Genomic DNA, 58,478 nt, shown 5'->3' with positions numbered 1-58,478 from the left:
GACCAGTAGCACATCCGGAAAGATGGGCCACTATTGTCACCCAGTGGACACCCCAGGATGGACACCGCAGGCGGGGAAGGCCCCGGAAGAGATGGCGTGACGAACTAGACGCCTACTGTCGAGACTGGTGGACTCGGTCGAAGGATCGGGAAGTGTGAAAGCGAGATGGGGAGGCCTTTGCCCAGCAGTGGGACATTATAGGCTAGTAATAATATAATAATAAGACAAGATAGAGAAGTGTGGGAGAAGAAGACTTGTTACATGCTACAAATAAAAATCGTGATAAAGGTAGAAGGATGATGATGACGACGTATGTATAAGTTTTCTTTATCTACACTCTAGTGCGGCGCAGACTAAAAAATGCAACATTCACTTAGCTGACTTAAATTAAAATCGTTTAAAAATAATTGAAATTCCTCCAACTCGACGAGTTAACAATACAAATAGCAGCAACGACTAAAGACAAGACAACGGACAGATTTGTGTCCCTAACTATACAATTGACTCTTAATTAACAGAACTAAGTGCTAACCGTCTTGGTCTAGCTTTATTTTATCTAGTTGTTCCATTAATTGTATTTGAGTTGGAAACGTTTAGTCCGTACAAATTTACTGAGGATACGACTTAAGTTTATTTGGAATTGTAAGATGTCTAGACTGTGATCACAGGAATTTTGACAGAAATGGCAAACGAAATAATTACTGTTCTACATTTAATACATGTATTTACATGACGCGTATCGTAAGCCTAAAGGCCTGTTTTGCCACAAAAAGTAGGTAAATCATAGGTAGTGGCAGATTAGTAACTATCATCCAATAATACTTGACCATTGTCCATATTGCCTTCTCTAAAATGTCGCACATTGTACACTTTAACGTATAAAAGTTCTGCTTGCAGTCTTTTACAGATCTTCACTTCATGTTATTGAAGAGTCTCCACTCCAGAACCCGTTTGCTCAATCGATAGTCAGTACTTCAACGACGTTAGTCAAAATTATTTTAGAAGCTAAAGCTTTTAGTAGTAATGAAGAAACCAATACACCTACGCATCCACTTACACACACCAACACAAGTATACCACTAAATGACGTCGTTCCTTAACACACACATACACAAAATACCAAACCATAACGTCTAGGCAAGTACTAACAGCTATTAATTAATAGGAAACGATATTACAGAACCGCATCAGCTGAAATTCCTGCCTATGACATTTGTAAACAGACCCTTACATAGAGTTGGGTCAAATATTAACTTATCTACTAGTTGCTTTACGTGTGGGGTAGAGAAGAGGAGTCCGCGGACAGTTGTAGTGGAATGATGACTTCATAAATTATGCTTTGGCGGTATATGTTGAAAGTTGCTTGAAAAGTACCTACTTTAGAAGTTGGTTCTAGAGATAAATATTCTTGTAGAACGATCTAGTGGTAGCATGATGAAACTATCTTTGATGAAGTCCCGGGTTCAATTTCAAATCTTACCCAACGATTTGATTAGTGCGATGATGGTGATATTTGGGAAGGGCTCTCAGAAGGAACACCTCTGTGAGGAACGAGTTGAGGATTGATTTAAAAACCTTTAAGTGATATAAAAATGCAGTTTGATCGTGCTTCTATATTTTGACACCTTTAGTGCCACTGACCACTGCCCATTAAAGACAAGTAAACAGAAAATTTGTCTCTGCGATTTGCATTGGCTATTTTGATTTCAGCCATCTTCAAAAAACTTCAATATTTAATACTCAAAATCATTAAAAGGCGAAAAAACAGCACCAGATTAACATCACTCCAAAGAAAACAAGCAAACAGTAATCAGTTTTTAGGCCACATAACCACGCAATCTCTTCGTTTCCACCACACGTTGCCGCGCTCACACGACGCCACGGCCAAATTGCTCGGAAGTTCGTTCTTGCTCAAGTTCTCCAAAACATACAAAGCTTAATGGATTACACGTCTTGTTTTACTTGACGAATGCTAGCTTTGTGCTGCATGTTGTTTTATGAGAACGATTTCTTTTTGTCAGAATTGTGAGTCAAGTTTACTGTTTTCGTTGTTGCTGGAAATGGGGTTTGGAGGTCTGGTGAAATGGAAGTGAAGAGTGACAATGGTATTGGTGTCATTGAAACTATTGGTAATTAAAAACTAAACTTTTTAAATTATAATGAAGAAGATTGGAACATAATGATGACTAAAGAATTTGATGTTAAAATTCAGACATTTTTGTGTCCAAGCCGTGCTCCAGTTAAAAGCTTCTATTTAAATTAAAATCATCAAGTGATTTAAAATTAAAAATTACAATCACAATGAAAATTAAGAATACTCAAAATCAAAACAAAAGAAATCTGCAAGTAAAAATCCCAGACACTCCTATAAAGTAATTAAAGGGAATTTAAAGCATTATACCGAACACAGTAGACGCATTTACCGCTGCGAATTAATCCACGTCTTAAAGTATTACTAAGCCAATTATTATGCAAAGGAATTCGTAAAAAGAAAGTCACTTCGCCCTAACGCAAACTCAGGCAAACTTTAGCTCGGAATAAAGGCGGATGCAACTTCAATATGAAATTTAAATGAGACTCGTTCAGGTAGGTACTCTAATTCCCTTGCAACATCCACCTGTAACTTCATTCAAATTCTCCGCCTAGTTGGAATTAATTCTTGTCTGAATTATGTATTTTTAAAATGGTCGGATTCTATTTGAATGTTTAAGCTTTACGGTTGAAGGTTTGCTCCCAGGTTAACGCTGTTGTTATAGGAGTCTACTCATTCTTTAGTATTCATAACTTGTACAATATAATGTCTATTCTACTCTTTTTTAACTGTATCCACAGCCTACACATATATTTTTCTCATGTTTCCATCCACTACTATAGTTTTTGTCTTTGTTTGAAAATAAGAAATATAAAAACGAGAGATTACGTTCAAAGCTTTAATTTCAAGGTTACAAGACAAAAGTATTTTAATCTCTCCTGGTAACAGATTATTTTGAACCATTTCTTTTTCAATGTCTTAGTTACAGGGAATCTGTAAGTGGTCGATTAAATTGATGAAAGTCTCCATTTCTTAAATGACGTTTTAGGTAGCTCTGCTAGTGCTATTAGTCATATCATCATTCGCCTTGATATGCAAGTTAATCAAAAATACCTAACAGAAAATAACCTCGATTTATCTACTCCATTTCCAAACAGTTCGTACCTATGCACAAAATTCAAATAAACGATAACTTACGAACAGTTATTACGAAGTAATTTCTCTAAACAATAGCGAACCGAAGCTGCACCATACGAGTAAAGTTCTTGTATAACGCGCTAGTTGCAATTTGTTCTTGTTGCTATGGGACCAACTTGCCTAAAGTACTCCGCTACAATGTTTGTGCTTAGGTCATATTCGCAAATTGAAGTGTTGTAGTTATTTTTATTTGGCTTGTAGTTTCGATATGACGGTTGTTTCGTTGGTGGAACATATGTGATTGTAGGAATAACGTTATTGTTTCCTTCACTCATTAGATTGCTTATAATCTCTTCTACTTTTAAAGATATTTGCAAAGCAGTAGTGACCCAACTAATTTTTTGATTTAAGGTCAGTTTTTCATAAAGTGCAATTGTGTGAAAGATTTGGGACTCAGTGTTTTTCAAAGCCTTTCCAGACACTCGAAAGACAAAATCAGCCTATTAAAATTAAAACAAACAATCAAAAGAGAATTTCTAAGCAACATTTCACAACTCTTGACACGATGGTGAAATAACGTGGTGTAGAAAATAAGCGAAGTGCCAGACCATTAAGTGTCGCCTATGGCACGCGAGATGTAGCTTAACTAGTGACGGGCGCGAGTCACGATAAAATTTTCTGTAAACGAGAAGACATAAAAGTTTTTATTTACAACGATGAAAGAATGAAATTAAGTGCAGTTACGAAAGAAGACAGCGCAATAAAGTTTTGAAAAGATTTTTTGTTTTGTTTCTAAAGGTGTCTTACAAACTATGAAAGTGTAGAAAAAAAGAGACTCTATTATATTTAACTTAAGTTATGGATTTTTGATAGTTCTCCCAAAGACTGTAATTTTGAAAATGCCGTAGCCTGCGTTTGACTTAACAACTTCTTCAGTTTTAAAACAGCTTCAAATAAATATCATAAAATTATCGTGCAAGTTATCGACTCAGGAACATCACTAAACACTTCTATGCAACGACCGTAGGACAATGGTTCAAGTCGTACTAGACTCAAATTGGCGAGTGGAACCAAGAAAGCAAAATAGGGACTGCACAATACTACAATATTACAGACAGTGATTTCTGAGCAAATAATGGAAGACAGTAATGGAATATTATGAATAATTTTAAAAGGAAACAAAATTAAATTCATTGAAAACGAAGTCAGTGTTCAATCGATTTTGAACACGTTTAGTTTATATGACCAATTAACAATTTTAAAACCAACGTTGTTTGTCGCAAGGGTTTCTTAGATTTTTTCAGAATTATTAATCATGTAGGTAAGTACCTCAGAAGGTTTAGATCCTAATTTCAATAAAACCAGAAATTGTTGAGTCAAGATGATTAAGAGGGCACAGCTGTGACTACTAAGAAATAATTATGAACCTAAGATTACTGCATTGTTGTTCAAGGAAATTCACATTTACTCCAAATGATTACAAGCTCGCATCAGTTGGTGTCTTAGTACGACAAAGTTTCTTGGTCGTGTCTGACCCAGTTCTGATTTTATACAAAGAGATTTTTTTTCTGATAAAATTTTAATGTAGGCTTACTTTTCTGTCGAGAGTTCCCTAAACATTAAAAGAGTTATTCGTGATAAAAGATGAAGGAAATTACATTTTTATTTTGTTTGAATAGTGCTGAAACTAATAATCTAGATGCGATTTTAATAACATATACGTCACCATCCTAATGCTTTTCAGTACGAGTAGCAGTAGCTTGTAACCAAAAGGGGACTGGGAAACGAAGAATTGCGAATTCGAGTCACTTGTTAATTTTTCCCCTTATTTCTTTGGTTAACGCATTAATTTGGTAATTAGACCCATATCATTCCGGTCTTAATGAATATTCATTCATTTTTGTTGGCGTTCCTTGACTTATCCTACTTAAGCATTCCAAGGTCAATAAAATTCTGTGAATCAACAAATATATACGCCGCTAATGAGTATTTGCACTCTTTTGAATTGCGATGTTCCCATATTTATACAGCATTTTAAGAAGCAACATATAGTGAACTAATAATTTCAAACATTCACATAAGGCCATTATTAAGGTTACACTCCTATCTGCACAGCCTTTTACCACTGCACAAGAACACACAAAAACGACTACCTATCTGACCTCCTCAACCCAGCTATATAGGCAATCCGAGACCCCTTATTAAGGACTGGTTTACACACTTTTTGCCTTCTAGCTACTTCTATTCTATTTTTATGACGGTCACGCATTCACGGACCGATCTGTGAGGCTGATACCAAGAGTATATAAGCGTTATACGACCAGTCAAAGGACTTTCGAATCTATTTAAATTAAATCTAGAACAGATAATTAAATTGGCGAACGTAACAGCTGTTTCACGCCTATTGTAAGAGACAGCTGATGTTCACACATCAATCACGTTGTTTATAATTTAATCTTATACCCAAAGTTGGTTCCAGGATTAAATAGGTAGTAATAACCTGAATAATATACATACCTCTTTTTTATTATATTTGAGTAAAACCAAGAACTAATGTACTGACAGTACATTGTAATAAATTGGGTAAATACTTACTACTCTTTTATAAAGTACTAGCCGTTTTCCCGCGGTCTCACCCGCGTCCCGTGGGAGCTACTGCTTGCACCGGGATAAAATATAGCCTATGTTACTCGCAGATAATATAGGTTTCTAATGGTGAAAGAATATTTAAAATCGGTCCAGTAGTTTTTGAGTTTATCCATTACAACCAAACAAACAAACAAAGTTTTCCTCTTTATAATATTAGTATAGACTACTTGTCTCCCACAGTTTCTTCATTTAGTCTCGAGTGAACTATTTTCCGCACCAGGATAAAAAATACATGCTTTGCTTGATGTACATTAAGGTATTAACTATAATTACCGTTGTTTAATAACAACTAATGTGTGTAATGCGATACCTAAAGTAAAGTCTAACAAACCAAAACCTACACGATTTGTAATTGCAAGCTACTAGAAGTATTATGATGATAACTCTTTTCAGTGACACATCTGAAGAATTTAAAATAAGAAGTGCTAAGATAAATTGTTCTATTCGAGATGTTTGTGAAGAGAACAAGAGAGGAATTCCATTAAAATGTCTGTGCCACTATTCTGTGTTATCTTTTTCTATTCGTACGGCCAGTGATGTGTGTGTTGCGATAAAAATGTATCGAAAAGGGTTATCGATGTCAAGGTAATTAATGCATAAATAATACTCGATTGTGTTGTAAAAATAAGTGTACGTTTTTGAAATTGTATTTCGATTAATTATTACGAAATGCAACGATAGTTTAATTAAGTATGTTTTTTTTTTTCAAAATAAAATTGAAATAATGTCATAAGAAAATTCAATAAAAAAAGTAAATAGCACGAGCTACTTCTAACAGCACTAAAGCTACATAATTACTGTATGGTACGGCATACGAGTGTGATACCGATTTTCTGATTTCATACTGGCGGATATTGTCGGGCCTATACGTGCCACAGCAAAACAATCGTCCACTACCGGTTCAAACGGTGAAACAGAACTACGCGAAACATTTTTTCCGTTTACAATGTGTCTCGCGTAGCAAAAACCGAGAGTATATTCGTGACATAACCCGCTATATCATATGAAAGCGTTCTAAAATAGTATACCAACACCTAACAAACGTAGACCTTGTTCAAACCAACCGAACCAGCTAACAAGCAAAAATAAGGTGCAACTGCAGAAAAATTCGACATCAACTCTAACACCACTAGAAAACTTGCTTGAGACAAGTTAAAGTTGTCTTAAACTTCGTCCGATATCTTGTAGCACATTGAAAGGTGTTCTCGGATGCTTTTTAAAGTACAAAAACTTCGGTAGTCGACTTTATTTTACTGGACTTTGAGCACAGGCGGAGGACATTTGATATTTATACAGCTCAGTAAAAAGGCCTTCAAAGTGAAGTTGGGAAACTGGGATCTACAAGTTTACTCGACTTTCCTGTATACCAAATATATTCGGATATAAAAATATGGCGAGTTTTTAGTATAAAAGTTTTTTAAATGCACTTGCAGTATTCGACTCTTAGGACTAAAATCTGCTCAGTATGGGATATACAACAAGTGATGGACACTACCAATATCCCAAATCAAACTTTTTGCACAGATATTTATCAAACTTCTATAAAAATGTATGCTTGAGTAATGTTTAGCAAATGCCACAAAAACATTTTAAGTAATCAGAAACCTTAATAAAACCCCAGTAATTTATTTAACACCAATACAAACCTGAAAAAATGTTTCGTCGAAATTTCAACGTGACAAATTGACTATTTTGTTGAAACCTTTTTGAGGCAGCTTTCATTAATTTTAATGTGTTCTATTTAGACTTTTAGGGTAGTCCAATTGGGGTTTAAAATTTGGGCTAACATTTTCGACGTGAAAAGAAAATAATTAGGGCCTCGCGGAATAACATAAAAAATGGTGTTCGTATAAATGGAATGAAATCATTAGGCTACATTTTGGAGCCTTATCTATTGTGTACAGGTAGTAGCAATTTAGCAATTTCTCCTAAAACCAGTTTTTCAAAGAGCGCCTAAACATTAGTCTTGCGCCTTTCTCCCTTTCTCTGGTCGTGCCGGACTGCCTTCTCATCGAGAATGCACTTTTGTCTGTGCATCCGATTATGAACTTAATATTTTAAGACCTTGCATGTAACAAGTCTCCTTCAAGAAAAGACATGGTGACCGCATATCCATCTGGAGGATATTATTGTTACTGTTGATACCAGTATCGAACCCTGATTTAGGTATAATTTAGTTTGATCGTGGTAAGGAAAAGGATAGTTTTAACCGTTCAAGTTAGCAGTTTCCTTAATAAATCTGCTACAAGTAGCTAACATATTTAAAAATCTTTCAATCAATTGCTGGATAAAAGTCTTGATAGAATTCGATATTAATTCGATTCCGGAAAACGGGTATTCATGTAACTCCTATAAAATCGACATATCCAAGAAATCACTAATGAAGTACCAACATGTTCTGTCATGTAATATATTGAAATATCCGATTAAAAGCCAATCCTTTACTTGGTAACGTGAAATAGGTTTCTCTCTTGAGAATAAGCTTCCACGAATCAGTGGTGCTCAAACCACAGCGTAACGAATTCAAAGAACCTGAAACATTAACCCTCTAATCGCTACGTGAATATTTATACCTACTGAGTGGTCGACTAATTTGCAAGATATTAATCCCGGTACGAATAATCCCATTATAAAGTTATTACGTCTCTCATTTAATTTAATATCATTCTGAGGTTCTTTCGGTACTGCATTTCGAACGGGTTCTTATTAAGTGGGTTAAGAGCTCCTGAAAGATCTTTTTGCGTATTAAAGACTCAGATTAAGAAGTAGGATTTATTTTAATATTGACGGTTGTGGTGTGAGATAAAGGGTTTAAAAGGGGACGTGGTAGCACTGGGTTGGTTTTATATTGGTCCTGAAATATAAGGACTTTGGTCCTTAGGAACGAATGTCTTCATTTGCATAATAATAAGATTTTAAACATTAAAGAAATCTCTATTCGCTAAAAATACTGTAGGAAATATAAGAAATACTACAGCATGAATATCTACAGCACTAGAAGTTTCTGTTTATCCGTACGTATTCCCGGTATTAACTCATACGTTCAGTCGTCTTCATTACAAAAAGATATGCCCCGGGTGAGGATCGAACTCACGACCTTAAGATTATGAGACTTACGCGCTGCCTACTGCGCCACCGAGGCGGATGATGGTATCATGAAATATCTGATTATTAGGAGAAACAATCTCATTATTTTACTTTTCTGTTTGAAATAGAAACAAAGACAGATTATAGTAGGGGAGGCCTAGAAGGGATTTTGGGATTTACTCAAGCGCGGCAGATTAGTATATAGGGAGGTACCTATTACCCCATTTAACACCTCCACCAAGTATAAGCCCTGTATATGTAGCCGCGTGTCTAGAATAAAGGATCAGATTAGTAAAAAAAAATATATCATCTGACATTCTCCAGCGCGTCAGATTAAGATAGGGTAAGTTAGTTATATGCTAAAAAGTGTATATTCCACTAATCTGACAATTTGCGATTGACGATAAGAAGTAGGAAGGAAGCAAACTTGTAAAAAAAAAACGTCATCTTGACTTTCTCGAGCGCGGCTAATTTTTTTTTTATTTTGAAGGGAATAATTCAACGTTCACGAAAAATATATAATCTGACGATTCCCGTAAGCCGAAGTAAGGAAAATTAATCGATAAAGTTTAAAGCGTGCAGCTACGTGATGCCGGTATTCTCCTCTCAGGATTCTATTCCTCTCTCTCTTTTTTCAATTCAATTCATTTGCAATAAGTGTTGGTACATTTTGGGTCTTAAATAATCTACACTAATATTATAAAGCTAAAGAGTTTTTTTGTTTGATCTCGCTAATCTCAGGAAGTCATACATAATATGCATATATACTGTTTTTAACGAAGACGATTCATTTTATTGGATACTTTCGTTAAATACGTGTGCCTTCCAGTTGCATTGTTTGTCTATCGTGATACCGAGAAATGCCATTTCGTATACTTCTTGTAATTTATGTCCTCTATAATTACTCTTTATAGTCTTCTTTTTATACAGTCGTGGTGGCCTAGTCATCCGGTTAGACTGGAAGCCGACCCCAACATAGTTGGGAAAAAGGCTAGGCAGATGATGATGAGCCTTATTTTTTTATCTATATGTATTAAATTGAATAAAATTAGTTTTTGTAAGATTTACACGTAGATAATTCCGTCAAGCCATGTTATTATAGATTCAATTGTATTGTTTATGTCACATGTATATTTATCAATGTCATTATAATTCAATGTAATTATTATAGAAATGTATGTAATGTATGAGCAGATTGGTACACTCCGCCAATAGCAATTTCAAACATATCATTGGATAGGCCTTTTTATCTAGAATAACCTTTATTATGACAGCTTTGTTGAAATGTTTGTCCGTTCTGGGATATAGATCAAAAAGTGTGTAAAAATTAAAACTAAATAATCTATTGATATCTCAAGTTTTAAAGGAATACCAAAGTGCTACAACGTGTATGTCTTGTAAGTACTAAGTACTTGCTGTGCAGACATTGGTGTCCAAGATAAACTTGACAGTAAATACAAACTTAGACAAGTTGCATTGGTACTTGCCTGACCTGGAATCGAATCCACATACTTGAGAGGTTGGTTCTTTACCCACTAGGACACCACGACTTAGATAATGATTATAACAAAATTAAAAAACAACGACATTGGTGTTAATTTTTCAAAGAAAATTAGGTTACAGTATTGATTATTATTAGTTTTAAAAACTTTCCATTGTCAGATTAAGCGAGTCTCTCCAGATAATCGTCAGATTATAAGATGATTACGTTAAGGGTACATAAATGAACCATATATATCTTAATCTGACGCGCTCGAGTATTTCAAAATGGCGATTTTTTTTTGCAATTTCAAATAATGGCCACGAGTTTAGGTCACGTCTAAATCGTCAGATTATTGCATAAGAGACTTCGTTTTGGTTCACTTAACACCCCTTTTGAAAATCTGTCGCGCTCGATAAAATTATTTTTTTTCCCATTTTTAACCCTTACCTACGACCACCCCCACCATGGAAACAGTCAGATTAATATACGTATGTTTTCAAAATGACGTACGACGTGCATGCTATTAATATCTGACGCGCTCGAGTATGTCCACGCAACTGTTTTTTTTTACATTTTTGAAAGTTTATAGCCGCTCCACCCACCGATGAAAGTGTGTGTATGTCAGGACATTTTTTTCTTCTTATCATCTAAGCTTCGCAATCTAATAGGTCTCATTGACGCTCGAGTCACTCCCGGTTTAGCACTCTTGCCTCCCCTACTATTATAAAGGTCAGCTCGCAGAACGTGTATTTTGGGAATAGCTTTTTCTTACAATACCTTGAAAAACCTAATATAATTTTGATATTATCATGGTTTCTCCTTTTTCATTTATTCATAAAGGGTTATGGAATCAATAATACAAATAACCGAACCAAAGGAATAGCCCAAAGGTAAATTAAAACCCTGATGCATTCAAGTCAGCAAGGATCTGATACCTCCCGTCCCAACCACCACGTACGCAGTCATTTGTTTTACGATCCTCCAAAAATGCTCCATTTGTTGCTCACCCACACATACGCACAAATCTTCTTTGTCATTAAACGAAGTGTAGTTGCACTATCTCAGTCTCACTACTATGAATTACAGTCGAGACGTGAATGCATTAGGTTTGAAGCTGCACCTGTCATCTGGCCACGTAAATCACGGAGATACTGCCCGAAATTATGGTGGAACACATTATATTCAATGGTCTGTGTATGTGTTTGTGGGGTTCATGCATGGGTGGTCATTCTTGCAATAGGTACAGCCAATGAGGGAAAATCGTGTCTTGGTTTGGTGGAGACCAACTTGTGTCTTTCAATTAACTCTTCGATATTTGATTTCTTCATGATGAATAGAAAGTTCCAGTTAAAATATTAATGTTTAAAATATCTGTCATTTATTTGAGTATGATTCCCCGCTTAAGACCATCTGAGCATTCGATTAATTTATTTTCGTTATATTTTACTTTCGTTACGAATAAAAACTCTCAACGAATGACGTTATGTCATTCACTTTTTCCTTTTTTCCTTGAAAATGTGACATTTGCAAGACATTGGTTTTCTGTTCGTTTCATTTAAAATGATCGTTTATTACGTTAGAATAACAATTGAGTGCTTTGATATTGCAGTTGAAAGAATAAAATATGAAGAGAATTGAGAAAGAAAAGTAAGATTGAATAAGAATGAAAATACGATCATTTAAAGTAAAAATATATTTCAAGTATATTTTAGATACATAATTATAATACTTTGAATCTTTACCTACATTGAAACACACTTACTAGGGCACATGTACCATGGATCCTGCATTCGTTATCCCGAAAAAGCATAAATTCTTAGACGGTACACAACAAGATAAGCGCTCGCATGCACTAACGACCCTTAAAGTTTGCCCGTAATTTGGCGCAAAAGGAACGGTCCCTTTATGCACGAATATTAGAACCAAGAGCTAAGGATAATAAAGGTCTCTGCACACAGCGGGCGCGGCGCGGCGGGACAGGGCAGCGACGCGACACTGAGCAGTTGTAATGTACTACATATTACGGACGACGCCACACAGAGCCGTCCCGCTCGACGCGACGATCTAGTACATTGTGTCGCGTCGCCGCACAGTGGTCCGGATTTTCAAAAAGGTGGACATAGGATCGAAAATGCATATTTAACTCAACTAAAAATTGTTTCGTATAGGAAATTTAACACTGATTAATACTTATTACTACAACTTTTCAAAAAAATTACTCCTTCACCTAAAAAAAAAATCCGTCCCGTCCCGCCCCGCCGCGCCGCGCCTGCTGTGTGCAGAGACCTTAACAGGACTGACGGATGCCAGCTATTCCAAGCGAGGTATTAAAATAACAAGTACTAAACTCTGTAGCCTTTATAAAGGAACTCCATTATGACTTTATGAATTTTATGAAAATATAAAGTCTTTTGAAGATGGGACTGGCATTTTTTACTGTGTTTTTATAGTACGTTTAATTTACAAAATACCTCTCATGAATGGTAGCATCCGCAGTGTTAAATTGTTTATAATTATTTTGGTGACTACACAAGTATTTTTAAATGAAGAATTTTGACGTGTGTCAGAAATAAACATCTTTTAAAAAGTGTGTTATTTTTTGAAAATTCTAGCCTGTTTTTGCAAAAAAATATAAGTATGTGTAAACGCTGGATCAGGCAGAACCTATTCAATATTGAATTTCAGCCTTTATTCAACGTTGAATATTTCTCACGATGATTACAGTATTTCGTTACAACATCGAAATAACCTCGACCTAGTTATTAAAATATCTACGTACATGATATTAATTTTATTTCATGAAGGAGTTTCCCTTATTTGCAGGGAAGTTATTACAGTAAAACATAATAACCAGCTGAAAAACAAACTCATAATATTCTAGCGTACCTTAGTAATGGTATTATAAGGAATAACCGTAAATTAAAGATATCATACTCAAGTTTATGAGAAAATGTTTTCGGCTGTAACAAAGAAAGAAGTTACTGAAAATACTATTATCATACAGTGGATTTTATTTCTTTTATATAAATCACTGGCTTCTGCCAGCGGTTTCACCCGCCTCCCGTAGAAACCTCTGCACGAACCCGGATAAACAGTAGCCTATAGCCTTCCTCGATAAATGGGCTATCTAACACTGAAAGAATTTTTCAAATCGGACCAGTAGTTCCTGAGATTAGCGCGTTCAAACAAACAAACAAACTCATCAGCTTTATAATATTAGTATAGATAAGAAAATACTAGCTACTCCCTTTACGTATTTGTGTGTAATTGCTGTACAAAATCATTCAAATTGTTGTTCTACTTTATTGTAAAAAATGACGCCCAACGTGGGGCTCGAACCCACGACCCTGAGATTAAGAGTCTCATGCTCTACCGACTGAGCTAGCCGGCCGTGTCCCGTCACCAGCATAATATTCGAACATGTCATAAACTGTGCCATAGTCTCCAAGCAAAAAAAAATTATATGTTTTGTGACATTATTCTTTTGTTGAAGGAAGAATGTACTAAATTCCAGTATTTTTATTTTGGCTTAACTCGACTATTTCTACCAGGGACGAAAGAACCAAAAATTTGTCGCCCAACGTGGGGCTCGAACCCACGACCCTGAGATTAAGAGTCTCATGCTCTACCGACTGAGCTAGCCGGGCATGTTTGGCTGGAGTCATATTTAAAGACCTGTTAATGATAATGTAACATTTGGCCTACAGTTCCATGTAAAAAAAAAACAACAAATAAAGCTTGTGGCACATTATAGCAGCACCGCAACAGCATGGCTGCAGCACGGCGTCGCCTCGAATTAAGACTACGGCTAGCTGCCAGCGCGCCAACCACGCGCTGTCCGCTCGCCGTCCGCTCGCCGTCGGCGCGCCGGCCGCGAGGTGTAAGCTTGCTGTCACCGCAAACTCAATATTATTTTAAGACGATTATGATTGATGTTATGATTGAACACGACGTAATGACGTTGTTTCGCTGCCGGCTCGGAGTCGGCGCGCAATTAGCACGCCGTCGGCGCTCTGTACGCATGAGGACCGCTCGCTTGCAGCACGCGGGCGGCGAGTCGAGTTGTGTGGAAGCGGCAAGCACGCTGACTGCTCGCCGTTGGCTTTTTCATTTTGACATTACGAAATTTATATATTATAATATACACGATTTAATGCTCTAAACTGAATGACGACTTAAATGCTGGTGTGGAGCCGTGCTGTTGCGGTGCCGCTATAATGTGCCATAACCTTAATTCATCACCCAATTCTATTTTACGTTACTCGATAACGTTTTATGTTCTTTAATAGTAGGATTCATAACTAAGTGGAATGATAAGTGCAAAAGATGTTTTTATTTAATTTCCAGTTTGGATAAAAGGACCAAAAGTTTTTCGCCCAACGTGGGGCTCGAACCCACGACCCTGAGATTAAGAGTCTCATGCTCTACCGACTGAGCTAGCCGGGCATATTCTCCTACGTAGATAATAACGATTCGGTATTGGTTCTAGTTTCACTTTTCTTTTAATAAAAACTGAAGCAATTTAGAACGAATTTAAAAATACATCTTTTGTTAACGACTTGGCCTTTGTGAAGAATTTGATTCGCTCGCCTAGCAACAATAGTAAAAAAAGTATACGAAATTGCTTTACTGAAAATGAAATAAAATAGACTTTTTATGACAAAATGTCAATTTAGTTTTGGCTTCAACTTGTTATTAGATAGTTCAACTTAATAGAAAATTCTATCTCAAATTATATACTTGATAGGTACGTTTAGAGATATAGGTCAAAGGTAAATTAAAGTAATTAACTTCGATAAATAACTGTACTTAGTCGTTTATTTAACTAAGTTATCATAATGAATCGTGATCAGAGTAAAATGGTCCTTTGAAATAACTCCATGAGTATTAAATGTAAATATTTGTTTTTAGTTTGATACCGTTTTTAATCTATTTTTTGAATTTGCAAATTGTTTAATGAAAAATGATAAAAATTGTGTTTTATGTAAACTAATTTCTCTCTAAAATCTCTAAAATCTCCTTTAAAAATTGTGTTTTATGTAAACTAATAAAGAGGAAAACTTTGTTTGTTTGAATGAGCTCAAAAACTACTGGACCGTTTTTTTAAATTCTTTCACCATTCGAAAGCTACAGTATCCACGAGTAACATAGGCTATATTTTATCCTGGTACGGGCAGTAGGTAGCTACCACGGGACGCGGGTAAAACCGCGGGAAAACGGCTTTTTTTTTTATAAATTAATGATTTGGTTGTTATTAATCCTCAAGGATTTGAGTTTCAAAATCATACGTCTTTTTCAAATCATTTATAGATCCTTTGGCTACGTTGTGGTTATTGTTATAAATGTTAATAAATATATACTACCACACAAAGACTAATACACCAATCGTTGGTAGCAGAAAATAAGGAATTAATAAACAAGCTCCAATCAACACCCTTAATGTTACAGCGAGAAATAAGAATATAAGCTTTCTATCCAGGCTCTGGCAAAGCGAAAAATTTTGATAATAATTGGACATAACTAATGTACCTACTCTAATTTATAAATGCAGGATAAAACCATAAGAAAGAAGAGATAAAAACACGGTTAATAGAACTTAAAACATTACAGAATTTGAACAAAACCCAAAAACTTTTATGTAACTGAATACATTTTATGGTTTCCTCTTTTCATTAGTGAGGCAGAATTAAGTTTATTACCTGAGTGTTGGAATTGTTTATACGTAGAATAATTATTGCTTTGAAAGGTCTTTTTACTACTTATACTCCATATAAAATAACATTAGAAATTTAAGTAATCCTTTTTTACTGTTTGTTCAACCGATTTTGACTTCTATTCCGTGGACAAAAGAACGGAAATGAAAGCAAAATAGTGGTTACAATACCAAGTATTTACTGCAGCCGCCATTAATCATATTACTAACGCAATAGAAGTCAAAATCGGTTGAACAAACAGTAAAAAAGGTTTACTTAAATTTCTAATGTTATTTTAAACGGAGTATAACTAATCCATGTCCTTTGATCCGACATCATGATAGTAAATCAACACTTTAGCGTTATTGGTAAAAATTTTACCTTAGTACCACAATGTATGTAAATTTAATAGTAACGAAATTATGTTAATTTATAATTTATCCGGTTACTTATTAAGGTAGCTACTTAACCTAGGTAATCAATAACCCAGGGTTGAGGAGGTCAGGGGCCCGATTCTCCTAAGTTAATATTGTCAAAATCGAATAGAAATCGAATCGAATATGATCGCAATAGCAGTTTTAACCATATCGGGCATTCTGCTACTAATAAAAGACCAATCGTATTCGATTGACATTTGATTGGTGTGCGATTGGTCTGCTATTTTGGTGATTTTGGTCTATACGGTAGTTTGCTGTACAATCATTTTGCAATCGTAAATCATTTGCAGACAAAATGATTCATTATTGAATGACAGAAAAGGATAAAAATGTTTATTTCAAAGAAAAAATAGCGGAATGCCACATACGCTTCAATCGTAATCGAGTCGGGATTGGACCTCAGTCGAATCGAGTCGAACGTGAATCGTATGACGCTTAAGTAAAATTAGGAGAATCGGGGCCCTGATCGGCAGTTGTTCCTTGTAAAACCGTGATACTCAACTGCATTCAGTGAGACTGGAAATTGACTCCAACATAGCCGGGAAAAGGCTAGGCAGATGATGATGATAAGAATAAAACAAATAAAATGAATTAAACCTTACGATAAAAGAGTTTCTACCTACTCTACAGTACCTACTTCCTCATAGTGCAAGTAAAAACACGGAAACAAACTAACTAATCAATGTTTTTGTACGACTATAGGTACATACAGCATACTAAACAGGTACAATATATCAAAATTTATCAGCAATTTATAATGGGTTTTATTAAAATTCGTGTTTAGACAAATTAGGTTAGAATTACAAACTAGCATAATTAATCTAGACCTTTCAAACAACCCGCTGTTAATTAGTTTGGGTTGTAATACTATTAAAATTATTCCCTAATGGACAATTTAAAGTTTTTACACGTGTTGGTAGGTTAATATTCAACTAGCTTCGGTGTTGTGCGCACATTTAACTTCGGATATATTACTGAGGGATATTTTGGTTTTGTATTTGATTCTATTGTTGAATAGAATTAACTGAAATCCTTTCAATCGTTTCTTAAGATTAGGCACTTTTAATGTCATCATCACCGTATTGGCATAGATTTAGTTTGTTTCTGTATAAGTTTGTTACACGTTCAAGCTAGAATGGAAATCAAGACGGATTTTGAACCTGATGAATGATAATTTTGATCGAGCTGGGAACTAGTGCTCCCATGGAACCGCGGTATCCAATTAGTTAAGTAATACAACGTAACATACGCCACAGAAGACACTAAAATATAGCACATACACAAAGTCACCTGTGCGTTGCGGTGGCCAAATTTACGGCAGCTAAATGTACGCGGTCGAAATGCAAAATGTTGCCCGCTTTAAATTTAATGAGGAAAAATGTACGCGCGGACCGAAAGACCGCATAAGGAATAAACAGTCCTGTTTGTGTAAAATAGTGAGTAATTAAAGCGAGCCAATTGGGTGTTGGACAACGCACTGTGCTCCATGTAAAGTAGCCAGTATTTTTACAGTATTGGTGTAGCTTGCTAAATGGAAGTAGGTTTTATTGGTTTAAAAATAGAATACGATTTATTTTTTTGTGTTCGATGGATTAAAAAATATAGGTTTTGTTTAAAATTCTGAGTGATATTGACGTGCCAGTTTTGTTGCTATCTGCCAAAATTATCCCGTTACTAGGCCAAGGTCTTATCTCTATTACATTCTTTTTAGTTTGAAACACAAATAAAACTATTATTATAGTTTTGCTATCAAACAAAAATGACTATTGTAAAAATCGACCAAATAAAAATAGCATGAGCTATGGCAATACAGCATTTGTGGACATGCCCGGCTAGCTCAGTCGGTAGAGCATGAGACTCTTAATCTCAGGGTCGTGGGTTCGAGCCCCACGTTGGGCGATATTTTTGGTCCTTTTATCCTAGCTGCATATAGCAAAAATAATTTTGCACTAATCATCCAAATTATAAAAGTCTTACTGTTACATAATCTCACATTTTTGCCCAATGTAAGAAAAAAAACTTAGGCGTTGAAAGAAAATGAATATAAGTACTATGTTTTTTTTTTATGAAACCGTAGATTACAAGGAGACCTACGAACAACAGATCTTTAAATGTAACTAGAGTTAAACATGCCCGGCTAGCTCAGTCGGTAGAGCATGAGACTCTTAATCTCAGGGTCGTGGGTTCGAGCCCCACGTTGGGCGAAAAACTTTTGGTCCTTTCGTCCCGGGTAGAAATAGTAGATTTAAAAAGCCAAAATGAAAAATGGTAGAATTTAGTAAATTTTTTCTTCAACAAAAGAATAATGTCACACAACATTATAAAAAACGATTTTTTGCTGAGAGACTTTAGAACAGTTTATGACATATCTGAATATTATGATAAAGATAGGACATGCCCGGCTAGCTCAGTCGGTAGAGCATGAGACTCTTAATCTCAGGGTCGTGGGTTCGAGCCCCACGTTGGGCGAGAAATCATTTTTTAATGTCGGGGCACGGAAGTGTCCCAGCCAAGTCTTGAGCAAAGCGGCCTTGGCCGTACCATCCTTTTCTTGAGTCTTGAATAAAATATTACCTTTGTCGTTGCGCTGACAAGATATGTAATTTTCAATCAATACTTTTTTGGCTTGTCTACAAGACCTGGTCACCTCATAATTGTTGTCTATGTAAGTTAACCTATATTTTCTTTAAGTGCAAAAGTATTCGTGATTACCTTATTTACAAAGAACAAACACATTAAATTAATTATCACAAAAATAGAAATCATCACATCAAAGAATTATCCAATTAATTTCAAAACCCAAAAACCCACTTGGCCACACAGATTTTTGATATTTGATCCTGTCTTTGATGTTCACAGGCCCAAAAAGGTATCTGAAATACCTTTTTCATGAAGCTTGCAATGCTCATTTCACCTGAGTTACGATTATCTCAAAACATAATGTTTAATGTATACTTCGCTTTAAACGTTTGAAATTAAATGAGTTTTATATGAATCGTGTCTATTTCGGGCTTTTACATACAGGGTGTGTCGTTCACAATCACATTAAATCCTATCGCATATACTTTATGATATTCTATGGCGAATTGTAAAAAAAATAACCCAATCCATTCAGTGGTTTAACCACAGGAGTAATTTTTCGTTTTTATAATTTACAACATCATGTGTAAAGCAGAGATAAAGTTAGGAGTATCCAATGTTTTGATCAGTTGACAGCTATCAGTTTTCAAGGGAGAATTTCAGTTGTTTGTAATGACTGACTTTTTTATCGTGTTCTAATTTTCGCACATTTTTATTCTATTTACTTTGTTTGAAAAATTCATTTTTTTATTTTTACTTATTTTAATTTTTTCTTTGTGGTAATCGACATATATTAACAAGTATATTAACGCATTTCATTTAATGTGATTGTGAACGACACACCCGATATAACTCTTTGGTATTTATTTATTTAAAGCTTTTTATTATAATCTGACTGTAAATCACGTATGTATTTTTGAAAAAAATAAGAAAAGTACTTACAGATATCGTTTAGCACCATTTTTCTTATTATTATTCTATATTGCACACATAAATACATTTTGACACACTGAAAACAGAGAGATTACGCACAACAGCGAGCTTAACCCAGTGTTGAGTTCTCTTACAGCCAACCTTAGAGTGAAAGAGAGAACTTATCACACTAGCGGATTGCGAATGGCTGTGCGACAGAGCGGGCAGGTATTCCACTACTTTGATAAAAATGCCCTTTAACTTTGATTATATATCTATATGTCTAGATGGAGTGTCACCATACAATCCCAACAAAGAAGCAGAGACAAAATTGTTATGCATGTATGCGTGTAGATGTCATTTTACACTGCGCGTTGACGTAAATAATGATACCAGCTTCTATGATTCTCCCATAAATAATGAAAAAAAAAAAAGGCTAATTAAATAAGTTTGTATACATAGTGTTATTCGGTTTAAATATAACTTTATAGAAAATTGAACCTTGCTTGGCACTGCTCCTTCTGTAAGTCTTCGGCGCCCTATCTTGTCGACAGTACTCATGTCCTTGCTGCGGAAGTGATCGGAACACACTACGGTATTTTTTATTGGTGTCCACATCGCATCTCCGCGGCTTTTTTTAATGCGGTCTATCCACTGACTCCTAACAATAGGATTACTTGGAATTCTAAAAAAAATGATGTTACGTAATGTTGATGACCATAATTTACTAATCAAATAATAGTAGATAATATTTTGGAGAATCAGAAAATGTCTATCCGAGCAATAAAAATAGAAATTATACCTATTATTTTTTTGCGCAATGCTTAAAAAAATATCCTTTATACATAACATAAACACTTGAAGTTGGGAAAATGAAAAACAGAAACTGGCAACACTGATACAATATGGCGTGATTTAGTAAACATAATTACAAAAAACAAATATTTATTTTCTGTCTCAGTTACCGATGATAGGTGATGTTATTGGCACTTTTTAGCCTTCGTTTATAATTCCGGCAGACTTTAATTGCACATGTCGTCATTTTATCTCTGTTATTTGTATTTTAGTTAGCGCGCGTAATACGTTTTGACAGTTAAGCGGCACGATCTGTTCTGATTGACGGGAAAGCTCCTGTCGATGAATAGTACATCGACATTTTTTTCCACGCTTGCGCGCACTCGACGCTACATCTAGACATATATATAATCAAAGCCCTTAAAATACTACAAGACCTATAGAAACTTTACAACCACGTGTAACATACTTAAGTATGTGCTACCATTAAAGGTTTCAACACATTTACATTATAATTGTCATGGCGGACCGTTCATCCATAATAAACTTTCGTAAACACATACATTCGGACAATCGAAGCTAAAAGAATGATGGTCATTGTCCTAATGAGCCAACGCGGAATACATAAGTAATGTTATCCGAACATAGATATATAGAGAAAATGGATGTTCGAGTTCTTATTGGAAAGGCCACAGCACTAGGCTCTTAATAAAGTCAAATGGACATGACAGATATGCAATTATTTAAAAATTGTCAGTACCTTGATTTTAGCAAAAAACATTTACCAAAAATATGCAAAAAAGCCCACTGTTTTAGGAATTGCCATCTACTGCATTTAATCTTTATTTCTTAAGCCTCTTTCTTGGTTGATTTGGTTCATGTATATATGACATATCCACCTTTTTTTTTATCGACGTAAAATCATCAAATGACCCCTCCCGCTGTGGGTTAGCAGCGGTGAGGGAGTGTCAGACTCTTACTGACTAAAATCGTCGTGTTCCGTCATAGGCCTTTTATGTACCAGGGCCGCGGTATCTCTTTCGAACAACCCGCAGCCCCATGACATATCCACCTCTCACTCAAAGTCGATATAATCTAATCAAATTGCTTAAATTACAGTTCCAAGTAAAGAAACTCATTCAGACATATACCTACTCAAAAAAGTGATCAACAAATGCCCATTCCATTAACTCTATACTCCGTGTATCGAACATATAGATTACAGCCAGTCACTCTGGGAGATCGTGAACGAACAGAAATTAAACTTTTTGGCCGCGTCAGAGGGTTGAGCCACAATGAGTATGGTATTTAAAAGAATTAGAGAGGGCTGCCTGGTTAATCTAGTGGTCATCAGTGAATAGAACTGTCTTTATTGCATACAAAATTGAGGATATAAACACGTACAAATTGAAATACATAAAACCGCTTTGCTGTTTTATCTTCGATTCCTAGATAAATACTAAAGTGTCGATTTTTTGTTTGCACTGATCACATTTAGTCACCGTGGTTTGAAAACGTCCTGAGTCTCGAGCACTGATGGTCTGCATGGTTGGACCTTATTGATAAATGCGGATAAAAACAGCACATGTACGCCAGGAAAAAACAAAGGAATAACCATACATTTTCATATGTTCAAACTTGGAATAACTACACTGTTAATCAATAAGGGCTTAGGTATATGAATACTTCTTCCTGTGGATTTAATCCTAAAGCCATTGATATAAACCCAAAGCTACATCCTCAACAGTGAACTACGATTGTTCGATTAACGACCGACAGTTAAATCTACAGATTATCACGTACTTTAAACTTAGCCTCATAACCGTACTACCAAGATTATTACGCACACATAGAAAGCTACTTAATTAAGTTCACATAAATTCAACAAGTGAGTAAGTTTAACTTTCAGTACCAAGACCAAAGTTAACATGTGAAGTTATAACTTTACACATTTTCAAATTTAACTTAGAACGAGTAATGCTAATATTTGTGTTTAAAACAGGCAAGATTATATTTTCTTTGCTTTGATTTTATTGTAAATAATGAGATATTTCAATATCATCATCCTCCGAGCCTTTTCCCAATCATGTTGGGGTCGGCTTCCAGTCTAACCGGATTCAGCTGAGTACCAGTGCTTTACAAGAAGAGATATTTCAATATATCAAACAAAAACAAAATTCTAAACAGAGAGCAATTATATAAAAGCATACATTATATTTTAGATTGCGTGTCGACCTACGCTACGTATATTTCAACCAACATAAAACTGATTCATAATATAATTACAAAATCGCCTACCTAATATCGTAACAACATAAAGCCAACAGCCAATTTTCAACATTATTAATTCTTGACGCATTACTATACAGAAGATTGAAAATTTCTAATAGTAAAGAAAAGTCAATAAATCAGTCGACTGGCCACCTGTCTTTTGGATTTTATTAAAAAAGTTCCCGATGTTCGTGGCAATTTAATTCAAAAAATTTTGACCGAAAGGAAAACTCCATTTGAAAATTAATTCGTAAGTTGCCTGCATAATTCCAATGAAGTTCTTTGCTAAACTTAATATTTTCTTTTGATAGTTTTTCACTCAATCTGAGCTTTATTTTAATAAGATTGAAATCTATTTTTATTGAGGTAGGAATGTTGATTAAATTTTCTCTTAAACTTTTCCTTTTTAGTCTTTCTGCAATAATACCTACATACAAATAGATTATCTCCTTTCTATAAAAACTATAGTATCCACATATTTTTATATCCAAGCCGAACTTTCGTCAATCAAATTAGTAAAAGATATCGTAACTACAAGTTTTATTGCTAACTTTCTTTAACTGAGCAAATCAAGGGCCAAATATTATTCTGTGTTAGAGTAAGATTATTTTCATCAGTTGGTTTATTCTCATGAGGAACATGTAGGCGTTATTATATTACCTAGTTAGTTGTATGTTTAATGAGTACGTAGTAATTGCCTGAAATAGATTGTGAGGATAAACCTGGCGTTATAATAGGTATACGACTATTTTGCGGATGGAAAGACCAGTATCATTTTAAGTTAGAAAAACATATTTATAGTCTCGAGATCTTTGGAGTTTTTGCCATCTTTATAGCCTTCTAAATTAGTTCATCATTTAAGTAGCTCGCAACTGATTTATCTAACCTGCCTACAATGATTTATCTATGCTACTTTTCTTTATAAAAGTTGTCATTGAGCTAATAATTATTTAAAACGTAATTCCATTAGTCCTTCAGTCCTTGAAAGTCAGAGGACCCTTTGTGCTCGTAACTCATAATTTCCGTGCATAGGTTATTAGTATGGAACTTGGCAGACGACCCTCGAACGTAGGTATGTGTACATAAGCTAATTTGGTCGCCTAAACGACACCCAAAGGAGTCGGAACTCATCGATACGAGTAACCATTCGATAGGGTTGTGGAAACATTTTTGGAAGCCTAACTAATATTCTAAATGGGAAAGTTACTCAGTGTGTATACCTAATTGTTTAAATCAGGTATGTCAATTGAGATGAGATGGTAGCCTAGAGACAATAGAGATATGAGATGGTAGGTGACTGATTATTGGATTACTGACTGATTAGGGGACAAACCCCTAATACTTGCGTTATAATGAGCGACTGACTTAATTCCACTTGATTAGTAAAAAAAGTGCTGTTTAGCCATCAAAAAGGATTTCTCGTACTTCCATTTAATTTTTTATGCCATACTTTCAACAAGTTATGTTATAATACTGCTTCCAAATCTTCAAGAAACTACCATCTCTGTTTTTAAAACACCTGTTTAGCCATTCTACCGTAAAACGTAACAGGATTTATACCAAAACTGGCAGCCCTATATACCCTGTTGGGAACAACGCTAATCCCAGAACTATCAACTGATATTCTGTGCGACTAGACCAAATACGCGTTGATAGCTCCAACTAGGTCTCAGCCGAGCCAAGACCAGCATTACACAGAATTATTAACACGGCCGAGAGCAGTTGTTAGGAAATTAGTTGTTTAATGAACTTGAGACTTAGGCCTTGAAGTTTGAATGGCTAATTACTTAGAATTCTCGTGGGCGTTTTTGTTTTGCACGGTGTTTAAGTAGGTCCAAAGTTTAAATGTCAAAGTTTAAGGTTTATTTTTTGGGTTGTCTTGAAATTGTGTTAATAAATCTTCACAGATTTGTAAGTAATTTGTAAGACAAATTCATTTAAATTAAGTTTTTTTTTTAAGGTTTGCTATTTAATTATTTTTACAATTCAAATTTCAAACTATTCTAGTAAAAAACCTATATATCCTACCTAATCTACATATTTACAAAAATAAAAAAAAGGAGAAATAAAAGCTATGTATCAAAAAACTCATCCCCATCGCTGTCAGCGGGGATCGTGCCCAAAAGGCTGGCTGCATTGCCACGCTGAATGGCAATGCATATTCTTTGACCGAAGTATAGGCCAGCCTTTTGGTCACGAGTGGACTGTCTAGCTAGTCTATAATAGTCCTATTAATTGAAATCAATTTTGAACTTGTTCCATTTTGACCTAAGCTGATTTACGATATCAAAAATCTTCATGATCCAATCCAAACCAAGACATTTCCAATTTTTTGCCGCTAAAGACAAATCGCAGCAGAGTACATTATTTTCGCTGACTTCACTATGTTAGACAAATCTCCCTTGAGATCTTACAAACGGTTTCCTTTAAAAACTCTTTTAGAATTTAAAATCGTTTGAAGTTCGTCGCTTGCTTTGATAAAATGATTTAACTTGAGTACGTGCTGAGCGTAGTAAGTTCAACAGTTAAAAAAGTGTTTATAACGTTATTAAAAGTATTAAAAATACAAGACGTGGAGATAAAAATTATGATTGTAAGATTTGTGAGACAGAAGTAAACGTTATAAAAAAATGGATCAAGTGGGTGTCGTTAGGAGCACGTTTGATAGGCAAATGAGATTTTAGAATTTGTAAGTCCATGTTTCCTTACCATCTATCAGGGCTGCGGTATTGTTCGAAAAAGTTGGTTTCACTCAGTAGGAGTCTGACACTCTCTCAAGCTGCATTCACAGAGAGAGGGGTTGTCTAATGCCTACCTCAAAACAAAACAAAAAGAGTTTTCACTATGTTCAAAGAAGGGCAAGAGATCTTTTTCATGTTATATCGAAATACGATTAAGACATCGTATCGGATATCTGCACTACCTACATTATAAGGCTTTCCTGAAGTCCGTTAAGTCCTAGAATAACTTAAAGCTGGATTCCATCGATCCTTACGTAATATCCTTCTTCGTGGCACGGTGGTTACCGGTACATACTTTTTCATTGACGTTTTTATATGGTACTTAAATGATTTATAAAGATTAAGATTATTACGTGTAATTTGATATAGTATTTCTAGCACTAAATTATTTTGTTGCTGATTTGATTTTGCATTGAGGAAAAGGAAATGCTAATTCATTAGCATTCTTTTATGATTCTTTATTTCTAACCAAGCAGGAGATACTTATATAACATTTATAGTATTCAATTTCGTGTTATGTACGTGTGTATAGACTATCACTTCTTTTTCAGAATACTTTATCGTCTTCAATATTTTCATACACTTATTACTTTAACCTCAGAACGCTCCTAAAAATAACAGCCATCATAAAAAGCGAGTAGATTTCTGAAATAACATTACCTACATGATTACTCGCGTACTTATTTTTTTACGGCTCCCAAAAACGACTTTAATTTTAGCCAAGATTATAAGCCTATTTTGTTTTTACACCTTAATGTGCGAAGAAATCTAACTGATATTTAAGAGAAAAAAACTGAACTTTTGTATGAAATTGGCGAAAATAATGATAAAATTTAGCAGAAATCTGAACTTAGAAAAAGTTTTTAGATGAAAGAAACAAGTCTAAAAGCACTATAGCACTATAACTTTTCGACCCAGTTTTGGAACGAGATAATATGATATATGATACACATCCTTTAGAAATATATTCCGCTCCAAAATACTAGTGTTCAAGCTTTCAGAGCAGTACAAATGTGCATATTTACGCCATATTAAATTCAAACAATGCCTTCTGGGCCGTCAAATACCACGTAGGCATGTTGTTTTATTCATCCTATTGAACGAATTTTGGGTAAATCCAAATGACGAAGCAAAATAACTTGTAATAAACGTTATTCTATAAATGCGAAAGTAACTCTGTATGTCCGGCTTTTACGTTAAAACTACTCATCTGAATTAAATGGACTTGATCGATGGATGATATACAACGTTATTTTTTGTTTATGCGAAACCTGATACACCTATCTAGTATTTTTATGTAAAGAATCTATGTACGAAATTTCAAAACCGTATCATGAAAAATCACAAAGTTATAAGCTTGCTAAGTTACGGGACTGTCCGTAAAAATACATAATCACCACAAAACGCACATGCCGCGCAACGCGATAGCGCTGTGCGCTCGCGCCCGCTATGAACTCGCCGTGACCTTTGTTTCCTCGAAACGCGGGTGAAAGCACCGGAAACAGCTAGTAAAGTATAAATATGTAGAAAATTTTGTCGAATGCATATTTTCTGTATACTTAACTGTATTCTTTCCACATAAAATGGTAGTTTAAAGTCATTGTAATGTACTCAAACATCACTTCACTTCAACTCACTTCTATGCACCCGTAATTTGTCCACAACAGTATTATTATCGTGTCAGCCTAAAGACATCCACTGCTGGACAAAGGCCACCCCTAAGGATCGCCGCTTTGCTTGATCTTCAGCAACTCGCAACCACTGCTTCCCAGCAACCTTGACCTACAATAATGCTACTGAGAAATTATAGTCATCATCATCTTCCTGCCCTGTTCCCTAGTCATTTGGGGTCGGCGCAACATGTCTTTTTCTTCCATTCCTCTCTGTCAGACGTCATACTTACATCCACTCCCTTCTGCAAACCCTCTTTCAGGCAATCAATCCATCTTTTCCTCGGTCTACCTCTGCCTCCCCATCCTTCCACATTCATACTTAGCACACTAAGAAATTATAGTAACGAATCATAAAACATAATGAATTTTCTTGAACAATATGAAGCATTTCAGGTAACTGAAATGACACGTGAAAGTGTCATTTTCCGCGGTTAACGACTAGAAGGGAAGACCAGGATTATAAGCTATTTAGTTAATGTGACCGTTTCGCTAAAATATTGTGGACTACTGTGTGATTTTTATATTTTTATATAGAATTTAAAGGGTTGGGTAAATGGTTTTAGGTAGAAGTCTACAATAGGTCTGGCTTGAATATTCAGGTTTTGAAATTAGTCTTGACATTTTATACATTTATATTTTTGGTACTCTGCGGATGAGATGTTGTTTACACCTGAATGCAATGATAATGAGTCAGTTTTAAGAATTTGCACCATACACACATGTTATTATATATTATTTTAAAACATTTTTGTTTTTTACTAATTCAACTTTCGCATAAAAATACCGAAATGATATTTACATAAAGACAGTCTTTTGGTGTACCTTCAACTAATTTATATTTTATTCTTTTGCTTAACTAAAGTTAGCTTCACGAACGATTTAAAAGCCGATTTTATTCAATTTCACCATTAAGTCAACAAAAGCTTATCAAGCAGCCTGATTGGGTCAAGCTTGAACTGTCCTCGCTTTTCAATTTCCGTTTCCATCCAAGATCCAAGTTCGTGTGGCGTTTATACGTACCTTGAAGCTACAAACGTATGTACGTAAGTATGGACATATAAAGATCTCCTGCTTGAAGCTCAGACTAGATAAGTTTGGGATAGTCTTACATAAGTTCATTTTATTAAACATTGTATAATTTATTGTATTTATAAAAAATAATTAAATAATAAACCACTCAGTAATAGTAACTCATTATTTTGTTTGTTAACCCAAATTGTTTGGCCAGCAGTTTACAAATAACTGAATAGGTACTTCAGGTACATGCTCCTATCAATTACACTTTCGGCCACACAAAAAGGCCACTAACTTTATGTTATCACTGAGTACACCCGTCTTTGTCAGAACTTTGTTTATAAAGAACAGTATAAACTGAACCGTTTTATGTGATCCACTGTCATTTTTATAGGCCACTTTTTTATTAGTTTTTTTAGATGTTCTTAGGCGTCTTCAATAAGTTTGCTTCTTGTACTGGGTAATGTAATATTGGAATACAGTAAACTTATTATATGCTCAAGCTTTATACGATAGAAGACACTAATCTCAATACGTAAAGAAGTTTGTAGGAAGCAAACTTGCAATAAACTTTGGTCTTTTAATTTAGGATAATGCTCAGTCGAATCGTTACAAAGTTCTAAATAAACTCAAGACGATTCTTTTCAGACATCTAATTCTGAACTAAGTGACTAAAAAATTGAGATTACCTACTAAATGACAGTCAACGATTAGGAAATACTGGCACCAAACAAATTAAATTTGCCTCTTCAAAACGTCTTCAAAAATTAACTCAAGAAAATAAATATAATTTCATTGCAAAAAAGTTCCAGACATTTATAAGCTAGACAGACTTAAATGAAGTCTAGACGAAAATAATATTAGGATTTAAGTAAAGACTTTTGTTAAGGCCGAAAAAATCCTCGAACAAACACAAGCATTCAACATGAGTTCAATAATTATAGCTCGTATCAGTATAACTATCTTAAAATAATAAAAAGAAAATTGTAGACGGAATTATTTACCTTAGCGTGATGGATATAGAGATTAGATTCGCGTGAGCTCCCATGTGGGCGATATCCTTCAGAGCGTATCGGATAACAAAGGTATAGGGAAAATATGTGTCAGAGTACTTGAGAGAGGAAATTGAATAACAAATCCTTCAGTCGGGCTGCGAATAAGTGTGTGTATCCTACATTTTTGATTTATAGCAACCCCCGCACTTTGATTTCTTGGACTTTGAAAAACTGAGATATCACGTACGGCAAAATTATGGAGATTTTTAGATTGGAACGGTTTTATATCTATTGCCACTTACGGGGCATAATATCGCTCTAACATGACTGCCAAAAGACGGTGGTTCTTTAGGTACCATAATGATTTCAGGGAAGACCGTGTGATTGTAAAAATAGAGCACCCTTAGGAATGGCGAGTATAAACTCTGTATAATAATAATTATTTGAGGAAGACCTCAAAACAATTGTAACCACAGACAAAGAAAGACAACCAAAATTTGGACATCAATTTCCAAACGATCCATTAAACCCGTCTTATTAACAGAAGATTACTCTCAAACAACCATTTGAAAACTGCACTTCCTTGATCAAAACAACGATATATTCTCATAAAGTTGGTACAAGTATCAATATATCAAAGCCTGGGGCGAACAATCTAATTGCCACGAAAAACTAGGTCAAATGAGCTCTGCTCGGCACAATAGCGTTTGCTTGTTATGGATATCCTGTCAGATTGACTTCATAAATGTATTGGCTAGTTTGCGGAATTCTTTGCTGCTCCAAATGGACTTTTTATCTTAGCTTTTGATGTTGCTATAGTTAAAGAGGATCTGTGTTGCTTTTACGAAGATCTTTGAGAATGATAAGATACGCATTTTAACAACTAAATATTTCACGAAACCATCACGAAAGAAAGTTACACTCAGTTCAAAGAATAATGTTTTCATCCAAAAATCCAGGCAAAAATAATTTTATATTCTCTATAAAATTATTTTTAAGGCAAAAATAATTTTATATTCTATATAAATAATTTTAAATTTATGAAATACAAAAAATTATAATAAAACAGGTCACTATATACCAGTGGAGCCGAATAAGCGTTACCAACTTCTAAACTCGGGACATAATCCAGAAGGATTTGTAAATTCATTACCCACGATAAAACTTCTCACTGAATTAAAATGGAGATTATGAAGTTTCAAAGCGGTGAAGGCGGGTGATTGGCAATTTTTTATACCCCCATTAAACAAGAAAGTTGCTTGATTTATTAATAATTCTCCAGTGTATTACCAACATTGCGCAAAAATTGAATATTGTTTCCAATGTTCCAGGATAAAGTTTTCAGCCTTACTTATAAACGTGAATTAAATAAAAGTAATACTTAAGGGCTGTTTAAGAAAATTCTTACTTATAAACGTTGCTTAAGCATGTCTTAACTAACATTTAAGCACTACTTAAAGCTTTAAGTAGTGATTCAATAAAATGTTGCTTAGAAGGTGATTAGAGATTTTTATAAGTAAGGGGGTTAATTTCCAGACCCTTTTATTGCTGCTGGATAGAAGTTTGTAGGTCATGTTTAAATTATAATAATAAAGTTTACTGTGAAAAGTTAATTGTAAGTCCCACTATATCTTAAACAAGATTACGAGATGTTTATAAGTACTTCTACGTCACGTCATCATTCTCAAGATTACAAGAACATTTTATAAACTTAAGAAATTGTAGTAAATGTTAAATTATAGGAAACGCTATAATATATTCCTGGTAAAAAATCATACATATCCTTGCTACTTAAATCCTAGGCCATTTGCAATGTACATTGAATATAATTGGTTTCTATTTTAACGATTCTTTTCTCTCTTTGATCTATTATTAAAGGTAATGAAATGTTCGTTAATCGTCCGTTTAAATTCCCGTATTTTTGCGAGGAAATTAAACGTTCCCTTTTTGTTTTGATGTGAATGTAGATTGAAAACGAATCGTTTTAGTTTTTCCATTTTCAGTACAAATGTTTAGAGGAATTAATTAGTTTGCAATTATCACTTAGGACTCTGATTGCGAACGTTATTTAATCATGATTCTCTGATAATAATGTGTCTGAGTTAGCCAAACTACTATTTTTAATAATAAACACACATTTTTTAACACGTAATAAACTAAACATATTTTCTTTGAAAATTTCACTATCTTCATTTTTCTTATTTTCTTATTAGACAAGACAAGAATTTCAAAAACCTTAACTCAAAAATTCACCTTGTGCTCTATCTCCCCAATCGTCTCGCTATATTTCAATGTTAATTAAATAAATAAATTACAGTTTGGTTGGTCTCCATTCTATTATAAGTTGACGCTCGGCGGAGCTGAAGCATTAACTCCGTGGTCGAGTTTCATCTCAAGAGACGGTCTAAGGACTGCAGTCTATTGCGGTCAACTAACTTCGATGGATACTCGAAAGGTTAAAGAGGCTAATTTAAATATTTAGTTAAGTGACATTTGCAATGATCTAGAGGTAGACCATCAATTCATTTAAACTACATTTTTTATAAAGTGACATATAGATAACAAGACGTAGTCCAATACAATTTAGACCGTCTTAGATGAACAGCAAAAGATACAGTCGGTTATTACTACTATCATTTAATTTTCTGGGCTTTGAAAGCTGTGTTTAGAAATAAAGTCTCAACCTATTTTTAACCAACTTCCCAAAATAAATGAGGCTTATAGTACTGGAAATTTTGTGGCTTTATATAGAAGACCCAAAACATAAATACATATTATTTACACACCCTTTGGAACTATCTTCGATCGCTAACAAACTCGCGCCCAAAAGTAACTAGGGGCCAAAGAAAAAACTCTATCAAAGTACCGAAAAGTGTGGCCCAAAGAGAAACATAAAAGGCTTTCTCATTTAAAGTTCGTGCAGTAAAACGTTTGAATCTATTGCTAGTGTTTGCGAAGGTCTGTTAAATCTGTCATGATGATAGTTTTCGGGAAGTGGAGTTGGTGTGCAAAAACTTTGTTTAGTGGGCCAGAGGGCCTTGTTTTTCTGCGTGTGGTGAGGTACTTAATTAAATTTTCTGGGATTGGTTGTTTTGTTATAGCGATAGATATTTTTGCTGTCTCTTTGTTGGAGGGCGTTTTTGTAACCTAAGTATCCATTTTTTAACTAATGTTGTTATTCAATATTTCTGCTAGTTGTTTTGAAACCTCTACATTCTTCTTCAATTAACAAAATAACGCTTTAGTCACAGTTTAATTTTAGAAAAAGATAACAAAAAGTTGTCGCCCAACGTGGGGCTCGAACCCACGACCCTGAGATTAAGAGTCTCATGCTCTACCGACTGAGCTAGCCGGGCATGTCTGTATGGCGCTATATCTACTGTTCTATATTTTTATACACAGATAATATATGACCTTCAGGAAAGCGTAATACAGAAATAACTATTCAGGGAAGATAGAGACAAAATATGCTGATAAAAATAGTGGAGGACCGTGTAGGTAAAAATAATATTATTAACTGGGTGTTTGTTATTGTTGTATTCATTCTTAAAGATATGAATACTTGAGTCAAACCAGCTTCCTTTTAACACCACTTTTTCAGATCTTCAATACATAAAAATACCCCAAAATACTAAAAACAGAACAAAATCAAAGTCTGCAACACAATTTGTTCGTTACATTTCAATTGGCTGCCAGCGCCATCTGTCATCCAAACCCCTGAACGTCGATACGTTACATAGTGGTGGGAACAGCGCTGTACTTTACATTGATCGATAGACAGGGAGTTGCAATAAACTTGCAGTGTGTGAACTTTGGCTTGTATGATTGTTTTGATATTTGAAACGAATGGTCGGTGAGCAGTGGATTGAGATATTTGGAGGTAGTGAAGTGCAAGGCAAATAAATAAAATAAATGAACACAAATAAATTCCTAATTTGAATCACATGAAATGTAATAATTATAGTGAGTACGGTCCTTTATAGTATTAAGTGTGTTAACTCTCTTATGTAGTGCTGAGTTGCATTATACCGTCTATCTTATATGTCTTGTAGTCATTAAATAGTTCTCAATTAGTGTGGTTGTCTCCTTTAAGCAACCCCTTTAGGAACCCCAACATTTCATGGCGACCCTGCCATGGGCTCTGCCAAGGGGATAGCGTCTAGTTTGAGAGTTTCAGTTTTTTTTAGCATCTTATTTCAGCATAAATTAATAATCAATAAAATGTGTCGGTCAACTGTGGAAAAGGAGCAAGTTTTTCTCACGCAAAGCTCGGCTGGAGGCAACAATGATGCCTTGATGAAAGGTATCGGAGGTCACGTGGAGCGGCTTAGCATTGTTACCTACATTGTTTTGGCCATTATTGGAATCGTAGCAGTGTATTTTGGCCTGCGGCTGTACAGGAACTGCCACCGCGCATGGATTCAGCAGGAAATCGCGATGACTACCATGCAGAGGATCAGATCATCCATCAGAGGACGTACTGAAGGTACCGACAATCAGCAACAGTGAATAGTTAAGTGGTGTGTATTTTATTTTCTGACGTATTTTCGTAAAACATCAGTAAGTGAACTAATTACGCGGTATCATATTTCATAACGCAAAAACTTAAAGACGCTAGAATCATGCACGGACACTCAGTCATACGACACCGAACGGAAACAAAATGCAACGTTGGGCATTTTTGCTGCATTATCGCATTCATTTAGAATGTTCTACATGTATCTTATTATATTACTAGATTAAGAATATGGTTGATGTTTTAAAACAAAATTATGACTTTTTGGTAGAAATACGTAATTATTTAGTTAAAAAGGGACAAAGTAGATACAAAGGTAATATTATTTCAGCAAAGTCAGAACAAGCAAAGAGCGCTTTCGAAAATTGTTGTAAAACATTTTTATTGTTAGAAAAAAGTAAGGATATTAACTTGGCATTAGCAATTGATCTTTATGAAAAGATAAAGCAGAAGTACGAGGAAATAGTTAAATTGTGTATTCTTCCAGTTACATCAGATTTAGGAAAAATGGATTTCGATCTTAAGGTGGCGTGTAGTTTGATTCCAGTAATGGACGGTGTTGAGGCCACCACCAAGCGCCTAATAGACTCCGTGGAGATGTATGCTGGCATGCTGGACGCCCCAGGTAAAGTATTATTAATTAATTTCGTTTTAAAAGGTAGGTTGAGTGAGAACGCAAAGTTGCGAATTTCAGGCTCATACAAAACTATTCAAGAATTAATTGACGACTTGAAGAAATATCTTTTACCTAAGAAATCATTTATGGCTATACAGACGCAGCTTCAAAATATTCAGCAAGGTTCGAGATCTATTGAGGACTATGGTTCTGAGGTAGAAAAGTTATTTACAGAATTGACAATTACCCAAGCCGATGGAAAATTAGATACCTTTTCCGTTTTAAAGCCGATTAACGAAAACTTTGCTATAAAACGATTTTCAGATGGTCTCCGTAGCTCGAGGCTGAGCACCATCATCTCGGCACGCGGCTTCAACAACTTGAAAGATGCCATACAAGCAGCAAAAGATGAAGAGTGCACGTCTTTTCAAGCTTCAGGTAATATTTTATATGCATCTAAAAATGGACGCTGTTCGTACAATGTCAGGCGATCACAAAGATCAAGGTACCACAGAGATACTGGCCGTAGTCAATATGGTAACAATTACCCTCGCGGACACCAATATAGTAACAATTATAACCGAGGAGGTTTCCGTGGAAATTTTAGAACCAACTATCGCTCGTCCTTCGGTTATCAACGAGGTAATAGGGGTTCCAGGTATGTAAGGACCCGCGGAAGAGGCCAAAATGCCTTTCCGGTAGAACAAGTACATGACGTGCGTGAATGTGGTAAAAATAGTAATAATATAGGTACATCAGACCAGTTTTTTCGATCTTAAGCATTTTATATTGTCATTGCAAGGTAACGCGAAGTACATAACATTTTATATTAAAAATATAAAATACTACTTTCTTATTGATACGGGTGCAACATTGTCAGTTATTAAGAGTGAGTTGTTACCAAAAGATATTGTTGTTTGTAACGATAACACGTTGATAAATGGAATAGGTGGTCAGATACAGTCTCAAGGTTCGGTAAATTTATTATTAAATAATGGCAATGTAACAATTCAGCACAATTTTCTAGTTTTTAATTCGCTTCCCTTAAGAGCTGATGGAATCATAGGGTTAGACTTTTTAGAAAAATTCAGAGCAAATATAGATATTAATACAAATATATTAACACTCTTTATGAATAATAAGCAACATAATTTACATTTCGTTTCCGAACAAGATAGGATGAAAAATGCTTTAACTATTCCGGCTCGTTCAGAATCAGTTCATTTTATTTTTGTAAGTGAGAATATAAACGGAGAAGTTGTTATACGGGGTAAAGAATTAGCGAAAGATGTGTTTGTAGCAAACGCAATAGCAAAAGTTAGTAATAATAGAATTCCTATCAAGATACTTAATGTTAGTGACAAGGAAGTGAGTTTTCCATCTTTCACACCAGATATAGATAAATTAGGAGATTATAATGTCTGTCAATTTAATAAGACCAATATTGATGTTAACAGGGTAAAAACATTGTTGTCTGATTTAAATTTAAGTCATCTAAACGGAGAAGAGAAGCAATCAATTGAGGCAATATGTGCAAAGTATTCTGATGTTTTTCATTTAGAGGGAGATAAATTAACAACAACGAATATTTATGAGCAATCTATAGTCGTAAACCAAAAGTCTACTCCTGTTTACGTCAAACCGTATAGGTTACCACAGGCTCTTAAACCAGAAATAGCTAAGCAAGTTAAAAATATGCTAGAAAATGATATTATAGAAGAGTCAACAAGTGAGTGGTCCAGTCCAATTTTATTAGTACCAAAGAAAAATAACAAAAGTAGTGAGAAAAAATGGCGTTTAGTAGTAGATTATAGAAAATTGAATGAAGTTATTTGCGACGATAAATTCCCTTTACCAAATATTAATGAAATTTTAGATACTCTCACTGGAGCCATTTATTTTACACATCTTGACCTTCACCAAGGCTATTACCAAGTGAGTTTAGAGTCTAGTAGTCGTAAATTAACGGCTTTTACTACAAATACTGGCCAATACTGCATGAAACGTTTACCAATGGGATTGAAGATCAGTCCTAGTGCTTTTAGTCGTATGATGTCTATAGCAATGTCTGGTTTAACTTACGATAGATGTCTGGTATATCAAGATGACCTTATCGTTTTTGGAAGAAATCTATCTAGCCATAATCGAAATTTAATAAGTGTAATGGAAAGACTAAGAAAAGTCAATTTGAAGTTAAACCCCCAAAAATGTGAATTTTTAAAGAAAGAAATTCTTTATCTAGGACATTTGGTTTCAGAAAAAGGCATTTTACCAGATCCCGAAAAGACTAAAGTACTACAAAATTATCCTACACCTAAAAATGCAGAGGAAGTTAAACGTTTTGTTGCTTTCTGTAACTATTATCGTAAATTCATAAGACATTTCTCAGATATAGCAATGCCTTTAAATATGTTAGGTAGAAAAAATGTACCATTTATTTGGACTAATGAATGTCAACAGGCCTTCGAGTTTTTGAAAAATGCACTAATGAGTTCACCCATTCTACAATATCCCGATTTTTCAGACAATCATGAATTTATTTTACAGACAGATGCTTCCGGTACTGCTATTGGTTCTGTTTTATGTAATAAGGATCTTAGACCAGTTGCATATGCTAGTAGACCCCTGAATAAAGCAGAAAAGAACTATCCAACTATTCAAAAAGAACTTTTGGCTATAGTGTGGTCTGTTAAATATTTTAGGCCATATTTATATGGAAATAAATTTACCATCATGACGGATCACAAACCATTGTTATATCTTTTTGGGATGAAGGATCCGTCTAGTAGATTAATTAAATTCCGGTTAACTTTAGAAGAATATAACTTTAAAATTGTTTATTTAAAAGGTAAAGACAATGTTGTGGCAGATGCTTTATCTAGAGTTTGCATAACATCTGATGAGCTTAAGAGTATGAATGAGCAAGCATTGGCTGTAATGACTAGAGCGCAAAAGAAAAGGATGAATGAGAAGGATAAGATGAAATATGTAGATGAAAACAAAGCTCTTGATAATTCCACTAACAACTGGCCTGATCAACCACGAGTTGTGGATATATTAAGAAAACCTTGTGATTCAGTAGAAATGTGTTTGATTGAAGGCAAAAAATTAAAAAGATTTAGGGATAATGACTTGATAACTGCAGAATTTGAATGTTTTGCATTTTTAGACAGTAAAAAGACATTGTATATTAATCTTGATTTCAAGGCGCAATTCTCGCGAGCCGAATTTGTGCAGAAATTAAGTTATTTTTGTGAAAGAATAAGTATAAATGAAGTTTGTATAATTAAAAATGATGATAATTTAGAATTTGTTAAAAGTGTTTGTGACGAGGTCACTACAGTAACTAAATGGTCCGGACCACGAATATGTATACTACGAGGTGTTAAAAGAATAACTGATGACAATGAGAAGACGTTAATTATGAATGACTTTCATTTACTGCCTACCAGTGGTCATGCTGGAGTGCGCAGAATGGTAAATACCATCAAGAGGCGATACTATTGGCCAAGTATCGACAAAGATGTTCAGGATTTTGTCAAAAAATGTACGAAATGTCAAAAATCTAAATATTTTCGTTACATTAAGGAGCCAATGGAAATTACAACAACGGCTTCCTCGGCATTCGAAAAGATTTACCTAGATGTTGTGGGACCTTTAGATAGAGACGATAGTGGTAATTGTTATATATTGACTATGCAGTGCGAGTTAACAAAATTTGTTCAAGCTATTCCAATGCAAAATAAAGAAACGGTGTCCATTGCAGATGCATTTGTTAGAGAGTTTATATTAAAATTTGGTATTCCGGACACAATAGCTACAGATCGGGGAACAGAATTTATTTCTGCAACCATGGAACAGGTTTGTAAAATTCTTAATATTGAAAAATTATCTTCTACAGCTTATCACCACCAGTCAATTGGAGCCCTTGAAAATGCTCACAAAACTTTGGGTGCATTTTTGAGAATTCAATGTAACAATCATACTGACACATGGAGCTATTGGTTACCATTTTGGTGCTTTAGTTTTAACAATACAGTCCATTCTGAAACAAATTATACGCCATATGAACTTGTTTTTGGAAAACTTTGTCGAATACCAGATAGCATTTCCGATTCAGTAGATCCTTTGTACAACATGGATAGCTACCCATTACAATTAAAATATAGGTTACAGTTAGCTCATGCCGATGCCAAGAATAATTTGTTGCTAAATAAACATAGACGTAAGGAAATATATGATAAATCTGTTAATTCAACTACATATAAGAAAGATGATTTAGTTTTATTAAAAAATGAAACACGTAGTAAATTAGATGCAATATTTGAAGGTCCCTACACTGTTGTGGAAGATTTAGGTTGTAATGTTAAAATACTTAAGAATAATAAAATAGATTTAGTACATAAAAATAGGACTAGGCCCTTTTGTCAATGAATGTGGTTAAGATAAAATTAGATATGTGAGTAAATTATGAGTAAGAATAATTAATGTTAGTAAGTTAATGAGTAAGTTTTAAATTGAGATAACATTGCAATGTTATCAATGTTTAATGATAAGAATATAGGATATACTGTAATAGAATATATAAGTAGGTTAAGATTTTATTTCAAATAAGTTTAAATTTTTAAATTTTCAATAATGCTAATTAATGTTTTTTTTTTTAAAAAAAAGCAAATTATCATTTTACTTTTTTTTTTCACTTTCCGTGGGAGGTGAAATGTAATAATTATAGTGAGTACGGTCCTTTATAGTATTAAGTGTGTTAACTCTCTTATGTAGTGCTGAGTTGCATTATACCGTCTATCTTATATGTCTTGTAGTCATTAAATAGTTCTCAATTAGTGTGGTTGTCTCCTTTAAGCAACCCCTTTAGGAACCCCAACATTTCACACACAGTACTATAACATACTGAGGTAATTGTTACTAACGTCTATAATGGTGTGGCCAGATTGTAAATAAAATTATAGGTAACAAATAATGGACAAACTACAATTACATATTAATATCGTGGTCGATAAATGGTGTGGTCAAATAAGTATCGACAGTAATTTACCTGAACAAGCTTTACAAGCAAACATTAGTACCCTATAAGTTTGATTATCTAGACCGGAATAATGTCACATCTGGATTTGACATGATTTTTAAGGTTCCGGGCCAACAAAAGCAGAAAGGAAATCTATTGTATCATATCGCTGTTTATTGTGTCCATCTCTCTGTAACATACTGAAATTAAAATTATACTCATAATGATGGGCCCTTTTATTCTGTAAGTTAAGGTATGAAGATGAAAATGCCATGCCATCAATCAATTTGCCTATTAACATAATGTATGTCCTGACTACATGCATTTAGTTATCAAACAAATGACAATCAAAATAGCAACAAACCATCCTCCTTCACTAAGAAAAATAATCCCGACACAACACATCCCACCCACACAAACACACACACATAGAAGCCTAACTAGGGCCCCAAAGGCTTTCTTTAAAAAGTGCTATGTAAGTAAACATCTCGTCTTTATCTCATCTGCGTGGCAAGTACTCGCGCCGGCTGACTGAGCGCCGTGATCATGTGCACTCGATCGCTGGAGGCGGTAGGCGAAGAGACCGTGGTGGGAAAATGTTTGTTTGAGTTTTTTTTTGTATGTAGGTAGACACTATACACGTATGCAAAATTCGTTATAAAACAAACTGAACTTATAAAAGGGCATCAATCTAGTGTACACAATAGGTTGCAAGCATTACCACGTCGTATGGTAAAGAGACTGTCGTGAGAATCGATTTGTGATAGTTGATTAATCGGTATTTTGAGCCGTTGCTGTAAGAGTTGAGAGTTTTTTTATAAACTAATTAAATACGAAAAAAACAAGGATTATTAATATTGAAAATTCGTAAAAAATATAATAGGCAATACTGTAAATTTTGTACTGTGAATGCAGTCGCGCAGCTAATCTCGGAACACAAATACGAGCATTTGGCTACATCCAGGTAGCTCCACTGCTGTTAGAAGTTGTTTCTGTTGTTGTTGTAGCACGATCTTTACATTAATTTGTTTCGTAATGGCTACTACTGATAGTACTTTAATATTACCAATGCCTATGGTCCAACTCAAGCAAAGATCTCACTTCAAACGCAATCAAATGTCTTCCGAATCAAAGTTAGTTGACTACAAAGAGGTTTCAATCACTACTACAACAGAACTATACCCTTCTTACGCTATGATTTTTATAAAATACAAACCACCTGAAAGAAGACAAATAGATTGTGTAATGAATAGAAATTCTAATAACACAGCAACTGCATTCACTAGCTCCCGGATAATACGCGGCATTTTGCATGTGATTCAACTGCACTCAACTCGTAAACACAGATGTAATTAAGTAAAGCGCTGCAGCGCTTAATGCTCGCTATTACGTACGAGGTTAATACTGTGTGCGATTGTTGGGGCTCCAGCCTTTTTACAGCGAACCAATGAAGCGCTTTTGGCTGTAATGACATATTTTGCTTTATGGTACGGGAGTTTTGAGAAAAAGTTGCAGGGGTTTTGTTGTATGTTTGGTTGCAGAAAAAAATAAGGCCTATTTTGGGTATAACTTTCGCTGAGAAAACTGAGACTTTGAATTCAATTCGAAGATTCAATGTATATGTATGTCAATAGTATAGTATTTAGTAATAAGCTCAAACGTTTTTGTTAAGAAAAATTGTTACTCAATTTTTATTTATTTATTTATTTTATTTAATGTTTAGCCAGCCTATTTAATGTTTCAGCCATGAAAAAAATGCCTATACCTACTTAGTTTAGTTTTTCACATATGCAAGGTTTAAACGTTTGATCCAAACTTTGCGTGGCTATTTTCGTACCTGTTTATATTATCCCAAGTAATTTCATAGTAAAGGTTATTAACAATTATGTTATACTTGCCGAAAATCCGACATCGCGAAGCGTCCTTTCATTACTCGGAAATATCTTCATACAATGACCCTATTCAATAACCCTATGTATGGATAGCAGAGGAAAATATGTAGATAATATTTTGGTGTACATATTTTATTTTTTTTAATAAATATTCGTTACTTAACTAACTTTCCAAAAAAGAGGATCTCAATTTGGAAATTTGTACAATTTCTGAAATATTTTTTAACATTATTCTTTAGAGCCACTAAGCTATAAGTAAGCAGAGTTATGGTACCTATATTGAATCAAAATCTAATGACGTCATCATATTTTAGATAAAAAGATAAAAGATATTTTATTTGTAAAACATGAGTATACAAGGTGTTAGAGGTATAATAAATAAGAATCATCATGTTTTGCCGTTATTAAACAGCGTACAAATATGATTGTAATGATGCAATTATAATCGATAAAGAAAAAAAAAATATTTAATGTTATTATCTGGACTCTAAAGTGCAACACTTTACTTACTTCCTATAATACTTCTCTACCGTCTTCTAACGCTGACTGTACATAAGGGTTGAGCAAACTGTGACTAAGTTATCATAGCAAATAACAAGAATACCTACCTACACATAGTTGTACACTTAATCATCTCTTTTTAAAGGTCATCCAGAAATACTTTATTTCGTAGGTAGTCTACTGGAGATAAAACTGTATTTAATGCTCAATATAGCTTAGTAGGCATAGCTCAGCATATGATCTGATGAAATTTTATAGATACCATAGTGCTTCTTTCCTTGATCCTGTGGCTTGCCAAGTCATACAAGTATCAAACTTTTCGAAGTTATACTTTTCAAGTGTTTTTTGGACTTCAAAGTCTAAAATCACCAGTCCACCTTCAGCAAGCGTAGTGATTAACGCTCATTCCTTTCTCTGTATGAGAAGAGGCCTGTTCCCTACAGTGGAACTTTAACTTGGATATTATTTATTGTGTATATGTATGCGTCTCCAATCACACAATTAAACGCATTTCTTTCTTTCTGACAACAAATGTGGAACAAATCAGGAAACGAAGAGTGTATAACACTCATATCCATTAATTATGGCAGACACGTGCAAACCGTTAGGCCAAAGCCACACAATTACAAAACTAATTCACACGCTGTTTCCTTAATTCAACACTAATATTTCGTTCATAATATATTGCTATTGGATCCCCATCTCATACAAAAATCACCCTTACGTATAACAAAATAGAGTGCAATATTCCTTGTGCTATCATAAATACTGCATACCTTACAGGCAGTATTGTCGCACATAATTGGCTGAATGCGGGCAATAATTATGACGTCATGAAATAACTCTGAACTAGCAAGTTAATGGGAAATCGCTAAGTGATTCAAAGTTTAGTTCTATTGTAGTGAAGTTCTGGTGGATTCAGACGGCACTTTGTTGAAGCATTTACAAGGCTTTTTGAGCTAGTAGCATATTATTATAGCGTACAGAAGAAACCCGATACATCAAGCCAAATATTTTATGCCATGGAAAATAATACGAGTCGCTGTGCAGAGACTTTTTTTATGTATTTAAGCGGGTGACAAGGATGTTAGAGGGGTATGGGCCATATGTGTGTTCTTGCGGTCCGAATTTAGTTGCGAGCTTTCATTCAGTTCATCTTCATCCGCGTCATAAAAAAAGATCAGCAAACGTCATCTATGCCAACACTTGCTCAACTGTATAACTACAAAAATATTCATAAAACTAAGTAAAATATATACAACTAAAAGTAGGTAAAATGTAAAACACTTTCACAGCAGGAGCCAAGAAAACGTCGTAAGATTTATTTCTTATCTAAATATATCATCTTGGTCTACATACATAAATGGACCAAGATTTGTTCTGCTTACGTCATAGTTATAACTATATTCTGTTTTACCCAAAAAAATTGGAATCGGCTTCCAGTCTCACCAGATGCAGCTTAGTAGCAATGTTATACCCCCACCCGCCTGTCTGACCGCTTCAACCCAATACCTGATAACAGATTGGAAGACTGGTCCTGCCTACCCTTAACGACTGCTAAAGATGTTGAAATGAAAGGCAAAGAAATGCAACTTTTTAATATATATTTTTTCCTAAATTGCAAATCTATTTTAATATCAAAATTTGAGCGTAACCAAAAACGTAATCTGTCCCCGGCATTAGTAGCTCAGAGCACAATGTTGACAATGCTACAATAGACTGGAATACGTAAACGTATCTGGTTATATGCGCACAGTCGTTACAGCGTTAGACATTACTGTACTGTTGCTTTGACAAAGTGTTGCCAACATATCTAAGAGACTTTGTGTTCAAACGTTACTTGGGAGGATAGATTATTTTGTAAAATACAAGTTTATAATACTAGCTAGCGGTTTCACCCATGCGCCTTGATAAATACTTTATGTGCAGCCTTTAGCTCTCCTCGATAAGAGGACTACATATATTGTCTTATACTGAAAGATTTTTGAAATCAATCTAGTATTTCCTGGTGTTCAAACAAACAAAAAACTAACTCTTCGGCAAGTAATAGAAAGCAGCTACGTTTGAAAGTTTTGGGAGACCAAGTTAAGGTAAGTACCAAGTTTAAAAGCAGATATTATATTAAAGAAACAGTTAAAATGAACAGTTTTCTAAGCAAAGTATTATATTCTGCAAACTCACTGAAGCTAAAACCTTGGTTATCTCTGAATACCATTAACGAACAGAGAAGGAAAGTAGGTAGCCGTGAATTCCAGAAGTCTGCCTAAGCTTGCACCAAATTCGACAACCAATTTATCCGTATCTTTTCTAATCACTTTAAAAAAATCAAACAAATAAAATTCTAGAATTCAATTTCGAATTTGCGGTTTGAGCAAATTGCATCGTCACTCCTGTGTATGGCCAAGAAATCTAGGTCGGAGCTCACAATTTATAAAATGTAACCTAAGTTGAGCCCGTTACAAGGCTTTTCGTATGACAGATGGCTGACAGAGCGTTACAGTATAATGTAATGCTTTATTTCATATTCCTTACTTAGTACGTGAGGATGGAAGCACGAGCTATAAACGGAAGGCGAGTACCGTTTTTTTTTTATTATAAATATCTTTTAAGAAATGATGTTTAGACTATCCCATTAAAAACATAGATCAATGTCGATCTATATAATATTAACTTGCACTATTTTATTTATTGATCACTGACGACATCGCAGAAAGAACTGTCTTTTCGGCTATATTTTCTTCTTCACTATTGCAGGTACTGGAAAGTGCGTTGCCACTTAAGGCGTTTGTTGCAGGATTATTATGAAACGGTTAAGGTGCGTTTTGAATGCTACCGACCGCATATGTAACTGCATTAAAGCGGTAGCAGTACGTGTACCCGCCCTTAGATATCAATTGTTTTCATGCAGTCGTGGCATGTGCGGTCGACAGTAGCAGTCAGCAGCTAGCATTCAAAACGTACCTTTACCGCGATCCTGGTACACAAAGGCGTCCAGAAAGAACAAAGATGGGGAGGAATTAAAAAAAGTATGTCGCCCGTATATAAAAACCCATAAGCCCATAACTTGTCCCACACAAACCTAGCACGCCATCATCGATCACGTCCGCCTGCCGTGTCCGGCGTCCGGTTCGTCCCCGGACGCATTGTAGACAACAACCCCAATCACGAGCCGGATTTGTGAAGCGATTTCTTTCATTTCAAACTAGGCGACATGATTTTTATTTACGGGGAATTCGCCCTTGGAGATGAGAGGAATAGAATTGTAGTATATGATATGTGTAATTAGAGTGGCTCATTATTAATTGCATTAGTATTCAATTAGGTGCTTATGAGCTTCGTGTTTTGAAAGACACGTTAAATTTAGAGATCCCGGCAGTTATCAAACTTCTTTAGCTGTTGTTACGGACAGCTAGAAGCAAGAAAGTCGGACAACTACTTTACCAAGGGGTGTCGGGTTATTAAGCTTAATTTGGATTTTGGATTCAGTCTGATTTGCCAATTATGTACTTAGAGATAATTTAAAAGGAGCGGGAAGGTTTTAATATTTAAACGTTTCAATCAGTTTAAATGTTTATGAATGCTTGAGTTCCCAAAAGTAATAATCTACCTACAGTCTTCATTAATGACTTGAATTAAATTAAAATGTCGCAAGTATTACAAAATATTAATGAATTCCTCGCAATGAAGTACTTTAATTTTATCAGCCCAAGTAAACAAGAGTATCTATTTATACTGAAACTTTCACGTTTTTAATTTTGACCAGTTTGCTGTTGTTTCATTTAATTTACTTTTTTGTTTTACGTAGCCGATAAACTTCTTACCACGGTTCCCACAATTCACATTTTGGCAATCAAACGCGAAACCAACTTTCAGTAAACCATTCCATCCAAGGTTTGAAGGCACGTGAGCTAAAATTCCAACAGCAAGCAACTGTATCCAGCATTTAGCAGTATTGCACAAACAAGTTGCCAGACATCTATCATTGCATATCTGATATTGTACGTACACCGTTGTTTGTCCGTGTATGGCAACAGCTGAGACTGTAGACAATACTCTCGATACATTCCCTGCTGTAATGCACGCACACAGTCTCAATTTACATGTACACAGAGACGTTCGAGCCCAAACGAAGAGTTCCATTCAATTCTTGCTTGAATTTCGTATAGACAAGCGTTTTGTATGTGAGTGTGAGGTTCGAGATAAAATTGTGGAGTGTAGTTGTGAGTTGTGTTCATGTATATACTGCGGTTTACCGTTTCACTGGGTACGGAAAAGCGGAATATGGCCACGTGGCAGGTGCAGCCGTAACACGTACGGTTGGTTTTTTGAGAGAGGAAACGAATGGCGATAATTCAAAGCAGAAATCTTGAATTTGTAGCATTATTTTGTTGGTACAAGCTTGAAATTGGAAATTGTGTGTTTTTGACTGGTGGAATACATTTTGGGAAATATGGGAGAGGAACGGGGGGGTTGGCATATTTTGAATTTTTAAGTGTGTTACTATTGTGATTTTTGGAACATACCTTTGTAATACATTATTGTGAATTCTTACAATGAATATAATACAGTCATTAACATCCCACTGGGCACATACTTCCTCTACATTTCGCAATGGGGCTGGCAACGGAAAGCTCATGTAGATGTCGCCACCATAATTCTGTCCCTGTCAAGTTGTTTGAGGTTGTGTGTCATTTTGATTCGGTTGCGTTTCAGGCGATATTATACTACCATCCGTGAGTGTTAAGTGTTAAAACAAGTTTAAATTGATTAATAACAATGTATTCTACATGGACAGTTCCTCAACTGAAAAAGGAATTGAAGGAACGAGGTGCTTCTTTACGTGGAAAAAAAGCAGACCTAATCGAAAGGTATGGCAATCAAAATGCTGTTTGTAGCCCTATATTGGTGTTTTACGTTGGTTTTGCGTATTATTCTGATGGAAGATAGACTTTGTGTCAACTGCAACACAAAATCGAAGTACATTGTATACTCATTTATATAGTTCCATTAGATATCTAAAATACACTTACGAATTTGCAACAACATTTTTAAATAATATCTTTGTTTTTCTACAGATTGGAGATTTACGACCAGAATTTCAACTTCGGAAATCGGGAAAATGTTGAAACAGACGATCCAGCGATGAAATTACCTTCTAATGAGTGCTACCGTGACATAAATAGTCACACAAAATTACCTCCATTAAATAAAACACAAATAAGACATTATTTATCATAGTAAGTTTCTGTTAAGTACAATACTCTAACAATAACATCTTGTGAAAAATATTTTTATTACCTAATACGTTTTTTCCTGGGTATTTAGTTGAAACCCAGCCGGTATTTAAACAAAATACCTATATAAATAATATTTCAAATTGTATTACCAATGATACTAGCTCATTTAATTGATTTTCTCATATTTTTCTTGCAGCACTAGCAAAAAAATGGATAAAGTGGCTCAACTGTATGAATCTCGACACTTAGTTACAGCACGATCCCACACCTCATCAAATGAAACATATATCAAAGGGATTTGCAGAAAAAGTATGAAGAAACTGCATTATAGTGTAGATATTAAATTCGATGAATATGGGAACATCATGGAAGCACACTGTGAGTGTCCAGCAGGTAGCGGAAGTAATGCTTCATGTAAACATGTTGCTGTTCTTTTATTTGGCATAGAACATATGGTACATGCAAAACAAATTTTATTATTTGAAACCTGCACTCAGAAGTTGCAGCAATTTCATGTACCAACATCTCGATATTCAGGAACACCTATCCGTGCCGAAAAATTGACACGTAGAAGAAATTTGCCAGTAATATTTGAGCCCTATCCTGTCAATAAAATAAACAAAATCAACTATGATAGTAGGGTTCGAAGTTTGGTTTTAAATTTCCCTAATAGCTCTATGCCTCTCAAACAAATGTATGAACCTGCCAATCCCTATAGCTTAGAGACAGATCACAATTATACTCTAGAAGATAAAAAATCAAAAATCTTGAAAAATTTGCTGGTGTCAGAAATAACTGAGGATCAAATAAAAAAAATTGAAGAGGAAACACGTTTTCAAAGCAACAGTGATGAATGGCATAACCAAAGGCAGAAACATATAACGGCTAGCACGTTCCATACAATATGTCATTTAAGAGAGACAACAATGAAGGTCTACGCAAAACAACTGCAACAAAAGAAGAAAACATTCTTCAGCAGAGCAACAAGCCATGGCATTATAAATGAAAAAATTGCATTAGACAAATATTGTCAAATGTATGACCTCATAGCAGAGCCTTGTGGGCTTTTCATCAGCAAAGAACGGCCTCATCTTGCAGCTTCACCAGATGCATTGTTGGGTTCAGAGACTACGATAGAAATAAAATGCCCATATGCAAGCAGATCTCAAAATATAACCTCTACAAGTGTGCCTTATTTATATGAAATTGATGGTATTTTGAATTTAAAGAAAAATTCTCCATATTATTACCAAATTCAGGGGCAGTTGTACTGCACTAATAGAAAATATTGTAACCTGGTGATATACACCTATATTGATTTAAAAGTGGTATATGTTTACAGAGATGAACAATTTATAAAAGAAATGTTATTGAAATTAGATAATTTTTTTGAAAATTATTATAAGGGTGAACTTTTAAATAAGTATTTATATTATAATTATGAAGATTTTAATAAATAATGAACCAATCATTAATTTATGTTTTTATTTACTATTCCTTCCCTGAAATTACATAACATCATGCAAATGAAAAATATCTTCGAGGCTAAAGGAATATAATACTGGTTAAGTTCACTCGTTAGTATTTTATATGTTTTAGATAAACCAATAAGTCTTTCTATATGAACCCGTTGACTGGCTAGTTTCTGGTCTTGTTTTAATAATACTCCAGGAATTTGGGATTTTCCTTTTAAAAATGTAGGAATATTTATTCCTACACCTTTACTAGCAAATAAATCTTGAACATTGAAACCACGGTCTGCCATAATGCTGTCTCCTGGTTCACACTTCTCGAAAAGACTGCTGCGTTCCACAATTTGGCGGTCACTTGTAGATCCAGCATATGCTCCTGAACAATAAGTAAATAACCCACCAGGTGATGACCCGACTAAGAATTTCAAAGTATTTTTGTGTTTATATTGACTGAAAGAAGCTTTTTGAGCATCAGGTTGGCTAGGTTTTTGTATGGGAATTTCTGTTCCATCTATAATTATTCTTGTAGAAGGATAATTAGTTTTAAAAGAATTAGGCATATAAAAGTTGACTAGCTCACGAGATGGCCAGATATTAATGAGACTCCAAAGGTCATTAACAAAATTAATCCAGGTAATAATCACATTTGAAACCTCTGTTTTGCTTACACCAAACATTTTTCCTAGCTCAAAATCAGGCTTATTTCGTCTTAATTTAATAAGCAACATTAAAAATTGTTCTTCTATGGACAAACATATAACTCTGCTCCATCTATATTTTATATCATTAGCCATAGGCATTAATGTAGATAATACTAATGAAAACTTTTGGTAAGTTTCCAGGCCCGTATAAAAATTTACTGAATCATTATCAGTCACCAATAAATCAGTAGAGAAGATTTTCATAATGCTTGATGTTTGCGTTGCTTCATTTTTCATTATTTTTGTTGTATCAGTAACATTACAAGCATTTTGATGTGCGGAACCTTCAGTTAAAATATCCACATATTGACCAATATTTTCATCCTGTTCAGAACACAGTACATCCTGAAATGGTTCAATATCCCTGTTTTGCGAAGAAGCTGCTTCTTGGAAAAGGCTTTTCTTACAATTGCGAACTTTCAATCGTTCTTCTCTGTCCTCTGATTGTTTGGAAACAGGTTTTACATTCCATGGAAAAAGAGAAGGTACAGCAGACTTTTTCAAATGTTTATGCTGATGTTCTACCCCTGTAAATAAAATCTCTACTATAATATTTAATCATCTTAAATCCTAAGGACAAAATTATAACTTTTAGTGATGTTTACCTGTGTATTTACTAATCATTACATAGTCGCTTTCTTTAAAATGTTTTCGACATAACCTAGAACCACTTTTAGGTACGAAATTCACACGACGGATTGCTTTTAGCCACTTTCTTTTTAGTTTCTCATCCTTAGGGAATTGGTGGGTAGCGGTTTCAGAACAATTTGGAACACAGCAACGTGTCATTTTTATAATTTTCTATAATTAATTGAACTTTTCATAGGAAATCGCTTTGTTATGGGACAGAACGACGATAGCGCCACTTTGACAGTTGCCAGCCCCATTCATATTAATTTATTACTCATACTTTTTAATCATAACGAACTATTTATCAACATCTACTACAAGTACTAAATCACCTGAAAACGCTTTCAAATCACGGACAAAATTCCTGGAAGGCATTATTGCTAACACCAGAACAGTTCCTAATATAACCTGCTCAAAGTTCATGAACTCATCATCATAATACACGGTTATGAGAATAGCAATCAATATTGAAGGAAAACAAAAGAGAGATTGGCGGCGTATCTTTTTGTTCAGGCTTTGAAGCGCATATTACAATCTGTGTATGTATGTATGTGGTTTGTTTGGGATTGTTGTTTAGAACCTGTGTTATTGTCAATGAGTTTGTTAATCTTTGAATCGGTAGTGATTTTCTTGAAGTGACTTTGATTATGTTTATACCGTTAATAGGCTAAAAAAACACCACCAGTCCAGGTATAGAGTAGCCTTTATTCTGCCTGGTACAAAGTCAAACATGTTTAGGTTTTTTTTTTTAACAAATGCAAAAAGTACTGACATTATTTTTCAGTAATTGTTTAGGTTATGTATTTTCAGGTTCTTATGAAACGTTACACTAGTTGCATGGTTCTCAAAAGTTGGTCCCGTGGAGTTCTGCACTACACCTCTATTCAGAGTCTTCTCGACGTTCTATTTTAGCCGAGGTTCAGCCGTTTTTGAATTTTACAACATTATTAACCTGCTATGGTAAATTTTCTTATTCATAACTCTTTTACCTTGTACACAAAGGATTCTAAATCCTTCTAACATATCACATACAATCTCCAATCCTTCACTCCTGTCATCAGAAACCAAACTAAAACCAGATGCAAGATATAAATGAAACAAGATCCATTTTCGATTTCCAAGTAACCGCTTTAATGGGAGCGGCTAAAATGTATGTCCTATTTTGGAGCCGAACTTAACCCCAAACGGTGCCAAGACAAGATAAGGAATGCAGTTTCCAGCCAAATACAGCAATAATAATTATATTGGATTTGATAGAACATTATTGGTGTAAGTTCTGTGTAGAAGCTGGTTTGTTAAAGAGTTTTATGGATCATCTGAATTGTAGAATGTGTCACCTTCCTATGATGTCATAGCTTGATAATTGTGACCCAAACTTTAAGCAATATATAAAAACACAAAAATATTTTCTTACTCTTAGAGTTCTTTACCTGTAAGTCGTGGTGGCCTAGTGGGTAAAGAACCAACCTCTCGAGTATGAGGGCGTCGGTTCGATTCCAGGTCAGGCAAGTACCAATCTGCGGGTTGTTCGAAAGAGATACCGCGGCCCTGGTACATAAAAGGCCTATGACGGAACACGACAGTTTTTAGTCAGTAAGAGTCTGACACTCCCTCACCGCTGCTAACCCACAGCGTGAGGGGTCATTTGATGATTTTTGACGTCCTTAAAAAAAAAAGGCAAGTACCAATGCGACTTTTCTAAGTTTGTATGTACTTTCTAAGTATATCTTGGACACCAATGGCTGATAAAAAGGTGAAGGAAAACATCTTGAGAAAACCTGGACTATATAGTCTAAAATCACCAACCCACATTGAGCAAGCGTGGTGATTAATGCTTAATAATTATCCGTGTGAGAGGAGGCCTGTGCCCAGCAGTGGGACGATAAAAAGGCTGTAACAGTAACAGAGTTCTTTACAACTGGGCCCTGCTACTTGGTAGGCAGATACATGATACTATTTTTATTTATAGTTACATTCTCAAAATACGATTGAATAAAGAATCGAATAACATACAGGTTACACACTTATGTACAATTTATTGTTTTCTCCTAAAACGTAAAGTAAAAAAACAGCTGAACATTCACTTGTTGCGAATTACTCAAACAATATAAAAATCATTACGTTGATACTGCACCGAATAAAAACCAGTTTACTGCGCTGCAATACACATTCACATAAACCCGATATACCTTTGAATCTCATCAGATTGTCTCAAAACGTTTCGATGTAAGGTTGGCAAAATAACTTTCAGTACATATTTTTGGGATATTTTGAAAATAAAGGGGCAAACACTAAACTTATTCAGCTAGGGATTATAATGGAAAGTATTAGAATAAACAGTTTAATTTAATAAAAATTTGGGTGTTACAATTTGTGCCAATTTTGCATCTCGATCTTCACTAGGACTTTTAGAACGTCAGGGTAGAGATAAAAAACAAACACCGTTGTTACTTTCGGACACTTTTTTTTAATACGGTCAACACATTCCTTGATAAATAGGTGTGGAAATAAATCCACTACATTCTTTGCCATCCCTGATACAATCTTATATCTTCAAGGTTTTTATAGGCTTAAAGGCTGTTGCTGTTTTACTGTCGTCGACTTTCCCCTCGTAACTCCGTGACGGATAGATCCATTGCCTACTAATTTGATTAGCTCAACTGTTAATACTTTCTGTTTTTGTTAGTTTAGCTTTAGATCAGGGTCGAAAGTTTTAGGAGTAGTTTGACCTGAAACATTCGTTTATTTATTTATTTTTTATTTATTTTATTTATTATACTTTTTGCACACATTTTACAAAAAAAACAATGTACAAAGGCGGACTTAACGCCTTAGGCGTTCTCTACCAGTCAACCTTTAGGTGGAGGAGAAATTTATTGGCAGGTGCACTAAATATGTATATAAGACAAATCAAAAATATATAAACGTACATAGACTTATTATACATACATATATGTCGGCGTCAGGATCCGACATCGTTAAATAAAACAAAGGGGTTCTCACACAATCACTTGGTTTATTCCAATTAACACAGTATTAGTCACTACAATTATTTATCACTAATTTGTGGGAGGTGTGCACTCGGCAACGGTCGGCGAACGAATGACCCGAGTCGTGCGCGCGCGCCGCTTTATATAAGGTCCACCGTTGACAGATCGACGGTTGACACATCGACGGTGGCGCCGTCACGGCCATGCTGACATACGCTCGTCCTCGAGCGTCTTCTGAAAACAAGACAGCAAACTGCTCGATCATCCTGACATACTCAGTCACATCAAATCAAGTCAAATCAGTCAGTCAAATCTTTACGTTGCGAGGTCAATCACAACAGACTTAAATGTGCTGCTCCGGCAAGCCCTTTTTTACAACCAGAGACTGTTAAACCATTCTCATCGGTATTACAACCGGAGACCGTTAAACCATTCTCATCGGTATTACAACCGGAGACCGTTAAACCATTCTCATCGGTATTACAACCGGAGACCGTTAAACCATTTTTTTTAATTACCTTTTTCTCTCATCTTTTTCTCTTTTTTTAGCTTACTTTTTTTTGTGACCTTTTTTTCCCCTTTTTCTTTTCTTTTTTTTTTTCATAAAATCTCACATAGCCTACACAAAATAGTTGGTTAGTCACCAGAACCTACGACCCATTAAGGCCAGTTCTTAACATGATTCGGTTTGTCATAAGTCGCAGAACATTGACCCAGAGAGCCATTTTCTAAAATCAGTCACACCAGTCACGTGTCAGGGCAGTCCCCAAGATTTGTCACACTTGTCACATGTCATGGAATATCGGCCCTGCGAGCCAGTTCAGTTAAGCTAGTTACGTTAAGTTAGCCACCAATCATCACTTTCTGAAGTCATGTCAGTCGAACATCATGATCATTTCTGAAGTCGTGTCATATAAGTACAGGTCAAAGAACATTAACTGAAATTCGTCACTGTCACCGTCATTATCAGATGACACCTTATACCTTCCATGATCGTGAGCCGCCGTCTCGGCCTCCTCAGTCCTTAGTTGGAATACAAGCTACTTCAGGTAAGCCTACACGGGCTCCAGGTATGTTACCACAGCACTTTTCGAGTGGTCTTACTAGTACTCGAATTCAATATAAGATGGTCTCAAATGAACCTTAGCGATTTCCTATAAAGTTTCACGACACTAGTTGCACGGGACCATACAGTTGTTCCCATGGAGAATATTCGGCAAGAAACCCCATAGAAGATACCTATCATATTGTTCGTACTCATCATTATCTACGTCTATTACAATTAAAGCAAAAGCCCTAGAAATTCCTATGCAATTGAGTTTCGGTTTCTTCCGCTCAAATTAGACGAACAAAATCATCTTCAAGAGGAATCTCACTGTTGTCACTAAAAGATTAAAACGCTCTGTTTTTTTTCGAAGCTATTTTCCTCCTAAATCATTCCGTTTGCTGTATCTCGAATTTCTATCTACGACTAAGCAGAGTCGACTAAGAAGCTCGCTAGATCTGAAGACATCGTTCTCGTAGAAATAAAATATAAGCTCGATTGGTATACGGTATATTGCACTGAACCTGGCACTATTTGCTACTCAATCAACATCAACAACAACGATCTGAAGAGTATGATGATGACTGACGGGTATATGATGATTATAATGAACTTCTACGAGCCCGTCGCGCAACGTTCGAATCATTCTCTACAATCGCAAATAGGCACTAAAACTAAAACACTCGCCCTATCTGACTGTTGGCCAAAAATTCTACTATTGTTATAAGAGTAGTAGAATTTTTACAGGATTTCTCGAATACTCCGACTGGTATACGATTATCTGATTGGAAAGACTAGCCGGAAGACAACAGCTACTGTTCAAGGCCTAAGTACGGATTCAAATAAGGGATTCCTAGTTGAAAGGTTGTATTCGATCCCTGAAGTCAGACTACCAAAAGGCCCAACTCTATGATCAAGATCTATGAATTCGTAAAGAGAGGTCAGCTATTAATATAGCCGTTTCTAGGTAATTACAATACAAAAGACTCAACAACCAAACCTCCTACTACAACCACACAGCCAATTCTACTAGTCTGCTATTGTGCGAGTCGAACTTTCAGACCGAAGTCAGACCTAGCACTACAACGATTTGGGATATCTCCGCCCAGTCCGGGACAGTCAACGTCGCCGCGCACAACCGGCAAACACTGAGTCACGTTGACTATAGGGATAATTTCTCGACTTATCAACAGCTAGAACGGCAGCTAACGTCCATTGCAAAACTCTCTCGGTATCGTTATCCTCACATTCAATAAGCAACTAACTATATCTAGTAGACATTAAAGTCAAACCAACTATGTCAGCCTCCCTTACAATGAACTCTCTCTGTTCGCGATTACATACTACCTGATTAACCAAACAGATCGACCGATCGTGGCGCAGAGCCAGACACCCCGTCAACTCAGCCACAAACCCGACAATTTCTGCTCCCCCGGCAAACTTCATCTCAGACGGCATCCGTGAAGTCAGAAAAGGAAAGTGCTTAGGCAACTGACCAAACTTTGAAAACATTTGGGTCAGCAGTGGCCCCCCCAGCCGTCAAGTCCCAAATGTGTGGCGCAACAATAGCCATCCGCGCCGATGAGGCAATATTCTGGGAACAGCAACAGTCCTTCTCCGGCAAATCTAACCTAAACAAGAGGCAAGTCCTTCACGCCGACACGCTCAGAATAAGACAGGCACCACCCACCAGACCTACACTCCAGAAATCACAGCCATAAGTGCGCACCAACACTAGCCAGAACGACTCAACGGCACTACACCCCTGACACATTTCTCCTACGCATCACGAGCTGCACTACCACCAGTTACGGATTTCAAGAACAGCAATCACCTTTCAAACGAAGAAACCGGTCACATCAGCTGCCAAGCAAGAAATAAAAGAAAGATCCAACAGTTAGTCCGACTTTCAAATTGTAAATTACAACTACGATTGTCACTCACACGAACGCCTTCCACTCGACAGGCTTTACATGACCTTTGTGTCCCTTAGCCGACTTATCAGCCCATCCTGGTTTTCTAGGAATCACAGTAACGCGACACCAACTGTACTCACACAGATTTACACGAGTCTCTTCCTGATCACCACGCTGCTATCGCACAGGCCAACGGGTCTTTTCCAAGTCACCCCGATACCCATCATAGGTACAGCATAACACAATAAAATCACTAAGTAGGCGTAAGAAGTAACAACACCTTGCCAACAAATCTATAGTCTGACGTATAATTGAATTATTCTATGTAACTGAAAGACATTAATCAGAATCCGTGGAACTACTTCTCAGCGTCGGTGATTCCACTAGTTAACTACCACTGACAATAATTGTGTGCCAGCTGATTGTTGACCACGGCGATCGTATAATTAGCCCTTATTACGAGATCAGCCAGCCGCACACATATTATAGTGCGCAGGCATCTGCGCAGACACAGACGTACCCAATTCCTTCAATCTCATAGCGACAGCCCAACACAACCAGAGAGAAACCACAAGGAGGACCGACATCAATGCGCTCTCCAATGAAGGGTGCGTCAATCAGCATCTTCCAGGCTCCGGGCTGCCTTTTGAAAATTTCCAAAACCAACAAAGCGAACTCGTCCCGACCCGAGATCCCGAGCACAACAGTCGCACTACGTGACAACTAAACCAACGACACAGTTCATATCTACCAATACCACTAGTCAACGAGGCAGTTCCACGTTTAATAACCTCGTGTAAAAAATAACCTCAACATAAAACTATGGATTGAACAATGGATTGGTCTCACCGGGTTTTCCACTCAACGTGCGTAACGATCGCACATCGCTATGGCGCGCAGTACAGCAAAGCTTTCGCGGACGTGAAGCCACGGAGATGCACAAGCACCAACACTCCGACCTCACAAAGACACGTTGGGCTAATGGCAGGCAGCGTCGTAATTTTCTCGCCATATTGCACAATGATCACCGCCATTGTTGAAACATGAAGAAAAAAAAAATGACAAATTCGGTTAATTTTCTAGCATACCTTCAATAACTAGCTTGACATGTAAGAATGGAAACCGATACCATTACCATAACCGTGGTTACCATACTTGTACCTTCGCTGAAATTCTTAATAAATCTTCTACTACAAACTCCATTTTAAATTATCGACTTCCATTTTTTTTTCTTTTTAGTGGGTAGGCAATTTATCTTCACGTGGCGAGTTCTCCCGAAATCAGTCTGGTCATTCACCAACCAACCAACATCATGTTGCAGTACGAGATTCACCACCCAGGATTCTTGCTTGTGCTTGCCTGGCTTGATTCAATGCGATAGCTGTGTTGCATCAGGCGTATCAACTTTTGCCACTAGAATCTTCAAATTTTGAACACGTGGGCGATGCAGGGCAATCCTTAACAGATGTGGGCATTCGGATTGTATCCCACTTCTGATGACGGCGTCAGGATCCGACATCGTTAAATAAAACAAAGGGGTTCTCACACAATCACTTGGTTTATTCCAATTAACACAGTATTAGTCACTACAATTATTTATCACTAATTTGTGGGAGGTGTGCACTCGGCAACGGTCGGCGAACGAATGACCCGAGTCGTGCGCGCGCGCCGCTTTATATAAGGTCCACCGTTGACAGATCGACGGTTGACACATCGACGGTGGCGCCGTCATATATATATATATATATATATATATATATAATATTAAATAAACTTTAATACATATATAAATAACACAAAATCAAATGCATAGTTGTGTCAATTCTGCAAACTCTGGTGAAGATACTCACGAAGCTTCAATTTGAAAGTCAATCGGCTATCTACCATCCTAATTTCCGAGGGCAACTTGTTCCATAAAAGAATAGATTGGACAAAAAAGGAGGAATGAAGGAAATCTGTGCGATGTGAGGGACATTGGAGTAGACGGTTGTTGGAGGAACGCAAATTTCTGTCATGTTGAGAACACAAAAACTGGAAGTTAGTGTCTTTATCTGTATTTAACTTTCATGTATTTGTAGAATCAAGGGAATGACCGATGTTAGCTTGGCTCTTTTTGAGAGCATTATTTGGATGGCTGATCCTTATTTATGCACTGTATCTTGATGTGTGGCTTCAGCCATTAATCTTGTCTGCTTTCAGGCCTATCTATCACAGTTGTTTATTCAGCCAGAGCTTTGATTATTTAGAATGGTTTTTGGTTTAGAATATCGAATAAGTTTTGATGTAGACGGGTAACGACCCATGCATAGAGTGATATACAAGAGAACTCAAAATTATTGATAGACTCGTTTCAACTGTTATTAATCCTCAAAGTCCAACAACATTTCTGTCTATCCTTTGTTGGAGGTATTGTTACTGTTACTGTTACAGCCTTTTTATC

General features: G+C 35.5%; 2 protein-coding genes and 8 non-coding genes across 10 annotated transcripts; 4 read left to right on the top strand and 6 right to left on the bottom strand.

Annotated features, from left to right (window-relative positions):
- Nucleotides 1-8,887: 8,887 nt before the first annotated feature.
- Nucleotides 8,888-8,960, bottom strand: Trnam-cau. The gene has a single exon. It is a non-coding gene; the product is annotated as a tRNA-Met (tRNA).
- A 4,746-nt stretch (nucleotides 8,961-13,706) lies between these two features.
- On the bottom strand, nucleotides 13,707-13,779 carry Trnak-cuu. Its single transcript has one exon. It is a non-coding gene; the product is annotated as a tRNA-Lys (tRNA).
- Nucleotides 13,780-13,962: 183 nt separating this feature from the next.
- On the bottom strand, nucleotides 13,963-14,035 carry Trnak-cuu. Its single transcript has one exon. It is a non-coding gene; the product is annotated as a tRNA-Lys (tRNA).
- A 726-nt stretch (nucleotides 14,036-14,761) lies between these two features.
- On the bottom strand, nucleotides 14,762-14,834 carry Trnak-cuu. Its single transcript has one exon. It is a non-coding gene; the product is annotated as a tRNA-Lys (tRNA).
- A 3,510-nt stretch (nucleotides 14,835-18,344) lies between these two features.
- On the top strand, nucleotides 18,345-18,417 carry Trnak-cuu. The gene has a single exon. It is a non-coding gene; the product is annotated as a tRNA-Lys (tRNA).
- Nucleotides 18,418-18,649: 232 nt separating this feature from the next.
- On the top strand, nucleotides 18,650-18,722 carry Trnak-cuu. Its single transcript has one exon. It is a non-coding gene; the product is annotated as a tRNA-Lys (tRNA).
- Nucleotides 18,723-18,914: 192 nt separating this feature from the next.
- Trnak-cuu lies at nucleotides 18,915-18,987 on the top strand. The gene has a single exon. It is a non-coding gene; the product is annotated as a tRNA-Lys (tRNA).
- A 13,795-nt stretch (nucleotides 18,988-32,782) lies between these two features.
- Trnak-cuu lies at nucleotides 32,783-32,855 on the bottom strand. Its single transcript has one exon. It is a non-coding gene; the product is annotated as a tRNA-Lys (tRNA).
- A 13,807-nt stretch (nucleotides 32,856-46,662) lies between these two features.
- Nucleotides 46,663-48,748, top strand: LOC124642367. The gene is made up of 3 exons (XM_047180764.1): nucleotides 46,663-46,915; nucleotides 47,123-47,284; nucleotides 47,481-48,748. Exons 1-3 carry the CDS (start codon nucleotides 46,824-46,826, stop codon nucleotides 48,742-48,744), a joined length of 1,518 nt encoding a protein of 505 aa, XP_047036720.1. The 5' UTR covers nucleotides 46,663-46,823; the 3' UTR covers nucleotides 48,745-48,748.
- Nucleotides 48,749-48,754: 6 nt separating this feature from the next.
- Nucleotides 48,755-50,340, bottom strand: LOC124642368. The gene is made up of 2 exons (XM_047180765.1): nucleotides 50,063-50,340; nucleotides 48,755-49,984 (listed from the first exon to the last, which is right to left on the bottom strand). The coding sequence occupies exons 1-2, from the start codon at nucleotides 50,244-50,246 to the stop codon at nucleotides 48,756-48,758; spliced, it is 1,413 nt and encodes a 470-aa protein (XP_047036721.1). The 5' UTR covers nucleotides 50,247-50,340; the 3' UTR covers nucleotide 48,755.
- Between the last annotated feature and the right edge of the window lie 8,138 nt (nucleotides 50,341-58,478).

This window comes from Helicoverpa zea, chromosome 24 (assembly GCF_022581195.2).
Source record: "Helicoverpa zea isolate HzStark_Cry1AcR chromosome 24, ilHelZeax1.1, whole genome shotgun sequence".
Taxonomy (NCBI): Eukaryota; Metazoa; Arthropoda; class Insecta; order Lepidoptera; family Noctuidae; genus Helicoverpa; species Helicoverpa zea.
Note: the sequence above shows the minus strand (reverse complement) of the source record. Positions and strands in the feature narration are given on the sequence as shown.

Coding starts and splice junctions, on each gene's coding strand:
- LOC124642367 (XM_047180764.1), top strand. CDS start 46,824: ATGTATTCTACATGGACAGTTCCTCAACTGAAAAAGGAATTGAAGGAA. Junction 46,916..47,122: donor AAAGCAGACCTAATCGAAAG/GTATGGCAATCA, acceptor GTTTTTCTACAG/ATTGGAGATTTACGACCAGA. Junction 47,285..47,480: donor ATAAGACATTATTTATCATA/GTAAGTTTCTGT, acceptor TTTTTCTTGCAG/CACTAGCAAAAAAATGGATA.
- LOC124642368 (XM_047180765.1), bottom strand. CDS start 50,246: ATGACACGTTGCTGTGTTCCAAATTGTTCTGAAACCGCTACCCACCAA. Junction 49,985..50,062: donor AATGATTAGTAAATACACAG/GTAAACATCACT, acceptor TTTTATTTACAG/GGGTAGAACATCAGCATAAA.